Raw genomic sequence first — 72089 nt, 5'->3', positions numbered from 1 at the left:
TGTATATGTATAGTTGATTCACTTCAGTATACAGCAGAAACTAACCACCATTGTAAAGCAATTATCCTCCAATAAAGATGTTAAGAAAAAAAATTGTACGTTTTAGCAAGTAAAACAAAAGAAACATTTAATGTTGTAAAGGTAACATTGCAGACATAATCTAAATACAATGGACAAAGAAAAAATGTAAGGAAATATCTTTTTTTACTGTTTAATTTTTATGTTTGGATGAGTAGACCATTATTCTCATTTTTTTGGTTCCTTAATTCAGTTTATATAATGTACTTCTCCCCCTGCCCATATATACTGCAAGTAAATCTCTCATCAAATGAGTTTTGAACTCAGGCATTACACTAGTTGTTATTTTTCTTCTCAGATGAAAACTGGTCTATGCTGTGAATGTTATTTGATAAGCTCCTGTATTTACTTGTATTCAAATATTCTGCTGCCATCTACTAAAAGTCATTTCTTGGAGGCTTTAGGTAATTGCAGGTAAAGAGACTGTGAGAGTAATTTTTCCCTCATAGGAAAATGAGGAAGGATACTGCTAAAGCTAGGTAGAAGGATTCCAAGCCAGGCAAAGAAGGAAATAATTAAAGACAAGAAAAACAACTTGGCTGTATCACATCTTATGAAAAGTAGCCCTAGGATTCTCTAAGAAGGTAAACCTTCACTCCCTCACCACACACACACACACACGCACCCCAGCCCAAATTTCGAGCAGGAAATACTTAAGGCTGCAAATAACTCAGACACTAGCATTCTGAAGCATGAGAACTGAGGCACCAGTTTGTACAATCCTCTCTGGGGCAAACTGAGAGTGTCCTACGGGATTTGTTCACAAGCCTGAACAACGAGCAGGAACTCTGTGAGTTGACACAAAGAACGTGCTAAACATTTCCTACTTACATTTCCTCTCATATGGAAGGACAATGCACTCATCTTTGATGTGGGAACAGAAAACAAAAAGTGTGTGTCTGACGTACATTCTAAAAGAATGTCCTGCCCGTGGTATGTGGCACCAAAGGGGATGGTACCAACACCTCCTTTGTCCCTCCAGTTGTTCTTTATAATATGTATCATGGTTACACTGATATTATCCTCAGAGTCCCAAGGATATTTACTTTTCCGCTTCCCACATACTATGAGGACAAAAAAGGGGATGAATTACCTCCAAACAATTTCTTTAATACATCACCAAAATATTCTCTTTGTTTTTTAGAGTAATGGTTCTCAAAATTGAGTGTGCATTAATCACCTATAGGTCTTATTAAAATAATGCTGGGTCTGAGGTAGGGCCTGAGAATTTGCATTTTTAACAGATTCCCTTGTGATGCCTATGCTGTTGGTTGTGGGATTGCATTTTGAGAAACACAGGTGTAGAGATTCATGCAAAGGGCCAAGGAGTTTTCAAACTTTTCTGCACTTTGGAATCATCTAGAAATCTTTAAAACTACTGATGCCTGACACCATGCCCAGAAATCCTGATTTCATTAGTATAGGGTGTGACCTGAGCACTGGGATTTTACATAGCTCCCCACATATTCTAAAAGGCAGCAAAGTTTGGGAACTGGTATTTTAGGCCATGCCCCTCTCTACCTCTCCTTGTAACTCACATCTAGCAAAAGCCTGATCAAACTTTTTAATGCCTTGTTCTTTTATCCTTTTGCTTCACTGGCATTTAGCTGGCAAACATCCCAAGCCTAGATCAGTGCATTAGTTGCATTCTTCACTTTTTATCCATGTTGCTGTGCACTTCTGGAGAAAGTAATGTAATCACATATACCGATGCCTTGGTGCACTACAAATTCACCATATTATAGATTAGCAGGGCCCTCAAATGTTTCTAATTGTCATTACACAATACTTAATTCAGTACATCTATTGTCACACTTTCTCTCTCATATATGGGCTCTCTTGCACTCTCATTTCTCATAATATTTTTTTTCAAACCTTCTCAACATCTTAAAATCTATCTTAGTGGTGCTCAATCTGGGGCAATTTTGCACCCCAAGGAACATTTGGCAATGTCTGGAGACAATTTTGTTGTCAAACTGTGGAGCAAAAGGCTGTGCAACTGGCATCTGGTGGGTAGAGGCCAGGGATGCTGCTACACATCATACAATGCATAGCACAGACCCCACAACAAGGAAATATTCAGCTCAAAATGTCAATAGTGCTGTGGATGAGAAACACGAGTATCTTCATACCACTTCCTCTAACTCTCAGCAGATGCTTGAATTTCACAAAGAAAAGAGAGCCAATGCCCCCTTCACCTTCACATTCACCTACCCAAACATTTTCTTACCTGTTTGGTTTAATTTCGGTAGACAAGTGAGTCCTCTACAGCTAACAGTTACAAAGGTATTCCTCCTTCAACTCTTAATCTGTCTGATCATTCCTGGAAGCTAAAAAATTTTTAAATGAGTACTCATTTATCACTGATTTATCATTTCATCACTTGGAAAATATTTATTATCTACTATGTGTCAGGTATTGTGCAAAGTGCTAGGAATAAAATGCTGAGCCAGCCAGACATAGTCTCTGTCTGAATTGATCTTAATGTCCAGTGGAGGAGGCACACATTAATTAAATAATCCCCCAAACAAATATCAATTACAAAAAGTGATCAATGCTAAACAAGCCTCTCTCTCACTGATGAACCTGACCTAGAATGAGGGTCAGAGGAAGCTTCTCAAGATAGTGTTGGCTGCTGCTTGAGTTTGGTTAGTGGGGAGCAAGGGCGGAAATGGGGAGGAGGACAGACTCCAGGCAAGGGAGCTGCATACATGGAGGTCCTGGGGCCTGATTCTAAAGCATGTCTCATGGGACGACGTGAAAGAAGGTTAGTGCTGCTGGAGAACAAACGAGAGGGAAGGAATGCACAGATGAAACTGGAGAGCCAGCCAGGGGCCAGTTCTTTAATTTCTTTTATTCATTCAACAATAAGTATTGAGTATTTCCTGTGAGCCAGGCCCTGCTCTAGGCACAGGAAATTTAATAGTAGAGCTTATATTATTGTAGGTGATACAGATGGTAAATAAAAGAAATAAGAAAAATATGTTGTGTGTTAGATAGTAATCACCGCTGAAGAGACAAGTAAATTGGAGAAGGGGAACAGGGAAATGATGAGAGTGGTAAGTTTCTATTTTTACATTGGGAGGTGAATTTGGGCACACCTTAGAAGAATAAGGGAGCAGGCCATGTGAGGGGAAGCACCTTTCCTGGCAGAGGGACCAGCAAAAGCCAAAGCCCTGAGAGGAAGAATGCTTATTCAGTTTAGGAAAAGCAGCAAGGTCTGTGTGTCTGAGGCAGAACAAATGAAAGGGATAACAAAAGGAGGAAAAAGATAAGAGAAAAAAGAGATTGGCAGAGGAGGTTAAAAACATGACCCAACAATGTGCTGTCTATAAAAAAATCAAATATAATGATACAGGAAGGTTACTAAAATGATAGAAAAAGATATATGAGGCAAATGTTAATTAAAGGAAAGCAGGGGTGGCTATATTAGTATCGGATAAAGCAGAATTTAGAACAAAGGAAATTAGTAGAGACAGAAGGGGACATTATATAATGATAAAAGGGACAATCCACCAAGAATACATATGCAACAAACTGCAGAGCTGCAAAATGTATGATGAACTAAAAGGATAAATAGACATATCCACAACTGTAGGTGGAGGCTTCAACACCCCTGTCTCAATAATTGATAGAACAACTAGGCAGAACATCAGTCAGCATATAAAAGAACTCAACATCATCAACCGAGATCTTATTGAAGATACAAGATCTTAGTGACAATACAAGATCTTATTGATAGTACACTCTATCTTTAAATAGCAGAATCCACATTCTTTTCAAGTGCTCATAGAATATAAATCCAAACCAACCATATCCTGTGCCATGAAACAAACTTCAACACATTTAGAATAATTGAAATCATACAGTGTGTTCTCTGGCCAAAATGGGATTAAACTATAAATCAATACAAGAAAAATTTCCAAACACTTGGAAACCAAAAAACTTACTACTAAATAATCCATAGGTCAAAGAAAAAATCTGAAGGGAAATTTTTAAAAATGCATGGAACTGAGTGAGCCTGAAAATATGAGACATCACAATTTGTGGGACACAGCTAAAGCACTTCTGAAAGAAAAATTTATGGAGATATATATATATATATATATATATATATATATATATATATATATATACACACACATATATATATATATATATATATATACATATAAACACACATATATATAATAGGAAAAGTCTCAAATTTATAATATAAATTCTATTTCAAGACCTAGAAAAAAGTGCAAAATAAACCCCAAATAAGCAGAAGGAAGGAAATAATAGAAATAAGAGCAGAAATCAATAAAAGAAAAAACAGAACAATAGAGAAAATAAATGAAACAGAGTTGGTTCTTTGAAAAGATCAATAAAATCAACAAACTTCAACAAGATGAACAAAGAAAAAAGAAGAGAAAATTCAGCAATATCAGGAATGAAACAGGGAATTTTCCTGCAGATTCTGCGTATATGAAAAGGATAGTAAGGGAATACTATGAACAACTCTACATGCATAGATTTGACAACTTAGAGGCTAAGTTGTCGAATCTATTAGTCAAAAACTAATTCCTCAAAAACACAAACTAGCACAATTCATCCAAAATGAAATAGATAATTTGTAACCATTATGGATATTGAATTCATAACTTTAAAACTTCCATAAAAGAAATTTCTAGGAACAGATGGTTTCATTGGAGAATTCTCCCAAACCTTTACAAAATAACTAACACCAGTTCTACACAATCTCTTCCAGGTAACACAAGAGGAAGTACTTCCCAATTCATTTTATGAAGCTATTATTACCCTGAAACCAAAACTGGATAAAGACATAATCTCTTCCCCTGCAAAATGCAAGAAAGAATGAAAGAAAACCACAGACCAGTATCATGCATGTATATGGATGTTGAAATCCTTAACAAAATATTAGCAAACAGAATTTAATGATATATATTTAAAAAATATATATATGCCATTACTAAGTGCTGTTTATTCCAGGGATACAAGGCTGGTTCAGTATTTGAAAATCAACCAGTGTAATCCAACATATTAACAGGCTAAAGAATATGACCATATCAATCAATGCATAAAAAAGCATTTGACAATATTTAATATTCATGATGAAAACTCTCAGAAAAGTAGAAAAGAAAATTTCCTCAACTTGATCACGAAAAAATACAAAAATCCTACACTCCTATAATCCAACATTATACTTAGTGGTGCAAAATCGAGTGTTTTTCCTCCTAAGATCACAAACAAAGGAACGATATAACTCTCATCACTCTTATTTAACATTATACTGAAAGTTCTAGCCAGGGGATTAAGGCAATAAAATGAAACAAAAGACATGCTAATCAAAAAGGAAGAAATGGTGGATGATGCCATTGTCTCCATAAAAAATCTCAGGAAATCTACCAAAAACTCCAAGAACTAAGTGAGTTCAGTAAAGTCACAGTATAGAAGATCCATATACAAAAATCAAATGTATTTCTATACACTAGCAATAAATACATTGACACCAATATACAAAATGCATAACATTTTCAACTGCCCAAAAATTAAATACTTCAGTGTGTATCTAATAAGGTATGCACAGGACTTTTATACAGAAAACTACAAAGCACTGATGAAAGAAATTAAAGAAGATCTAAATAAATGTAAAGAAATACAGTGTCAAAGGATTGGAAGCCTCAACATAGTAAAGCTGTCAGTTGTCCCCAAATGGCATACAGATTTAACACATTTCTTATCAAAATCCTAGCAAGATTTTCTGTAGATATACACAAGAGTATTTTAAAATTTATATGGTAGCCCGAAGGAACTAGAATAGTTTAAACAATTTTGATAAGAAGAAAATAGGATGATTTACCCTATTTCAAGAGTTATTATATAGCTAGAGTAATCATGATATTGGCATGAGAGATAGACACATACATCAAAGGAACAGAACAGGGGACCCAGAAACAGATCCACTCAAATGTCTCCAAGTGATTTTTGACAAATGTGCAAAAGCAATTAACTGCAGGAAAGATAGTTTTTTCAACAAATGGTGCTTCAGCAATTGGACTTCCATAAGAAAAAGAAAGAAAAAGAAATTTGACCTAAGTAGGTAAAAAAAATTAACTCAAAATGGATCACAGACTTAAATGCAAAATGTAAAACTATAAAACTTTTGGAAGAAAACATAGGAGATCTTTGAAACCTAGGGCTAATCAAACAGTTTTTAAACTTGACATCAAAAGCATGACCCATAAATAAAAATTAAAAATTGAACTTCATAAAGTTAAAAATTTTTGCTCTGTGAAAGACCCTGTTAACAGTATGAGAAGACAGGTACAGAGAAAATATTTGCAAACCACTTGTCTGATAAAGGACTCTCATCTAGAATATATATAAACTCAATAGCAAAAAAACAAACAATCCAATTTGAAAATGGACGGAAGTAATAAAAAGACATTTCAACAGAGAGGATATACAGATGGCAAATAAGCACATGAAAAGATGTCCAATATCTTTAGCCATCAGAGAAATGCAAATCAAAATCACAATAAAATATCAATACATACTTATCAGAATGGCTGAAATAAAACACTAGTGGCAACACTAAAAGCTGGTGAGGATGCAGAGACCCTGGATCGCTCATACATTGATGGTGTAAATGTAATTAGCACAGGCACTCTGGAAAACAGTTTGGAATTTCTTAAAAAACTAAACGTGCAACTTCCATATGACCCAGCAATTTCACTCCCAGGCATTTATCCCAGAGAAATAAAGATTTGTGTTCACACAAAAAACCTGTGAATGAATTTTATAGCAGCTTTACTAATAATAGTGCCAAACTGGAAACAACCCGTATGTCCTTAAATGGGTAATTTGTTAAACAAGTGATGGAATACTACTCACCAATAGCACACACATAACCTGGATGGATCTCCAGAGAATTATGTTCTCAGTGAAAAAAGCCAATGTCAAAAGACCACATGCTATACAATTCCATTTAGATAACAGTCCTGAAATGACAAAATATAGGTACGGAGAACAAGTTAGTGATTGCCAGAGTTAAGGAGATGGTGGGAGTGGGAGGGCAGTGAGGGTGGCAATAAAAGAGCAAAATGAGGAATCCTTATGGTGGTGTAAATGTTCTGTATCTTGACTGTATCAATGTCAACATCCTGGTTGTGATACTGTAATATAGTTGTGCAAGATGTTACCTCTGTGGAAACCAGCTAAAGGGTACCTGGGGTCTCTCTGAATTTGTTTTTACAACTGCACGCCAATCTACAGTGATTGCAAAATAAAAAGTTGAATTTAAAAAGTACTGATCTTCATATTAACATAGGGGTATGTTGGCATGCCTTTTGTATGGCACAGTGATTAGGTAAAAAGTGCCTTGCCACACAACCTCCTGCCACCTCCACCCCCCGACCCTTCTACTTTTCCCTCCCTCTGGCAAAAATAGAGAACGGCAACTTCAATTTATTTTTTTCTTTTATTATTTTTTAAAAATTGAAGTCTAGTTGATTTACAGTATTATGCTAGTTTCAGGTATACAGCATAGTGCTTCAGTATTTCTACAGATTATACTCCATTATAACTTATTACAAGATAATGGGTATAATTCTCTGTGCTATACAGTATATCAACAGACAAATGGATAAAGAAGATGTGGTGTATATATATATATATATATATATATATATATATATATATATATATATACAATGTAATATTACTTAGCCATAAAAAAGAGTGCAATTCTGCTATTTGCAGCAACATGGATGGACCTAGAGATTACTATACTTAGTGAAATATCAAAGAAAGACAGACACTGCATTATATCACTTATATGTGGAAATTTTAAAAACAATACAAATGAATGCATACGCAAAACAGATTCAGTTTACTTTGAGATGCTTCTCCACTGTGGTTCCTCCCCAACTACCGATTGCCTTCAACTTAAAAGGCCGTATCAGCCATTGTGAGATGAAATTTTGCAGTACAGCGTTATGATAACTTTACTAAAAACTGGGAAAATTTTGAAACAATTGTTTTATTTAGGAATTCTTGACCTAATTTTTATTGACTTCTCATTTTCAGTATTGTACTGTGAGAAAATTGTCAGATATTCTGAAAGAATGATAAATAATGATGATATGATACTTAAATTTTTAAGAAATTACTCACTAGAGCCTGAGTATAATCTGTGTTTTTAAAGAAAATGAGTAGAGTGGTGTTTTGCTAATAGTTGTATTTTTGGAAAGACTGAGGTTGTCCAGATGATGGTGCTAGAAGAGTGTTCTTAAGTCATGTGAGAACTGGAAACTCATTCTGGATCATTCAATGTCATTGATGGAGCCTTATTAAACACATTTAAAAATGGTTTTCCCAGGCCAAACATCATTGCCATCGTTTTCATCATCGCCATCGTTTTCATCATCAAATACATATGGAAAAGCTTACAGTCTTAGTGGCTTTCACAGCAATGCCAGAAATCCTTAAAAGGCCAAGCAACCCTGTTCACACAAGGAACTGTTAAATTAATTTCATTTATTCATGAAGTACCTGTTTAACTTATTAAAGGGACATACTCCGAAATAGATCTTATTAAGAATGCCAGCTAGGCACCTCCACTACAATGTAAGTATCGTTTAACGAGCTTATCAGGTAGGTTGACAGCCAAGAGATTTTTCATATTTTGCATGTAGAAAAGAAGTATTTTTAAACTTATAATCATTAACTTGATGATTAAATTAAATGAATGAAAATGAAGTTGATTTTTAGATACAATAAAAGAAACATCTTGCTAGTAGTAAAAGGAAACAAATGATACACAAGTTTTATATAACCATAGTAAAAAACAACACTCTCAGACATCTGACTAACACTGAATGTAGCCATGATTCCATTCTGGTTTATGAAAGAAAGTTGACCTTGAGACTTTCAGAATTGGAAAAAATAAAGCCACGAAGAACAGAGAAAAAATAATAGGAATAAAATCCTTCTTCTTGAGTTTCTTTAGTTTGTAAAGTGTACTTTATAATTTCTCACCTGGGTATTAAGTCTTATGTCAAGCTGAAGAGCTATCAGAAGAAAGCAAAGAAACGGAGCAAGTTTATTGCTCAAAAAGCGCAAGTTTATTGTGTACATCTGAATACTATCTTGTAGGTGCCAAATTACGACTACAGCATATAAAAGTAACCCTTCACAAAACATGAACTTTTCCCAACCCTCAGAACTAAAGGAAAATTTATGCGTTTTCCCACTGAGCACTGAAAAATAAATTTTCATTCCCTCATTCTCTCTCTGTCTCTGTCACACTCTTATACACACACACACACACAAACACACATGCCATTGGGAAAAAGTTAATCTCTTTTTAATTACCATTGCATCCTATAGTTTAATGTTTCCTACTTGCCCATGATCCAGAACAGAGCTATAATTATCACTTTACATTTACAGAGCATTTAATATATTTTGAAGTCTTCATAAATGTATTTTATTGTTTGCTTATAGCACATGTCTTAAATAGAGCTGAAAATGCTGATCATCTAGTTCATGGATGTTAGCAAAAGAGAAGTGAAGTAAATTGTGCCTCTCACAAAGTATAGGGTCCTACAAAGAGGAAAATCCATAGTTGCAGGCATCATTTCTATAAAGACGACTCTCAGGTTTCTACCCTAACCTGGCTTCCTGAGCTCCAGGAGAGGTCCAGCTTTAGAAATGTGTGCCGAGTAGTTCCATCTGCATGTTCCATTTGCATTTGACCTATGACCTAAACCTAAGTTAATATCTCTTCCCCTGTGGTTTCCATATTGTGTTAATTTGTGACATCTTTCTCCCTAGAACCCAGTAGGAATCTCAGACCCTTCTTGGACTCTCTCTGTGAGTTCCTTTTCACATTTCATCCAGTCAGTTGCCTAATCCTGCAGATTATATTCTCTCTCTACAAAATATCTTGACTTGCTTTCCTCATCATCATTCCAATGTTACCTGCTTTCATCCAGGCCTTTGTCATTTCTCATATAGATTGTGGTGATCAGTCTCCTCTACCTCTTCTCTCCTATTTCAGGACATCCACCTCCTGTTGATCACTCTCCTAACCAATACCCTCAGCATCTCTCCATCAACTACTGAGTTAAGCCCTAACTCCTCATTCTCATGTTCACTGCCCTGTTTATCTTTTCTTCAGACTGACTTACATGTATCTTAGCCTTGTAGTCTTAATTTTTCTGAAAACACAGTCAATTGTCTTGCTGGCTTCTGCTCTATTTGTGGATTTACCTACCAAACCCCACTGCCCAATGCCTATTGAAATCCATTCCAGCCTTAGAGACCAGTTTCAAATGCCACACCCTCCATGAAACCTCTTCCTACCCTCCTTTTCTCAAACATCCAGGTCTAAGAATTCAATATAGTGGGAAGTATATATTTACTTAACAGAAGTAAAATGAATTTAAATAAAGGTATAATTGAATATTTTTATTTTTAATTTTATCTAATGAAGTCACTTTTCCCATATTCAACTTTCAAAAACTGCATCAAGAAGTGCTGCCTAACTGGTACAAAAACATATTTTAGTTTCCATGGAAGATTATTATGTATGAGTATATGTATAAAAAGTTGGCTAAACCTCAGATATCAGTAATGTCAATAAAGGACAGGAAAACATTACAAATGCAAATGCTAGTTTGTATCAACAACAAATACTCATTTGTTAACAGCATTAATCCAAGCAGAGTATCCAATGTAAACCAATAATTGGTTTGGGACTAGAATGACAAGTAGAAATAAAATGAAAGCAATTGTCAAGTTTTCTTCTATGACTCTTTTACAATTTTAGTTTTTGCCAGTGGTAACAATTTCTACCCTTAATGCTAAGAGAACAATTTTACGATTGTTTACCTATCATTCACTTATTCATTCTTCCTGTTATTTAACAAATATTTATTGGTCAGTTGGGCATAAGGGATCAAAATTATCTCCATTCTTGCTCTTAACTCTACTATAGTTTGATGGGAATATAGACTGAAGCTCACCATAATCCATGTTAAATTCTCCATGGGCGTAAAAGTGCTCAAAGGACTGTAGTTTTGGGGGGAAGGAGAGTATGGGTTTCCGTAGGAAAGACAGAAAATCTTTCAGAAATACTGAAACATTTTAGTGTGGAATTGAAGTTTTTCTAGTTTGCCACCCATACAAGGGAAGTAACAACATTCTATAGAGAAGTAGATGCATGTGAACAGGAATAGGATGATGAGGTGCCATGTCAAGCTTGGAGACTGAGGCTCTGCATAGCTGGGACAGAAGAAAGATGGGCAGGAGTTGTATGTCAATGGGCTGACTGAGCCAGCTTGAGGAAGACCTCATACAACCTGCCAAGACTTTGGGATTTTATGAGCCCTTGAGATATAGGAAGATCCCAAGCAAGGGGATGCTTCAGATTTTATTGTAGAAACAGCTCTTGATGATATTTGAGTAACAGGGCAGAAGGATGTGAATGGACAAGCCCACAGCTTAGTGGTCAATCAATGGAAAGTTCATTCCCACTAATCGTGGACCAGTAAAATCAACAGATAACTCTTTACTCAAGACGTAAGAAGGATTTCCATCCAGACCAAAGCTTTAAGACAGAAGAGAATAAGTTACATCAAAGTGACATTCAATAATATTTACAGTCTGAAAATATTCAAAGACTTGTCCCCTCTGGGCTACATAGAATTCATCCCAGATGGGTAAATGCCTGTCTGGGTCCCAGACAAGGTTAGGGGAGGAAATGCCACAACCACTCAGGCTTGCAATGTTACACAGGCCTTAGTCTGGAAGTCCCTTTGGTCTAACCTAAATTTATTTTCCTGTAGTTTAAGCTCATTTCCTCTTTTCCATCCTTAAGGGTGGTAAAGAACAGCTGGTCATAAACCACCAGATAATGACCCTTTATAGACTGGAGACACATATTAAATCATCTCTCAGCCCTCACTTTCCTGAGTTAAACAATAGGAACTCTATCAGTTTTATTCTTAGATTTGCTATCTTAAATCTGTATCTTTGTTTTCTAATAGTGACTGTCCAGCTCTTTCTCATATCCCTTAGATGTTCATCTACAAATAGGACAAGAGTCTTCAACAAATATATAATTATTTACAAATACATTGGAAGCATTTATTCCGAGATCTTTGATACTGTAATAGTCTGGTGTCATGTTACATTAAAAGAACAAAACAAAACAGCCCCAGCATGTTACTGACTGACATCCTGAGACCACTAGGGTTTCCGCATACTTTTGGTAAACTTGTATTGAGCTAATCTTCCCATCTAATGTTTGTAAACTTTAACCTGTTTTGTTTTTTTTTAAATTGCAGTAGTAATTTGTTTCACTTTTTTGAATCCCTCTGCTCCTTGCCATTGAAATTGAACATTTTTTTTTCATTTCTGACGTTTTTCTCCTTCTTTGGCATTGCTTGACAATTATTATTTATTTTACCTCACATTATAGTCAGAAATAGCTCAGATTTTCTGCAACTCTGAACTTCTTACAACTCCTTGCCCTTTTGAAAGTATCACAAACTTCCATTTGTACCAGGCTTCTCCAAGCAGGCAGGGGCCTTTAGTGTGTGCTATTCCCTGCCTACCCCAAACACTCACTAAAAGAAACACTGGAGATCGAGTAATGACATTTATTGAGCACTCACTTTGGGCCAGACTCTGGGATGGACCAAGGGACAACTGTGAATCATCCCATCCTGCTCTCCGGGAGCTCTGGACCCTGGGCTGGAGGGGCTCATCTAGCACATTCTTCACCGGGATTGGATGCAGCAGAATATTTCAGCAGCTTGGACTCTAGATGATTATGTAAGGTACGGTATTATTCCTGAAGTTATCTGCAGAGCAAGAAAGTGTTAGATTTCCACCTATGTTTCCCTCCCAAAAGTTTAAATGTATGCTTCCTTACTAGTCTGTTAACCGTAATTTAATAATAAGTTAAACTTTCTAATCTTCTCATAAGATCAGTGCTTAATAAAATATATTAAATGGGAGGCCAATTCTGGCATAAATAGTTGACATATGTTAAGAATAAATCCTAGAGCTTCTACATGACTATTAACCAAGTACTGCAAAAGAAGAACAGAATGCAAACTTTTCATGTGTCCCCTCAATCCTCACAATCTCTCTGGATCCTCAGTTCAGACATCTGAGAAGAGCCTTGGAAGAGCTCTCAGAAGAGGGTATTTTCCCTGGTCTTTCATTCACATGACCCACATTTCCAGTGGACAATGAGATCCACAACTTCTTTTTCCTGAGAGCTTACAATGACACAGCCAGGCACCGTGACTTTGCATCTACAGCCAAGGTTCATGCCCAATGGATGTCCAATTACATGAAGGACTGAGGAGTTTCTTAGTCAAGAACTCACTCTAAGGGAAGATGGAGTCCGACTTGAGTTTTGATCTGGTAACCAAGTATCAGGGCTGAAGGGGGCAGTAATTAAAACACAAATGGGTTGTCTTTGATCTGAAGCTATTTCTAGTCTTATATGGTGGTGTCATATCTACATTCTAGGAAAAGAGAGATCAGTAAATATAACTCTAAATGGTTAAAGCTGTAGAAAAACCTCTAAGAATTTAAATGTAAGCAGTCCCAAGTATCCCCCTAATGAAGTATAACACAGAGGGCTAAAAAGAGGCAATAAAGGACTTCCCTGGTGACGCAGTGGTTAAGAATCCATCTGCCAATGCAGGGGACACAGGTTCGAGCCCTGGTCCAGGAACATCCTATATGCCACGGAGCAACTGGGTCCATGCATCACAACTACTGAGCCCACATACCACAGCTGCTGAGACCTATGTGCCTAGAGCCAGTGTTCTGCAACAAGAGAAGCCACTGCAACGAGAAGCCGAGCAATGCAACGAAGAGTGGCCCCCGCTCGCCACAACTAGAGGAAGCCCGCATGCAGCAACGAAGACCCAACGCAACCAAAAATAAAATAAATAAATTTTAAAAAGAAGAGGCAATAAAACTGCTATTGTAATCTCATTTGGACCAGAAGTTAGTGAGCCCCAGAGAAACTGTAGTACTACGTAATCATGTCACTGAGCTGTACCACAGAATGTGAAGCAGGGATAATGAACCCCATCTTACAGATGAGGGTTGGTAAGTGATTATTAGCACACTGCATCACTCCGTGGACACCTTTCATTGTATTCTATGAGAATGGCGCCCCCCAAGAGCACAACTGGGAGATCTAGGCTTGGATTCCAAGCTTACCCTGTTAAGTGACCAAGGTCTGTCTGGACTTAAGCCACCTCATTCTTCTGGAGCTAACAGACCCAGAGAGCTGACCAGGACTTCACAATCAATGGGTTTATAAGGTATTTGTTGAGTCACTGCTAGTAAGGAAGTTTTCTATTTCCCCTGGTCTCCGTGAGGAGATTTTTATTTTCCCCTAGAAATGACTTTGGTGCTGGGCTTTTGTTTTGGGAGATCTTAGCTTTGAGCTTTGTTTGCTTGTTTACTTCCTCTACTGCATCCTTGTTTAGGTTCCCAGCCATATTTTTTTCCCCTCTGCTTATTTGTTCGAGAGCAACTGCCTGTGTCATTTCCTTCATCTCTGGCATGTCCTTTGCTTTTTTATGGCCTGGGGCGCTCTAAGGGCCTGTGACGAGGAGATGTGCAGGCCAGTGATCCGAGGGCTGGGGACCCCGGGGAGTACAGCGGGCTGACAACAGCAGGGCACCCGCTCAGCTCAGGAAGGCGGCAGGAGCTCAGTTCCTAAATAAAAATAGGCCTGAGTTCCTGCTACAGCTGGCCAAGATACTGCCCATCTCAGTGAAAGGAAGCAGACGTTCACACATGCCAACACGCTGTGTTTGTGTATTTGGTGTCCTCACTACCTCAAGTGCACGTTCCCACTGGGTCACTTTGCACCCATGTTGTTGTTACCTCTGTTTGTTTTTTAAGGTCACATTTGATTAAGACAAGAATAACTAGGTTTTTTAAACTCTTAGCTCACCTATTCTTCCAGTGCTTTGGGAGTTCAGCTTAGTATCATCTAAACATGAATTTTAAAATGATTATTTTCTTAATATCAAAATGTTCATTATAGAAATTTTGAAAGACTAGGAGTATAAAGAAAAAAATCACCTCTAATTCCACCACCCAAGTATAATAACTACCATATATATTTATATTTATATACTTCTAATTTGTTTTTAAGGCACAGACACATACATTTGTAAAAAAGGAAATATTGTTTCCATGGTTTTGTTTCAATAGTTTACCCGTTTTAAACAGTTAACATTTTAGGTACTTAGGAAAAACATTTTATAGAAAACTTTATACAAAGTTTCAGTCTGTAGTTTTTAAAATTTATTTATTTATTTTTGGCTGTGTTCGGTCTTTGTTTCTGTGCGAGGGCTTTCTCCAGTTGCGACAAGCGGGGGCCACTCTTCATCGCGGTGCGTGGGCCTCTCACTATAGCGGCCTCTCTCGTTGCGGAGCACAGGCTCCAGACGCGCAGGCTCAGTAGTTGTGGCTCACAGGCCTAGTTGCTCCGCGGCATGTGGGATCTTCCCAGACCAGGGCATGAACCCGTGTCCCCTGCATTAGCAGGCAGATTCTCAACCACTGCGCCACCACGGAAGCCCCAGTCTGTAGTTTTGATTGAAGTAGTATTTCCATACAATAAAATGTACTAATTTTCATTGTTCAAATGCATCCACTTGTGTAACCATCACAACCAAGATGAAAAGCATTCCCATCACTTCAACAAGGTGCCTTGTGTCCCGGTCCCTTCAGTCCATCTCCATCTCCGCTCCCTGCTGCAGGCAACCACTCATCTGCTTTACATCACCATCAACTAGATTTGTCGTTTCTAGAGTTTTATATAAATGGAATCACACAGTATGTACTCCTTTGTGCCTAGCTTCTTTCCCTCAGCATATTTCTCACACATGTTAATAATCACAGATGATTATACTCACATATACTTTAAAATCTGCTTTTCTTCATTTTATAGTATATCATGAGCATTTTCCACATCACTAATTATTCTCTTAAAATTTAATTTCCAATGACTACACATTATTTTGTTTTAGGGATGTACCATAATTTATCTCATAATTAAGATCTTGTTGTTAATCGTTTTGTTGATGCAACAGTTTGCTTTTATAATCAAGAATGATTATTCTTGAATACATATGTTTGTATACATGACCTAATTTCTGAGGGATAAATTTCTATTAAAGGACTTATTAAGTTAGAGGACAGGCAAATTCATAAGATTTTAAAAATATATTGTGCTAATTTAATCTCTTACAAGCAATATATACAAATACATGAGGAAAAATAGTATTTTTAAGTTGGAAGGGAACCTGTAAAAAATCTGGTTCAGGTCTTTAACCAATGGGTGGACACACCTATGGAGTTCTTTTAATATGAATATGCATTTTATCTAATTTAGGATGTATTTATGAGGCTCGGGTAGCTGCTGTTTTTGGTTTGAAGTTCTTCAGATGATTCTGTTGCACACTCCATGTTAAGAATCACCTTATTTTTACAGGTGAAGAAAATGAATCCAGGAGAGGCTAATTAAAGCCTCCTGATTCCCCTATACTCTTTTTATTTCACTGGGTGAACTTCCCTCTACGTTGAATACCCATTACCTGGAGAGCAATAACAATAACAACGACCACCATGACTCTCTACCCACTCAGAAGCCACAATTAAGCAGCTAGGTCTCTCTGTGGTGGACCTGTACCTTAAAAGAACTCCTTAAGGTGGTGAAGTTGATAAAAGTTCCAGGACTACCTCAGAGGACTCCCCAGTTGAAAGGATCCCAAACAAGGTGTAACTCAAAAATTTACTTGGATGCACTGCCCAAATCTGAAGTAAACCTTCCTTGACTTTGTCCCCACTCCCCATTCCCTGACTCCATCTCTTCACATTCTTCTCAGAGGAGACAGAGAAACAAAGAATTGTCTCACTCAAGCTCAAGAATCAGTCCTTTTACCCACCACACTTACTACACTGGGCCCTGTTGCTGATTTTCCTCTCCTGCATTCCAGCTCCCAGAGTGATGGCTACAGTTTCTGCCATCTTCTACCACAACCAAAGAGAAGCTGCTGAAGCAAGATACAGCTTCTCGTCTCCAGACGCAGACTTCCCCAGGTTGCTGCCCAGGCTACCATGTCCATTGCTTAACTTCTCTGGGTTCCAACAGTCACCTTGTGGTTGGGCAAGTGTTTTTCACCCAAGTGTCATTACAGAGGCCACAAAGCATTGCCTCATTGAGTTGTCAATGTCTGACAGAGATCTTAGTGAGTTGATTCTTTGAGATTTTATCCACTGTTGACTGCAGTCCCTCAACCTGTGACTAGATGAGTCTGTAGGGCAACCTTGTGAATCTGAATCTGAACTCTTTTCCTGTTTTTTTTTTTTTTTTTTTTTTGCCACACCACCACACGGCTTGTGGGATTTTAGCTCCCTGATCAAGGACTGAACCTGTGCCACAACAGTAAAAGTACCAATGAACTCTTTTCCTTTAGAGTGAGTTCTTTCTCAGGAGCCCCTGATGTAGAGAAATCCCTATGTAAACAGACGGTTGGTCTATCATCCTCAAGAGTTCTCCAGGCATGCCTGCCTCCTGGAGAAAACTCAGTGTGATATCAGGGTGGGATTCCTATTTACACTTACCTGGGCATTCCTAGACACATTTTTCAGCATAGCATCATTTCCCATAACTACAGCATTTCATGTGCAAGGAATCAGGATTTCACTTATGAATTATTATAAAGCCCCTCCAAAAAATACTCCTAGAGAGGGATTTTAAGCTTTAGCAAATAAAAACTTACAAAAAGAAAAGTTTAAGTCAAATTGTGCAAAGCTCCTAAAGCACTTTTCAGCACCTAAAATGCAGAGAGAGCAATTTTTCTCACATACAAGTGCCCAGAAATTAGTTTGTTTAAAGGAAACATCTTCATAAATCATGGAAGGAAGAACTGTTTACAACAACACCTCAGAAAACAATTCTCCTTTGGAGAGTCCATTTGCCTCTTCTTCCAGCAACACTTTCATTACTGGTGACCCCAAATCTCCAAGTATTGATATCTAACCCCCTTATAAATTCATATAGGAGAGACCTTAATAATCAATCACTAGTCCTTCCTGATTGACTGACAAATTAATTCTATAGTAATAGAAACTCTTGTTATCTAGTCAACTCAAGACCCTGTTTATAGAATGAAACACATATCACTGCATTAAAAAAATTTCGGGCATCAGAAAAGAGATGGAAAAAATTTTTGGCTATGGATGTCCATGAAATCACATATGGCCCCCAACTGATTTTTTTTTTTTTTTTGAGTTCTTTCTTTCTTTCTTTCTTTCTTTATTTATTTTTGGCTGTGTTGGGTCTTCGTTTCTTTTTTTTTTTTTTTTTTTTAAGATTTTTAGAAATTTCATGTAATGTCTGAAACATTTATATTAACATATTTCCATACAAATAACCCAATGAAAGTTTAGTATTAGTTGTTTTGTTTGTTTTTTTATACTGCAGGTTCTTATTAGGCATCAGTTTTATACACATCAGTGTATACATGTCAATCCCAATCGCCCAATTCAGCACACCACCATTCCCACCCCACCGCAGTTTTCCCCCCTTGGTGTCCATATGTCCATTCTCTACATCTGTGTCTCAACTTCTGCCCTGCAAACCGGCTCATCTGTACCATTTTTCTAGGTTCCGCATACATGCATTAATATATGATATTTGTTTTTCTCTTTCTGACTTACTTCACTCTGTATGACAGTCTCTAGATCCATCCACGTCTCAACGAATGACTCAATTTCGTTCCTTTTTATGGCTGAGTAATATTCCATTGTATATATGTACCACATCTTCTTTATCCATTCGTCTGTTGATGGGCATTTAGGTTGCTTCCATGACCTGGCTATTGTAAATAGTGCTGCAATGAACATTCGGGTGCATGTGTCTTTTTGAATTACGGTTTTCTCTGGGTATATGCCCAGTAGTGGGATTGCTGGGTCATATGGTAATTCTATTTTTAGTTTTTTTAAGGAACCTCCATATTGTTCTCCATAGTGGCTGTATCAATTTACATTCCCACCAACAGTGCAAGAGGGTTCCCTTTTCACCACACCCTCTCCAGCATTTGTTGTTTGTAGATTTTCTGATGATGCCCATTCTAACAGGAGTGAGGTGATACCTCATTGTAGTTTTGATTTGCATTTCTCTAATAATTAGTGATGTTGAACATCTTTTCATGTGCTTCGTGGCCATCTGTATGTCTTCTTTGGAGAAATGTCTATTTAGGTCTTCTGCCCATTTTTGGATTGGGGTGTTTGTTTCTTTGATATCGAGCTGAATGAGCTGTTTATATATTTTGGAGATTAATCCTTTGTCCGTTGATTCATTTGCAAATATTTTCTCCCATTCTGAGGGTTGTCTTTTCGTCTTGTTTATGGTTTCCTTTGCTGTGCAAAAGCTTTGAAGTTTCATTAGGTCCCACTTGTTTATTTTTGTTTTTATTTCCATTACTCTAGGAGGTGGATCAAAAAAGATCTTGCTGTGATTTATGTCAAAGAGTGTTCTTCCTATGTTTTCCTCTAAGAGTTTTATAGTGTCCAGTCTTATATTTAGGTCTCTAATCCATTTTGAGTTTATTTTTGTGTATGGTGTTAGGGAGTATTCTAATTTCATTCTTTTACATGTAGCTGTCCAGTTTTCCCAGCACCACTTATTGAAGAGACTGTCTTTTCTCCATTGTACATCTTTGCCTCCTTTGTCATAGATTAGTTGACCATAGGTGCGTGGGTTAATGTCTGGGCTTTCTATCTTGTTCCATTGATCTATGTTTCTGTTTTTGTGCCAGTACCATATTGTCTTGATTACTGTAGCTTTGTAGTATAGTCTGAAGTCAGGGAGTCTGATTCCTCCAGCTCCATTTTTTTGCCTCAAGACTGCTTTGCCTATTCGGGGTCTTTTGTGTCTCCATACAAATTTTAAGATGATTTGTTCTAGCTCCGTAAAAAATGCCATTGGTAATTTGATAGGGATTGCATTGAATCTGTAGATTGCTTTGGGTAGTATACTCATTTTCACAATGTTGATTCTTCCAATCCAAGAACATGGTATATCTCTCCATCTGTTGGTATCATCTTTAATTTCTTTCATCAGTGTCTTATAGTTTTCTGCATACAGGTCTTTTGTCTCCCTAGGTAGGTTTATTCCTAGGTATTTTATTCTTTTTGTTGCAATGGTAAATGGGAGTGTTTCCATAATTTCTCTTTCAGATTTTTCATCATTAGTGTATAGGAATGCAAGAGATTTCTGTGCATTCATTTTGTATCCTGCAACTTTACCATATTCATTAATTAGCTCTAGCAGTTTTCTGGTGGCAGTTTTAGGATTCTCTATGTATAGTATCATGTCATCCGCAAACAGTGACAGTTTTACTTCTTCTTTTCCAATTTGTATTCCTTTTATTTCTTTTTCTTCTCTGATTGCCGTGGCTAGGACTTCCAAAACTATGTTGAATAATAGTGGTGAGAGTGGACATCCTTGTCTCGTTCCTGATCTTAGAGGAAATGCTTTCAGTTTTTCACCATTGAGAATGATGTTTGCTGTGGGTTTGTCATATATGGCCTTTATTATGTTGAGGTAGGTTCCCTCTATGCCCACTTTCTGGAGAGTTTTTATCAGAAATGGGTGTTGAATTTTGTCAAAAGCTTTTTCTGCATCTATTGAGATGATCATATGGTTTTTATTCTTCAATTTGTTAATATGGTGTATCACATTGATTGATTTGCATATATTGAAGAATCCTTGCATCCCTGGGATAAATCCCACTTGATCGTGGTGTATGATCCTTTTAATGTGTTGTTGGATTCTGTTTGCTAGTATTTTTTTGAGGATTTTTGCATCTATATTCATCAGTGATATTGGTCTGTAATTTTCTTTTTTTGTAGTGTCTTTGTCTGGTTTTGGTATCAGGGTGATGGTGGCCTCATAGAATGAGTTTGGGAGTGTTCCTTCCTCTGCAATTTTTTGGAAGAGTTTGAGAAGGATGGGTGTTAGCTCTTCTCTAAATGTTTGATAGAATTCACCTGTGAAGCCATCTGGTCCTGGACTTTTGTTTGTTGGAAGATTTTTAATCACAGTTTCAATTTCATTACTTGTGATTGGTCTGTTCATATTTTCTATTTCTTCCTGGTTCAGTCTTGGAAGGTTATACCTTTCTAAGAATTTGTCCATTTCTTCCAGGTTGTCCATTTTATTGGCATAAAGTTGCTTGTAGTAGTCTCTTAGGATGCTTTGTATTTCTGCAGTGTCTGTTGTAACTTCTCCTTTTTCATTTCTGATTTTATTGATTTGAGTCCTCTCCCTCTTTTTCTTGATGAGTCTGGCTAATGGCTTATCAATTTTGTTTATCTTCTCAAAGAACCAACTTTTAGTTTTATTGATCTTTGCTATTGTTTTCTTTGTTTCTATTTCATTTATTTCTGCTCTGATCTTTATGATTTCTTTCCTTCTGCTAACTTTGGGTTTTGTTTGTTCTTCTTTCTCTAGTTTCTTTAAGTGTAAGGTTAGATTGTTTACTTGAGCTTTTTCTTGTTTCTTTAGGTAGGCTTGTATAGCTATAAACTTCCCTCTTAGAACTGCTTTTGCTGCATCCCATAGGTTTTGGGTCGTCGTGTTTTCATTGTCATTTGTCTCTAGGTATTTTTTGATTTCCTCTTTGATTTCTTCAGTGATCTCTTGGTTATTTAGTAACGTATTGTTTAGCCTCCATGTGTTTGTCCTTTTTACGTTTTTTTCCCTGTAATTCATTTCTAATCTCATAGCGTTGTGGTCAGAAAAGATGCTTGATATGATTTCAATTTTCTTAAATTTACTGAGGCTTGATTTGTGACCCAAGATGTGATCTATCTTGGAGAACGTTCCGTGCGCACTTGAGAAGAACGTGTAATCTGCTGTTTTTGGATGGAATGTCCGATATATATCAATTAAATCTATCTGGTCTATTGTGTCATTTAAAGCTTCTGTTTCCTTATTTATTTTCATTTTGGATGATCTGTCCATTGGTGTAAGTGAGGTGTTAAAGTCCCCCACTATTATTGCGTTACTGTCGATTTCCTCTTTTATAGCTGTTAGCAGTTGCCTTATGTATTGAGGTGCTCCTATGTTGGGTGCATATATATTTATAATTGTTATATCTTCTTCTTGGATTGATCCCTGGATCATTATGTAGTGTCCTTCCTTGTCTCTTGTAACATTCTTTATTTTAAAGTCTATTTTATCTGATATGAGTATAGCTACTCCAGCTTTCTTTTGATTTCCATTTGCATGGAATATCTTTTTCCATCCCCTCACTTTCAGTCTGTATGTGTCCCTAGGTCTGAAGTGGGTCTCTTGTAGACAGCATATATATGGGTCTTGTTTTTGTATCCATTCAGCCAGTCTATGTCTTTTGGTTGGGGCATTTAATCCATTCACGTTTAAGGTAATAATCGATATGTATGTTCCTATGACCATTTTCTTAATTGTTTTGGGTTTGTTTTTGTAGGTCCTTTTCTTCTCTTGTGTTTCCCACTTAGAGAAGTTCCTTTAGCATTTGTTGTAGAGCTGGTTTGGTGGTGCTGAATTCTCTTAGCTTTTGCTTGTCTGTAAAGCTTTTGATTTCTCCATCAAATCTAAATGAGATCCTTGCCGGGTAGAGTAATCTTTGTTGTAGGTTCTTCCCTTTCATCACTTTAAGTATATCATGCCACTCCCTTCTGGCTTGCAGAGTTTCTGCTGAGAAATCAGCTGTTAACCTTATGGGAGTTCCCTTGTATGTTATTTGTCGTCTTTCCCTTGCTGCTTTCAATAATTTTTCTTTGTCTTTAATTTTTGCCACTTTGATTACTATGTGTCTCGGCGTGTTTCTCCTTGGGTTTATCCTGTATGGGACTCTCTGCGCTTCCTGGACTTGGGTGGCTATTTCCTTTCCCATGTTAGGGAAGTTTTCGACTATAATCTCTTCAAATATTTTCTTGGGTCCTTTCTCTCTCTCTTCTCCTTCTGGGACCCCTATAATGCGAATGTTGTTGCATTTAATGTTGTCCCAGAGGTCTCTTAGCCTGTCTTCATTTCTTTTCATTCTTTTTTCTTTAGTCTGTTCCGCAGCAGTGAATTCCATCATTCTGTCTTCCAGGTCACTTATCCGTTCTTCTGCCTCAGTTATTCTGCTATTGATTCCTTCTAGTGTAGTTTTCATTTCAGTTATTGTATTGGTCATCTCTGTTTGTTTGTTCTTTAATTCTTCTAGGTCTTTGTTAATCATTTCTTGCATCTTCTCAATCTTTGCCTCCATTCTTATTCCGAGGTCCTGGATCATCTTCACTATCATTATTCTGAATTCTTTTTCTGGAAGGTTGCCTATCTCCACTTCATTTAGTTGTTTTTCTGGGGTTTTTTCTTGTTCCTTCATCTGGTACATAGCCCTCTGCCTTTTCATCTTCTCTATCTTTCTGTAACTGTGGTTTTTGGTCCACAGGCTGCAGGATTATAGTTTTTCTTGCTTCTGTTGTCTGCCCTCTGGTGGTTGAGGCTATCTAAGAGGCTTGATGGGAGGCTCTGGTGGTGGGTAGAGCTGACTCTGGGTCTTCGTTTCTGTGCGAGGGCTTTCTCTAGTTGTGGCAAGCGGGGGCCACTCTTCATCGCGGTGCGTGGGCCTCTCACTATCGTGGCCTCTCTTGTTGCGGAGCACAGGCTCCAGACGTGCAGGCTCAGTAATTGTGGCTCACGGGCCCAGTTGCTCCGCGGCATGTGGGATCTTCCCAGACCAGGGCTCGAACCCGTGTCCCCTGCATTGGCAGGCAGACTCTCAACCACTGCGCCACCAGGGAAGCCCCCCCAACTGACTTTTGAAAGTAAGTTTAGCTGATGCAACTCCCTCAAGTCACAAATTCTAGTGTGCAAAATATGTGGCTTTCTCTGTTTTCCTAAATTGGACTTAATTTCTACCTTGAGCCCTATTTCTGTAGGTTTCTCCAGGGTGACTCAAGTCACTCAGTGATATCTCCACCATTTAATGTGCAAGCCAAATTTAGGAACTCTACCTTGTCGCAACAGCAGACCCAAACTAAAACATTGCAACATTGGTGAGAAGAGGAAATAACCAGTTTATCAAATATTTTATTCTAAAATATTTATATCTCTCACTTAGATCAAAGCATTTAAGCTTCAAATTAAGAATATAAATTTTGGGGTTTCAGTTCCCCCTCTCTCTACCATTGGACAACATCAGCCTCATGTCTCCCAGCTAAGGAAAAACAGTCAGGGAGAGGAGAATGTTGTAGGATTAAGGCAAATGCAAGAGAAATTCCACATTTTTGTGGTATTTATGTTATGTATTACCTCATCATATAAGCCTGGTCAAGGCTTATGAAGTTAACAGGAAGATGAGTAAGCAAGGCCATTATATTATTATATTAGGGGTGACCATGGCCTTTCCTGCAGCTTCCCCTAGATCTCCCCTTTCTCCTCTGATTCCTTGGGGAAGAGACTAAGGCTTCTGCTGGCTCTCCCAGAGGTTTCTATGGATGGGAGAATCTGTGTTCTTTTGTCACCAGTTTCCTCCAGGAAAGCCTGCTTTCCTATTGAAGCCTGCTTTGTCTTGCATAAACCAGACGGCAAGTTCCCTCCATAGCTCCTCCCCACCTGTGCGTTCATTGGCCAGGTCCGTTTGCCTCATCACCTCTACCCTTCGTCCAACTCTTTGCTCCACCTCCTTTTGCATCAAGATTACCATATATAAATTCTGTACTTTCTAAACATTATTATTATATAATAGATTTTTCTTCTGTAACCCTTCTTATCTAACTTTTGGGTATATTGCCATGTTTCCCACATTATTTCTTCTGGTTATGACACCTCCAACAAAAAATATGACTTTGGGATGCATACTGAAATTAGCTGTTGATGCATCTTTCTCTTCCACTAGATGGTGAGTGTCTTAAAGGTAGGAACCATATCTGATTCATCACTGAAATTCAGCACCTTGTATAGAGCTTAACACATAGTAGGCATTCAGTGCATATTTAGTGAATACATAATGAATGTATCATTTTGCTAATAAAGGATGTCCGATTTCCTTTTTAAAGACTCATCTGCTTATAGTACATATACTCAAAAAGAAAGCTAAAGGCAATCTGCAGTCATTTAAATAATTTATCATTACTTACTGATTTACCATAAAATGAGGCGCTGTTTAATCTTCTTCCAAGTGAGGATTCAAAGCCTGAAGATCAGGAGACCTTAGACTCCTACAATAAAGTAAGAGTCAGCTCCCTGCTTGAGTCTGTCAGAAGCTACTGATTTATTAATATCACAACAGCCACAACAACAATACTGTTTCCTAAGTTACACTCCAGGTTTTTCCCCTATCATCTGGAATACATAACAGGTATTATAAACTAAATTTACTGTTTGCTGTTATCCATTACCATACTACACAGATATCAAAATGAGAAATCAAATGGATAAAATATCATAATGTCACAATCTTCTACCTAATATTTGCATTGTGATTTGGTTAAAGGAATTCTAAGCACTCTGTATGTTTATAGATTCCTTTCAAATTCTTTGAGTCATATATTAACTTCAACTTAGAGTTGAATAAACTAACACCTGTTTTATGAGAAATTTGTCCAGTGTTACATATGGTAGGTACTAGAGAAAGAAATAGCATATGAATTCTAAAAATCTAAAAGTTTGCAACCTAGAACACTCTTTGTCTGATTATGCTGCACCAATGATAATTACTTCTTTAGCAGTACTTTTCAGAAGAGATTAAAAATGGGCTAAGCCAAGGTTCCAAATACAGTTCATTTTAGAAGACAGAGCAACTAAACTTTCACCAGCTCCAAAATTATAACAACTGTGAAAGCTGTTGCAAATACTTAGAAGTCATGTTTTACATTGTGTTTTTATTTTCATATTTAAATATTCAGTGAACACTGCTGATTCACTCATTCTGACTCCCTGAAATAACAAAAAGATGTGACTCAATGCCAAACCAAAACTAAAGTCAACTTAGCTGATGAAGTCTTACCGAATAAGGCTGGTGAAATATTATCCATATTCAAAATGCCCTTTACTAGGTTGAAGTTAGAGATAATAATGTTACATATTTATGATTTTCTTTCACTAATGAATAGAACCTAATTTTTACCAACAAAATAACATTACTAAGAGCTGGAACTTTAGTTGCAATGTTTAATAATTTCTCAGACTATGGTAACAAAACAATCAGAAACAGTTGATATTTGTGTGGCTATCAATGACTTGGAAGTTTTCCCAATAGTCAAGCCCCCAAAATGCAGTGCCACTATTCACTTTACTGTTAGGGTTTGTCTAATTTGATCATACCAGTTTACGGGAATATTCAGCCTCCTCTCCCAGAGCATCACAAGACTGATGGATGTAGCTGAGCTCAGTGGTTTAGAGCTTGGGCTTTAATCCTAGCCCAAGCTAGGCTATGTGGTTGTAAGCAAGTTGCTTAATTTCTTTGAAATCTAGTTTCCTATCCTGTAAAAAGAATCTTTGTTCTTCTCTGAGAATTAAGTAAACTAATATAAATGAGCTGCTTAGCATGGGGACAATTAGTACTCAATAAATGATATTTAGTAAGCAACTTTTTATCTCATGATATGCCGTTCATTCCACATCACCAGAGACAAACATGGCAGTGTTTGGTGTCAGCATGAGAAGCCAAGAGTAGGGTAAATGATTCAATTAATGATTTGAGAATAGCCACTTTAAGTAGACAAGATCAATATCTGAAAGTAAATAACAGGCATGGAAAGGGGAAAAGGGAAAGCATTTTGTAAATATCCAAGAAGATTTTAATCTAAAAATCTTTATGGAGGACAGTCTCATTGCACAAGAAGAACAAGTATTTATTGGGACCCTCTATGTGTAAGGCCAGTTGCTGTAAGAGACATACAGAAATTCATTCAGTAAATATTTATTTTTTGTTTACTACCTGACAGGGTCTGCTCTATAAGCTAGAGTAAGAACAGTGAATAACAGTCAGATTCTCTGCTCCCATGGAGCTTACATTCCAGTGTAAGAAACATGCAAATACTATTCCTTTCTTCAAGGCATTTACTATTTATTTAAGGAAACATGAATTTTTATGTTAAAAAAGTATAAAAGTAGTAACAACAATAACTGTAACAAAGGATACAAGAAATGTTACTAGGAGACTGTGGAGCAGTGGAAGGAACTCACGGTGTCCAAGAAACCTGAATTTAGTCCAGGTTCTGATAACACCTTTAGACTTTGGGACAATCGGCATTTAATTAGAGTCTCATATTCTCACCTATAAAATAAGCCTAAAATAGTTACTTTATACTGTTCTGAGGACTAAATGAGATTACATGTGTAAACTCCCATCATAGAGCTACATGAATATGCACATGCCTTCATTAAGGAGGAGGCTTGTCTCAAAAGGACAAGTAGTATTGGGCCAGAAAGAAAAGAAGAGAAAGTGCACTCTAGGCCAAGGAAATGGCTTGATGAAAGACATGAATTTGGAAAAGTACAAGGCGTATTTAGAAGAAAGTGAGTTGAACAATTTGGCTACAGCAGAGTTCATGCAGATAAGCAGGTAGAGAAACAATTCGTGACAGCTGGGCCTTGGATTACTCACAAAGGAATTTCTGAGAGTTAGAATAGCTCTCATACATATGTAGACCTTGAAACACAGTATGATTAAGTGAATTACACAAGGTTATACCATTAACAGTGGAAGTAGAATCCCAACATCCATCTGGCACTCTGTCTCCTTGATGGCCTGGCCAGTGGTTAAGACAATGTCTTATCATCTACCTCGTCAATTCATAGCTGAAAACTCACAGTCTGTTAGACATTTTTCATAATACACAGCAGATATCTTTCCCAACCCTCCAGTTTGTGTTGCATTTATGGCAAGAGAAAGCAATTCTAAAACGACCAAGTGGAATGAAAAACAAGGGGCTATTTCTCAAAAATGAGACGGTGCTCTGCAAAAATGAACCGACTTTATGATGCCATCTGGAAAATGCTTTTGTATTCCCGATACAGTGCACTAAGCATAACTTAAAGTTGACTAACCAGCTCTGAAATTCTCTCTTCTGCTTCTTCACATATGGATGTAGCCTACAGGAACAAATGTTATTAGCCCTTGGACAGGACATCTGGTGTGACTCCTCAGCAGCAAGGTGTGCAATTCTTGGGTGAATTTCAACAGAGCCCATCAGCCTAACTTTGGAAACTTTTCAGAGTTGAGCTAGTCCCTGGTGATTGAACTTGTTCAGAAACTAGTGCTTCCAAACCAAACTCTCATCAAGGAGATTGTTTTTCCTTCTTTCTCCCTCCCTCCTTCCCTCTTTCCTCCCCAGCTTGCCTCCCTTCCTCCCTCCCTCTCTTTCTTTCTTTCCCTTTTTTCTTCCTCCCTTCTGACATTTAAAGGTTGTCTGTGATGAGTAATGCCCTGTGGTATACTCAGACAAAATTATAGTCAGACCTGTCACCTCTTAGTGTTGGCAGATGTTCCTCACAGTTTCTTCCAAAGTAACAACAATCCTTTCACATAATTTATTGAATTGGATATTGGAATTATGGACAGAGAAATTTTCCTCCTTTCTCAAATTTAGTAATAGAACCTAATTTTAGCACCAGTAGAAAAGATTTAGAATCTCATAAATGAAAGAAACCTTCATTAATTTGGATAGAAATTAAGCAGAAGCTAACTTTGTTTCATAAAAAAGTTGCCAATAAAATAGTCTAACATTTGCATAGGGGAACATTTAATTTGCTGAAGAGAACAAATTGCTTTAAAACAATTAAAAACACCAATTTACAGATGAACAACAAATATGCTAAATACAAATCATTCTTCTCTATTTATTGAAGTAGCTTCCCAACTCCTTTTCTTGACAATACTTAATTAACCTAACTTGAATTGCTTTATTTACTTGAAATTAATAGACAATGTTTCATTTAAAAATTATTATTTTATTGAGACTGAGTCCCATATTTGGTATATACATAGTGAAAATTAATAAATCTGCTTTTAAAACAATTATTTTTTTAATTAACAATAATGGTCAACATATCGACAGATGAATGGATAAAGAAGATGTGGTACATATATACAATGCAATATTACTCAGCCATGAAAAAGGAATGAAATAATGCCATTTGCAGCAACATGGATGGGCCTAGAGATTGTCATACTGAGTGAAGTAAATCAGACAGAGAAAGAGAAATATCGTATGATATAACTTATTTGCAGAATCTAAAAAGAAATGATACAAATGAACGTATTTACAAAACAGAAATGGACTCACAGACTTAGAGAATGAACTTACGGTTACCACTGGGGGGTGGGGAAAGGTGGAGGGAAGGGATAGTTAGGGAGTTTGGGATTGACATGTACACACTGCTGTATTTTAAAAAGATAGCCAACAAGGACCTACTGTATAGCACAGGGAATTCTGCTCAATGTTATGTGGCAGCCTGGATGGGAGGGGAGTCTGGGGGAGAATGGATACATATATATGTATGGTTGAGTCGCTTTGCTGTGCACCTGACACTATCACAACATTGTTAATCAGCTATGCTCCAATATAAAATAAAAAGTTTAAAAAAAACAATGCCACTTACAGAAACATGGGTAGACCTAGAGATTATCATACTAGATGAAGTCAAAGACAAATATCATATGATGTCACTTATATGTGGAATCTAAAAAAAAAATGATACAAATGAATTTATTTACAAAACAGAAACAGACTCACAGGCTTCAAAAACAAACTTAAGGTTACAAAAGGGGACACATGAGGGGCGGGATAAATTAGGAGTTTGGGATTACCATATACACAGTACTATATATAAAATAATCAACAAGGACCTATTGTATAGCACAGGAAACTCTACTCAATATTCTGTAATAACCTATTGGGAAAAGAATCTGAAAAAGAATGGATATATGTATAAGTGTAACTGAATCACACTGCTGTACACCTGAAACTAACACAACATTGTAAATCAACCACACTCCAATGTAAAATAAAAAAATTATATTTAGAAAAAAAAGGAAGTGAGGGTTAAAATCAGTGGTACTGTTTTGGAGACCATGGTTGTCCCCAGATGGGAAAATTTTTAAATGGGCATAACCATTGAGACATGAAATTATAGATTTGTTTTGGCCAGAAAAGACACGGAGGAGGTATCTCATTTAGAACAATTTGTGGTATGAAAGTGGGTTCTTTATATCTCAACAAATACCAAATAAATTTAAATGATTGAGGCAAAATTTTTCCTAAGGAAAGTGATTTATTGTTTTGACATAAAGTGAACAAGGTCAATATCATCAAAATGCTCTTAACCCCAGAAAAACTGTGCCATCTCCAAACATACCCAATGTCTACTAAGTGCACGCATTATTTATACGAGAATCAATAAGTTTCAATGAAATTTGTAATCCTACAATAATTTCTCCAGGAACAAAAGCAAACAGCATCAGGGTTGTCAATTATCTTACTGCCTATGGAGGGTACAACAAAAAGAAAATTTAATCATTAATATCTTTAGTATTTTAAATAGCCAGAACTAATGAAAGACAACACTAATGTGGACAAATGTAAAATATGCAAGCAAGTATGTAACAATATGGAATAAATATTTATACAAAGGTACATGCAGAGGAGTTATTGCAATTTGTTTCACTTTACAAAGACTTCAGGAGGTTGAGAGAAGTTTGGGCAAAGGAGAGGTCAGGCAGAGATAAAACCCAAGATACTCAGTAGGAAAGCTAAACCCATACATCATTGTCTAAATCAGTGACTTCTAAACTTTTTAATCCCATGCACCTATGAATAAAACATTTAAGTATATACCTTTAAAAAAATAATGGTCAACACATTATATACTTATATGAGGGCTGATTATTTGGTTGGCTAGTTGTATGAGCATTTTTGCCTCATTCCAACTCTGAACTAACCTTTTTTTCTGAGGGGAAAACAGTATACTTAGTCACTCCATAAGCAAGAAAGAAAGTAAAGTGAGTTTTATTAACATTCAGCATCTCATAAAAAGATTTGGTTGTGGGGAATGAAGGTGGAAATGATATCTGAAATGAAATATTTCAGTTTTCCACACTGTGGCACCATGGTTGATAAAAACAATGACTTGGTCATAAGTCAGTTTATTATTATTTTAAAGGTCCTAAGCACTCTTCTAGGGGCTTTATACATATTCATCCATTTAATCCAAACATAAATCCTATGACGTAGATATATTTATAAATTCATTTTACAGGTGAGGAAACTGAGTTACAGAGAGGCTAGTTGACTTGCCCAAGGTCACACAGCTGGCCAGTGGAGGGGCTTGGACAGACTTCACTTTCTAACTAGTTCTGGAAGTTTAAGATTAAAGTGGTTAACCTACATAAAAGTTTCAGTTATATGTGGAATTTTTAAAAAAATGATCAAACCAAGCCAAATGAAAACAAACACTGAGATACAGAGAACAGAGTAGTGTTTACCAGAGGAGAAGGGAACTGGGGAGGAAGGAGACATGGGTAAAGGGATCAACTGTATGCTGACTGACAGAAACTAAACTTTTGACAGTAAACAAGCTATAGTGTATACAGAAGTCGAAATATAATGTCGTACACATGAAATTTATGTAATGTTACCTCAGTACATTAAAAATTTTTTTAATTAGCACATAAGGGCCTATTAAATATAGCTCCCTTACATTTCTGACTACTTCTCAGGCTCCTTTTCCTCTTCTTGGCTTCAAGACATTAGTGTGTCTCAAAGGTCTCTCCTGACTCCTTCTCATCTCTTCTCTATCCACACTCTCCCCTTGTGACCTACTCCACTCCTGAGCCTGTAAATGCCACCTCTGTGCTGATGGTTCCTGTAAAAAAACAAATAAACAAAAAACAATAAAAAAAACACATTCCTCCTCTGTTTTTCCTCGACTCACACACTCACGATACTTCTGACACCAGATACGTGGGTTTTCCACTCATCAACCAATTCTCTGACACCAGCTGGATGTCCTACAATTTGACTCAATTCTGACACTATCTACCTGGAGACAGCATCATTACCCATAGATTAAGGGCTCAGTCTCACAAGACTGCCTCTCCCCTCCCCCCACTTCAAATGCCAATAGCAAGTCCCAGGTTGTCACCTGTACTTCTGACCCAGAGGATATAAACTGGGATTCCCATGACCTCATCCTTGGGTTTGATCATTTGCTAGAGCAGCTCACATAACTCAGAGGAACACTTACTTATATTTAACAACCTATTTTATAATGAAGGATATGATAAAGGATACAGATGAACATCCAGATAAAGAGATACATAGGGTGAGATCTGGGAAGGTCCTGTGCACAGGAGCTTCTTACCCCATGGAGTTGGGGTGCACCACCCTCCTAGCATGTAGATGTGTTCATCAACCCATAAGCTCTCAGGATCCTGTAATTTTGGGATGTTTATGGAGACCTCATCACCTGGGCATGATTGATCATTAACTCAATTTCTAGCTCCTCTCCCCTTCCAGAAGGATGGGCGATGGTGCTGAAAGTTCCAAGCATCTAATAATGGTTTGGTCTTTCTGATCATCAGTTCCCATCTGGAAGCTATCCAGGAGACTACCAAGGGTCACCTCATTAAAACAAAAAATACTATCACCCAGGAAATTCCAAGGGATTTAGGAGCTCTATGTCAGGAACCAGGGTCAAAGACTAACATATAGTTTCTCTCTTATTTCACAGCTCCCAATGCTTCATCTTCACCCCTTACATCTCCCAGCCCTTCAGATTCATATACACCCTGCCTACTCTTCATAGTTACATCATGTTTAACAGGCAACTCAAACCTATACAGCCAGAAAAGCACACTTGATTTTTCTCCTTCAGATCTGCTTTTCCCTTCAGTTTTTCCCATCCTCAGAAGATGACACCATCCTCAGTCCTTTTGCTCCAGATAACAATCTAAGATTTATGATCCCACATCAAATCCTTCCATAAGTCCTGCAGATTCTACCTCCACTTTTCTCCGTTTATGTTTACATAGCCTAGTTCAAAGCACCATCCCTCTTGCTTGACTATCCAATAGCCTCCTAAGGAATCTCAGCTGCCTCTCAGGACTTTCATATACATCCACGGTCCGCCCAGAGGTGCTGTGCTCGTTTTGAAATATAACGCAATCAAGTTACTACCCTCCTTAAAATCCTCAAATGCCTTCCTATTGTATTTAAATTAAACTCAAACTCTATCATGATTCATAAAGCCACTGAAGATCCAGCCTCATTCTAATCACTTCTTTCCTGTCCACTATCTCCAGCCCCTCTGATCTGAATCACAGATCCTCAGGCTCATTCCTGTTTTTGAACCTTTGCCCAGTTTTTTCCCCTTCTGGAAATATGTTCTCTTTGGTCATCCAATGGTTGGCTTCTTTATGTCACTTCAAATGTCACCTTCACAGGGAGACTTCGTAAGCACCCAGTTTGAAGTAGCTCTTTAAACTCTCTACATTGTGTTATTTATAACCCAATACTGGTTTTGATTGTCCCTCTTTTCAATAACAACAACATACACATGCATGTGTGCATGCTTGCCTAAAAATATAAGCTCCGTGAGAGTGGGAGTCCTGTCTTTTTTGCTGTTGTTGCTCTGATTCCAACATCTAGCGTGTAGTAGCCAATACAATATAATCATTGAATTAATGAATGTTTTAGATTGCAGTTGCTGTTATTAATGGTCCTTCTTAAGGTCAAGGACAACTTGCAACTCCTACCCCTCTTATCGATACATTCCAAGACAGAACTGGGTTTGGCCTAGTTAACTATATCAGGTAGACAGAAAGATGTACAAGGAAAAACAACCTATTTGTGGAAGCTGAGCAACCACCTAGAACACTACACAGAATTCAGCGTCTGGTGACAGCAGCTCTAAATCACAAGTGATACTTGGTAAACAATTAGCATCTATATTCCAGCTTGAAACAATGGTACCCCCCAAACCACTGGCAGAGTTTAGTGATGGAGAATTAGCACCAGGTGACATTGGGAAGTGCAGGCAGGCAGGCAGGCATGACAGTCTTTGAGCAGGAGCCCAGCCACCTGGGGTTCAGAGGCCAGCTTTCAAGCCCCGGCAGGAAACAGAAATGACAGACAGCAAGGGCAAAGCCACATTTCTAAAAGAAATGGGCATTTAATTTGTTGACAAATTTGAGAAATCCAAGCCCAAAGAACAAAGTAGGGTTCCATGTATTAGCATAAAGCACAAAAGAGGGTTGTTACTCCTCAGACAGAAGCCCGCTCTCAGGGCTGGAGAGGGGGCAGGTGACTTGATGCAGAGTTTCAGGCTAAAAGTGGACCAGAGAGTGAGGAGGTCATAATGTGAGGCTGTGTTCAAAGCAGTGGGCAGTCCAGCTAGACGGCAGGGCTCCATCGATTGCCTTCCACTGCATCATAACGCTGTCAGACATGAGACCCGAAAGCCCATCTTCCTGCCGGCTGCTCTCGATCAATATGATAGATCTTCCCCTCAGAGGCCTGTCTGAATCCTATTACTCTGCCTACACGCATGTGTAGCTAAATTAATGATGATGACTCATGGGCTTCCAAGCATCTGTAAACTGTTATTATCACCATCCACACCAGCACTTTATTGATATCTTCTATTAGATCTCTTCTGACTCAGTTTATGACCATCCTTTTATAGGAAGCCAAAAGGTTAACCTTTTCTTTCTTTTCTACCAATAGTCAAGTAAATGTAGATCCAGCCTGGGGGCTGGGTGTGGGGGGTCTGTGTCTGCCCAAGGCTAGACTAGTGACCATGCTTATTAGAGCCGTGTGGATTTAGGGGTAGCTATTACAACCTAAACCTACCTGATAGTCTTCCCTCAATGCTTGGGGCAAAAAGGAGTTTGCTGGAGATAACTTCTTCACACTGACATATGAATTGAACTTATCAAACAGTTAAATAAAACATTACGACTAATAATGTATATACAAGAACAAATTTAGTTTTGACCACTGATCACACTTGGTGCATAGACTGTTTAGCATTCTGTAATCAAGGATGGTTAGAAAATTATTGATACTTTAGTCCTGCTATCCTGATCTGCTGTAACCTTTTTTTTCATGTTTTCCTGTGGGGTTGACTGGGGGCTTATGACTTCATCTAGTAACTCAGTGCTTAGGTATTATAATTTCAATCAGGGTTTGGGTGCCCCCTCTACCGTGTTGCATGTCCCCTTGCTCACAATGGACCTCAATCAGCATCTGGCACAAAAGGATCACTCAAGAAATAATACTGAAGGAGTAAATGAATGCTCTTTCCTTGGGAGCGTTAACACTCTACTAACTGTACATGGGACTTCCATAATTATAGTCTTGGCCTAAGGTTTTCTGAGCATTGTAGAAATGGAGAAGACCTGGTTGCTGCAGTGTCAGGAAAGCTTTCCAAGCAAATCTATAATAACCATCAAATAAAACATGAGTTCATTAATTCTGTGGGACACATATAGAGACACACGTATTATAAATGCACAGATAGACATACAAGCATGGATATTTAGTGAATGTATGTGTGCATGTCCAGTGTATGCACTTCATGGCTCATCGAACTGGAGGGCTAGGACAGTGTGACATTCATTCTTGTTATGACCTCTCCTCCGCACAGCAAAGAGTCGTAGGTTGTAATCTAGTTCACATGCAGTGCTCTAGGGAAGGCAAAATAATTTTAAGTTTGTTCTTCTTTTTACCTATATCAAAATTCAACATTTGTGCAACTCTTTTTGGAAGAGAAGCAACTAGTACTACAGTGCATCTGGATGTGAGAAAAAAAATCTAGGGCATTTCCCCATGAGTCAACAGGATTTGAAATGGATGAGATGCTTTTTTTGTGTGTTTGTGGAAATGGCAGGGTGAATGCAATGCCATCAGCAAATAAAAGGATCCAAATAGGGGAAGATGTAAAAGTGGCTTTCAAACTAAGCCAGATGTATAGGCTTCATCTAGCCAATGTCCTACTTTATTAAAACATCACCTCTTATTTAACAGATCATTTAAACATTTTCCACTTTTTAAGGAAACTCCAGTGTTTATGATAGACACAGAGATTATAACATTACAAAAATGTATTTTTCTCTCGAGACTTTGTATGTTGTTAAATTTGCATTGTGAATGATAAGTAGGGAGCTTCAGATGCTACATTCTTAAGTATCTGTTCAGCCAATAAGTGATTACATGTTATAATCTGCTTCAATCGCATTTGCTTCACCGTTAATCAAAAACCAAAAGTTCTGCCTTGCACAATAGCTTTTTCAGGGTTTCCATAGTTTGAATCTGAAAAAGTATACTTAATTATTGGGTAATAAGTCCTTATGAAAGTTTCTCCTGTGGAATGTCCATATTATGGATTAAAAGATATTAATTGTTACAAAAAATAATCTGAAAAACTGCAGAACCTGGAAACTGATATAATAATTATTCTGATATATAATTATTCTTTCCCTTTAACGTGTTCAATATATTAAAAATTAAATTCTAAGTTGCGAGATAAGGACTACTGGATAAAAATAAGCAGAATACATTGATTCTTTATCACTTTTCTTCTAATTTTTCTCATAACATATTAGATTGAAAGTATTTTCTTTAAATATATACACTTTTAAAGTTTTTGTTTTTATACTGTATTGTTTTGAAGAAAGTAAATTGTCAGTTTTCTTAATCTTTAGAATTTGCATCCTTGCTTACTAGTCAATATTGATATCAATGGGGTCTCACAGATAAATCCAAATGAAAGCCTTCTACATCAACAACCATCAGCCCTTTATGAATCATCAATTTTGAGATTTAGCAAATCAGGTGTTTTTTTTTTTTTTTCCTATTATTTGGGCCTACTTCTTTGGTCAATTTCTACAGAAATAATTAGAACTCCTGTTACTCGCTACATAGATTTTTCTACTTTCTTCTTGGAGAACAGGGGAATCATTTTATGTTGAAATTCTCTGAGCACTTATAGGAAGTGTGACAGCAAAATGGAAGTGACAGGAGCCTGTTCCAGTGAGAGATACCTGTATGCAGATGGTTGACTCTGATGCAGAAAGTGAATCAAAGCTCTTTAACAAAAGAAGCCCAAGAGAAACTGACAACTGAAAATAAACCTAAACATAGCATTTTATCAAACTTGCATTAAAGAAAAGTGTTTGTGTATCTCTTTGAAACACATTTTTTAGAGTCAAAGAAACGATAGATTTTATTTCTCTTGAAGATGACTGAGGATTTGGGGCAAATCATCTTCAGACCGAATCCTTTCTGCTCTTTCCTACCTGTGAAAAAAGATAATACTCATGCATCAGGAAGGGTCTTAATGCTTACTGAGCTCTGTAAAGTTTCCTCAGGTAAAGGTCAAATTATCCAGCATTTATTTTTAAGCAAGGAACACTTTTTTTCTCATTTAAAGAATCATTTTCTCATAAGTGGAGAATAAATTGCATATAACATTAATAAATACAGTTTCTCTCCCAAACACCTTCTTGCCTAAAGAACTGTATAGTTTCTCAAGCATGGTGTGGATTACTGATTAATTCCCACTACCACCAAGGGGAATAAACAAGGAAAACTTATGTACACACACAGATCATACACACATGTAAACACACACACCCCTTGTACACAAATAACAATGAATCAAGGATATTTTGGTGTACACGTATAACTCATTTATTGGATCATCAAAACTTGCTCAGATGCAAGCACAGAGTTTTACTATTTTTCAAACCTTTTGTTTTAAACCCCCTCTGCAGGCTCTTTCCTCTCTTTAACTAGATAAAATCTTAGACAGTTCCCATAACACTGTCAGTCAGGTATTTACCAATCATGTAAAAACCCTAATCATTCTAATATTTATCATCAAAGTCTCATGGATTTAAAACTCCCTGCCCGCAGCTGGCTCCTGACCTGGTGAAGAAGCAGGGTGTGACAATCTCTCTTTCCTCAGACTTGCTCTCCCATGGCTCCCTGTCCATTCATCAGCTGCCTCTGGCTCTACAGAGTTGGAGGAGAGAGGGAGGGGGTGGGGAGGATTGTATCTCACTGGAACAGCTGTGTATCTGACTCTGGAGCCCTCTGCACACAACAGAGTTCCAAATACTAACCCTTACTCTTGGATAGGTGGATTTTTAGAACGGTGACCATTGAAGATCTTGTACCTAAAGTTCTCTGAGGATGATGCCTTGATACTTCTTCAGCTGGTTTCTTATGGCTTCCCCCTCAGCCTCCAGCTTCAGGCAGTCTACCCCACACAGGATCCCTCTGTTGGAAGCATCTTTTCCCTTTTGGGTAATGTCTCCTTTGAGTCCAACCAAGTCCAGTTTTTCTTCTGCCTTTGGGAGTATAACTCTCTCCCTCTGAATCATCTTCTTCCCCTCTGGGCCAACTCTAGGTAGCCTCTTACTTTTAGGCATTTCTGAGCATGAGCTCCAAATTGTTCTATCCCTAAACTCCAGGAAGCACAGCAGAATGTGTCTTTGGCCACCTGATTTGAAAGTCCTGTATGTAGTGAGAAGAAAATAAGGAACAGGTCTCCAATTCTTTCTCTCCGCTTGTGGTGGGATTGAGGAGATGCCTCCAAGAAAGAAAGAAGGTAACCTAGCTGACAGAACTCCTGGAAAACAATAATATTTACTTGCAAGAGAGTCTTTATCAAAGGAAGACTTCTAGCAAAATATATCTGATGTCTCCAGGATTAATTATGGAAAACAAACCTAGAATACATGAATTTATCAGGTATAATTCCTTGGAAATGTCATTTGCTTTAAATACCTATCTGAATATAAAATGGAGATGTTTCATGACTGAAATAACACCTTTCTCTGTAAGTAATATCTCTGCACACACAACTCAGAGACCTCCTACGGTAATCTGAACCAAAGCACAACTTCATGCAGTAAGAAAGGGCCTGGGGACCTGCAGTCGTGGTCCTGAATCACTCTCTGCTTTGGCTCTGCTTTGTGGTTACTTGTATCCCTAAAATTATTATTAAATCTTGAATCTGCATGGGATGTCAAATTCACAAGAGTCTGACCTGATAAACCATCTTTTGTGTTATCTCAGACAGCCTAACGCCTTGCATTGAAAGGTAGTGTTACTTTAAATCTATTTTCTCAGGTTTTGTGCTTAAAAACTTTTTTTCTCTACTAGATATGTTTACTTCGAAGGTAATAACAGGGTAAAGAAAATTAACTTTCTTTGTTTTTTTTCGGAGGCTCAAATCTGACAGGCGCTTCCTGGATGTAAGGGTTTTCCTGATCTAATATGCAATATAGTACATCTTGAAGGTTGTTTCTTTAACTGATCTCCGCTAGATGACAAATTCCTAAAGGGTAAAAATCATGTATAATTCACCTGAGGATCAGTGGTGCCTAGCACAAAGTAGACGCTCAAATAGTGAATGGTGCTGATTTAAGTTTTACGCCTTGTCCTTTGCTGGAGTTTATGAAGGAGAGATGGGCCTGAGATAATATTTACTTTTGTCTTAAGGGCTTTATTTTAGGCTGCAGGAGAAGATTGTGGCACAAGCTCAGAAGAAGAGAAGACAGAAGGCACCAGAGAATAGCTGGTATATATATACCCTTGTCAAACTTCATGCATAAATTTCATCCTTTTACAGAGAAGGGAGCTGTTTTCAGGAGGTTATGGTAAGACATGGGGCTTAAGTCATTTTGCTTTGGTCACACATCATGTCACAGATTAAAGGAGAAAGGCATTCTCTCATTTATTCTTGGAGCAGTTATTGTTCCAACAGTGTGATAATTAAAGGGATTATAGCACTTTGAGAACTGGCTACTTTGGAAGCCCATGGAAACCCTAGACTTGGCAAGAATCAGTGTTCACATGTAGAAAGCAGTGGTCGTATGGAGGATGTTATCCTCAAGTGACAAGGAAGACAGATGTCGATAAAAACAGCATATTGGAAGAACACAAGAGGACTATTCACCACCAGGTAGAAGAAAAGCCTGAGGATTCAAAATACAAAGAACCAGACTAGAGGAAGTACTAATGGGGGGTGCAGGGGGTGTAAGGTCCTGCATTAAACAGGTTGAAGTAATGAAATAGTGAAATTTACATATACATATCCAAGTGTCATTTGCTGTACCCAGAAGCTACTGGGCTCTGGGAAAATATTGATTACAAATATTGACTGAATGAATGGAAAGATTCAATTGTTTATTTTTCTAAAAGTCCAATACAATAAAGTACATTTCAGACCAGCCATTAAGGCAGGCATTGTACAAGGAAAAATTAAAAATGGGTGTAAGGTGGTGAAAGAGGTCATAAATTTCAGTGGATATGCTACAATAGTTAGGTTGCAGACAATAGTTGGTGCAAAAATAGATTATTATGATGTACTGGGTGACTTACAAAATCATTGGAAAGGTTATAGAAGCTGGCTGTATTTTGAGCTTCCAGGAACTTCTACCAATGATGGGGAAGTTTCCACTTGAGCTGTATGTAGCAAGCCATCAAATTAGGAAGCTGTTAACCACAGTTTTAAGCTGCATCTCACAGTTTACATCAGCAAAACAAATGCCTCTTAACTCCCCACTTAACAGAGTTTCAAATTCAAATCTCATATGATTTTACCAGGTTGGTAGAACCTAAATTACATCTATAACTCCAGTTGCAAGGAAATCTGGGAAATGCAGTTTTTAGCTTTCCAGCCTCTACATTTTGTGAAGACACAGAAGAATGAGATTGGAATGGATGCCAAATGAGCCAGTGCACAGAATCCACCATAGTTGGGGTTTAGAAAACCCACTACTTCATCCTCTACTTTACATTGTCTATTTATTCAACTATATTTATTGAATGGCTGTTTTACGTTTTAGACACCATTCCTTGTTTCCAAAAATGAACAAGATAAAAAGGTAGAGAAAACAACTTGGGTTCTTTTTCTCTTTTTTCTTTTCTTTTGTTATCTTTATTCTTCTTTGGAAGCAGGATTTGGAGTAGTATAATTTGGGGCTGAGTGTGCCCCAAATGTGTACTTCTGTAGGAAATGCCTTTGTCTCTAGAGAAGGAAGACAGGCCAGGCAGTGGTCCAGGGGAACAAGAGGCTGGGAGCTGGCTGCTTAGAATTGGCTGCATTCTCAGGCTCAAGGGGGAGGATGACGGGGATCATGAGACTGCTGTATTTCCCAGCTCTGTGCACCAGGGTAAAGAGGAGAGAGGGATTTGTACACAAACCCTGCTCGGGACAGAATTTTTTTGGCTATAATGTCCCTTTCGTTCTATCTCAGACACTGCCTGACCATAGCAGCTAAAGGGAAGAAACTGGAACACTCAGTTGAAAAGAAATGCAAACACGAAACCTGAAGCAAATGTAGAACTGTACAGAGGGAAATTGACTCCAGGCTGGGTAGTTTACAATGGCTGTGAGAGGCAATGAGGAAAATCATGGGGTGCAGGTAATTCGCTGACATGTTCAAATATACACAGACTTTCAAGAGGTAAAAGAAAACCAACTATTACACAGGAAGATTTTTTCCCCCAAATATTTTCTTTTTATAGTTTCTGGCTTGGACTGGAAATACTATGATGAAATGTGGGAAACTATATCCATAAAAAATATGAGAAAAATTACCAAAGAAATAGTCAAATTTGGTAGTATTTTAAGGTTTGGGTGAAATGAATGATTATTTAAAGAAGACCAACTTATTCATTTACATCCAACTTGATGTTTTTTGGGGGAAGTGGGAAGGTGAGGGCAAGATTCTTAAAAAACTCTGTTAAATGGAGTTGTCCAAAATGTCACCAAAGTGCTCAAGCTCATTTATACCTCCCCAGCCTTTTTGTAAGATAAATAGAGGAGATTTTTTTTTTTTAAGTTCCCATTTTATAAATTAGAAAACTGTAGAGAGACAGAGATTCAGTGATGGGTCTAATGTCACACAATGATAATTGTTACCTTTTATTGAGGGTGTTTCATAGGGTAGGTGTTGAAAGTCCTTTACTTTCATTATAGTTAATCTTCATAACACTCATGGTAGATATGTTTGTCCCCCTTTTACAAATTGGAAAAGTAAGACCAAGAGATGCTAGAGCAATTACTAGCAGCCACAAAACCAACAAATACTAGAGCCAGCACTTGAACCTAGACTCATGTGATTTCAACGCCCATGTTTTTTCAGTACCCCACACAGCTGTCCTTAGTCTACCACCCTGCTAGCACTAGAACCACTAATAAGATCAAAGTCTTGATATTCAGGTCAGCACTTTACTGAATAATAAATACATAAGCATACCTTTTGGCCCTCCTAGACACCACTTATAGCTTGCATTCTTCTCTCCTTGGAGTTTCTTCTCTTTTCACATTCTTTTTCCTGTTTTCTTCAATCATAAAATCAGCTGTAAGACAGTTCCTTGTCTTAGAAAAATATACTCAGCTATTTGGATGGTGGATATGATTGTTCTCTCAGAATACTAAACTGTACCATTGCCCATTAATGTTTACACAGTATCTGGATGCATGTAGCCTCTGCTGATCAAGAGTTGGCATAGGCTGTGAACTCCAACATTCTAGAAAGATGCAGGGTAGGTCGAATGACCTAATAAGCAAAAACAACAGTCTAGTTATTGCCACAGGCTACTTCCCTAGTCCCACAAGTCTAGACCCACAAGACTGTTTAAATTGTATAGTAGGAATTCAGAGACCATTACTTTGTCCCATAGTTGTATTCAAGTGTTGCCAATGGCAAACAGCAGGAATGGAAGAGAACAGCTCTTGGCAGTGCAGAGGAATCCTCCAGGAATCTCCCTACCCTGTGGTGGGGCCCAGTGTTCCTTTGGTGGGTCTTCCTTTCAAGGGACTAGTGTTATGGGAGTAACAACCTAATCCATCCATTGAATTTTTCTTTAGCTGGTTCTGCAAATAACAGCTTTGTGGACAAAATAGCCTTTTATTTGAATTAAGACACCCAAAAGTACACTATTAAAGATCATTTTTAGTTATGTCAAGAGCTCTTAACCTAAGGTCCATAAATTGACTTTCAAAGGTCCAGGGCTTCCCTGGTGGTGCAGTGGTTGGGAGTCTGCCTGCCAATGCAGGGCACATGGGTTCGAGCCCTGGTCTGGGAAGATCCCACGTGCCGCGGAGCAACTAGGCCCGTGAGCCACAGCTACTGAGCCTGCGCGTCTGGAGCCTGTGCTCTGCAACAAGAGAGGCCGCGACAGTGAGAGGCCCGTGCACTGCGATGAAGAGTGGCCCCCGCTCGCCACAACTAGAGAAAGCCCTTGCACAGAAACGAAGACCCAACACAGCCAAAACTAAATAAATAAATAAATAAAAATTAAAAAAAAAAAAAGGTCCATTAGTCCACTGAATTGAAGGGAAGATAAACAGCATGATTTGTAGACATGCACTTTTGGGTGGGTGAGGAAGAGAATACACAAAAAAGGTCTGAAATAAAAGAAGGAATACAGAGCTTAAAAATGCAATCCTGCCATAAATCAAAACAAATACGAACTCTGCAAAAACAATTTTTGCTTTACAGAGAAAAACGAAAACGTAACTAAGTTATGGGATAGCAATAGTATTGAAGATGGGAGGAGGATGATAGGAGTCAAAGCAATCTAAAGTCCTTTTAGTTTCCTGAAAAAGGACAAAAATATTAACTTTAGATCTCATAAAGTTAAATGAGCACCAAAATATTTTAGGATGAACACTTGAAGAGAAATAGAGTGTTTAATATTCAAATTGTAAGGAATTAAGGGGGAAAAGCAAACAATCAATCCAAAAGAAGAATGGAAAAAGAAAATTAAAATTATGAAAAGTAGCTTAATAGACACAAATAAGATTACATCAATGAATTCAAATAATTACAATAAATAAAACAGAATAACTGTCTCAGTGAAAGACAAGACTTGTCAATCAGGACAAAAAGATACAAAGTCTCACTATGTGCTCTTTCTAAGAGGTACGTCTAAATCAGAACAGAGAAAAGTTGAAAGAATGAAAAATGATACACCACATAAATACTAAAATAAAGAAATTGGTGTGGCTGGTCATAGACTTTAAGGCAAAAATAATTGCTAGAAAAGAGAGTGAGCCCATAATGATAAAAAGTGCAGTTTTCCAGGAAGATAAAATAATTTCAATGTTAGAGCTTATGGATACCTAAAATTTTTCTTTAAAATATATAAAGTAAAAATTGACAGGCTACAATGAAAATCTGGTAAATTCACTATCATGGTAAGAAAATTCAACCTATCTATATCAGTTATCAATACATGAAGCAGATCAAAACTCAGCAATGCTACAAAAAATATAAAAAACACAAGTAACACAAGTGATCTAATGGACATATAAAAAACATCATATCTATTTGTTGGACAATTCTTTCTGGTACACAAGAAACTTCTGCCCAAATTTATCACATATTAAAACAAAAACAGTTTTAAAATATTCCAGTCAGTATCCAGTAGCACATTCTTTGAGTATAAGAAAATTAATTTAGCTATCAGTAATGAAAGGAAAACTAAGAAAATTCCATATCCTTGAAAGTTTAAAAGAAAACTTCTAAAATCTCCAAATCGAAGAATAAATTATAATGGAGAATAGAAAATAGTTAAAACTAAATGATAATGAGTATAAAATATAAGATGAGCTACAGTTAGAGTAACAGAAAATGTCAATGGTCCTATGACTATTAAAGACACGGAATCATAGTTTAAAAGCCTCCTATAAATAGAACACCAGATACAACTGTGCAGAAAAATCTATCAATTATTTATCAAACAACTAGTACCAATTGTATAGAAACTTTTTCAGTAAATAGAAAAAATAAGGTATTTTCTTCAATTCTTTTATTCCTTCTGGGTCACCAATCACATAACATGTTACATGTTTTCACTATGTCTTACATGTCTTTACTGCTTTTTTGTACTATTTTTTTTTTTCTTCGTGCTTCAGTTTGAATATTTTCTACTGGGAGGGAAAACCTGGAAGCCTGTGCCTGGCTTCTCCTGGACCTTGCCTCATGTGCCTTTTCTGTTATCTGATTTTGATCTGTGTTCTTTTGCTGTAATACACCATAACTATGAGTACAATAACTTCTAAGCATTTTAAGTCCTTCAAGCATGAGGGAGGTCTTGAAGACTCCCAACACAGACACCATTAACAAAAGCAACAAAGCTAGCAAATCAAAGAATAAATCTAACATGTACAATACCTCTACACAGAAAATTATAAAACTTTAAAGAAAAACATTGAACAATATTTAATAAATTTAAAGATGTTTCACATTCATGGATAAGAAAATTCCATCTTAAGGATGTCAAATTTTGAAGAGTTATTGATAGTCATGGTGAAATTCTGATCAAAATTCCAATCGATTTTTAAAGAAAATTCATAAGATGATTCAGAGTTTTATATGGAAGAGCAAAGGGCTGAGAATATCCAAAGGGATGAATACATTGGGGGAATTTAGCACACCAAAAATCAAGAGTTATTAACTTATATCAGTTAGGACTGGTGGGTAGGATATCCTTTGATGCAAGGATAGTCAAATTGACCACAGGAGCAAGAATAGAAAACTCACATATGAAGCTAGTTCTCATTTGACTACTGATTCAAATACAAAAGTCAAAACTTCCAAATTTTTAGAAGAAAACATTGGAGAATATTTTTCTAAGTTTTGCAAGAAAGGGTTTCTAAATAAAAATCAAAAAACATAATTCATAAAGGAGAGTACTGATAGGTCTACTTCATGACAATGAAGAGCTTCTGTTCATCAAAACATATTATAGAGGAAGTGAAAATGTAAGCCATATTACCAAACATTTAATCAATAAAGTACTAGTGTCTAGAATGTACAACTACTAGAACTATTAGAAATCAATAAGAGGACTGCACCAAGATGGTGATATAGGAGGCTCCTGACTTTCCCTCCTCCCACAAATGCATCAAATATACAGCTATACATGGATCAATTCCTTCTGAGAGTAATCCAGAAACTATCTGAGTTACTTCTACACATCAGGCAACTGAGAAAATACCCACGTTGAAATGGGTAGGAAAGGCTAGAACACACTCTTGCCATAAACCCACTCCCAGCACAGAGCCTTACAACTGGGAGGGGACTCCCAACACCTAGTTTCTCTCTGAGGAGTGAAGGGACTGGAATACACATCTAGTGCCGCATCATTTAAGGGTGCCATCCTAGGGATGAACCTTCAAATCACATAGCCCTGACTACAGGGCTATAGCGAACAAAGAATCAGCTGTTAAATGGGTGCACGAAAACTCCATGAGGCTATCTTCCCTGGCCTCAGTGCAGAGGGAGAAGACAAAAATACCTATCCTCCCTACTTTTCCCTAGAAGAGGTTTGACTACATATTTACTCAGCTACTGCCCGAGGGTTTGGCTTCTAATCAGACTACAACTAGGTGCTGATTGAAACCAAAAAAACTCAGTGGGCACTTCCCCCACCTTCTTTCTCCCTCTGGCTTGCTCCAACAATAAAACCAAGTTGCCATCTTCTCCCTAGAAGGAGCTTGTTCACACATCTAAATTTTATGGCTGTCACCCAAGGGATGGGACCCTAAATTACCTAGCTCTGATGGGAAATGGAGTTCAGCATTTACAAGCACCACATAATCATATTAAACAAACAAATAAACAACAAAAACCGTTTTCAGATGAGCACACAAGCAGTTGCTGAAGCTATCCCCCCAGGACTCAGCACAGAGGGAGCAGGCAAAATGCCCATCTTCGTTTCCCAATTTCTCCCTGGAAGGAATATAACTCTGTACTCTTCCAGCTACTGCTTGAGTTTCTGGCTCCTAATCAACTTGCATTTGGGAGCTGACTGGGATTCTCCCAAGAGCCTGAAAGAGCTGGTGAGCATGTTCCCCACTATCTCTCCCTTGCTCATTCCAACAGTAAAAGCACACCTCCAGCTTCTCCATGGAAAGAGCTTGTCCAAACATCTCACACCCCAACTGTTACAGTTACTACCTGAGAGACTGGTTCCCAAATCACCTACCTATGGGAGATGATGAGGCTAGACATTCCATGAGTTCCCCAAGACCACATAAAACAAAGACGTGGTTCTATTTGGGCAAACAAGCGATTCCAGTGACTATTCCCCCTGGCTTAACACAGAGTAAGGAGGCAAAAACAACCAGCACCTAGTTTTTTCCTGATAGGGGCTACATTGCATATCTAACCCCTCACTTTCCCATCTCCTGACTGAAGTCAATCTTCAAATTTGCTTTCAGTGGAGAGCGGAAGGGTCAGGCAATCAATAGTCCTCCAGGAGCCTGAATAGTCATATGGGCATTTTCCCATGCCTTTGGGACACTGAAGGGTCTTGACCCATCCTGATCTACTGGGAGACACTAAAAGCAAAGATGGTGGCTTGGACGATCACAAAGGTTTGAGGGACACCCATGAGCTCAGGTTGGGTTGACTGAAGAGGTCCATCTCTTATATGAGGCCAGTCTATGAAGCCAAAGAGAGGTGGATGTTTTATCTAAGGTACAAACATCAAAACAGAGTCAAAAAAAAAAAAAAAAGAAGAAGAAGAAGAAGAAGAAAGAAAAAAATATCTCAAGTAAAGAACTTAACTTTATATCTCAAGGAACTAGAAAATGAAGAAGAAACTAAGCCCAAAGTTAGTTGAAGGAAGAAAATAAGAAAGATCTGAGCAGAAATAAATGAAATAGAGACTAGAAAGACAGTAGAAAGATCAATAAAGCTAAAAGCTGATATTTTGGGGGCAAAAACTTGGCAGACTTTAGCTAGAATAACTTAAAAAAAAAGGAGAGAAGACTCAAATAAATGAAATTTTAAAATGCAAGAAATAAAAAAAATACACAGAAATAGTAAGGGTTATAAAAAACTACAGTGAACAACAAACTAGATAACCTAGAAAACTGTACAAAATCTAGAAACATGCAACCTAACATAGTTGAATCATGAAGAAATAGAAAACCTGAACAGACCAATTATTAGTGAGGAGATTGAGTCAGTATTCAAAAAATTCCCAAAAAAGAAAAGTCCAGAACCAGGTGGTTTCACTAGTGAACTCTACCAAACATTTAAAGAAGAATTAATACCAATCCTTCTCAAACTCTTCCCAAAAATAGAAGAGGAAGGAACACATCCAAACTCATTTTAGGAAGCCAACATTACCTTGATACCAAAGCCAGATAAAAATACCAGAAGAAAAGAAAAGTACAGGCCAGTATCCCTGATGAATATTGATGCAAAAATCCTGAAAAAAATACTAACAAACTGAATTCAACAGTACATTAAAAGAATCATACACCATGATCAAGTGGGATTTAATTCTGGGATGCAAGGATAGTTCAACATATGCAAATCAATCCATGTGACACACTACATTAACAAAATGAAGGATGAAAAATGATGTAATCATCTCAATAGATGCAAAAAAAATTGACAAAATTCAATATCATTTCATGACAAAAATTCTCAACAAAGTGGGCATTGAGAGAATGCACCTCAACATAATAAAGGCCGTATATGACAAGCTCACAGTAAACATCATACTCAAAGGTGAAAAGCTGAAAGCTTTTCCTCTATGACAGGAAGAAATCAAGGTTGCACACTGTTGCCATTTTTTCAACATAGTACTGGAAATTCTAGTCAGAGCAATTAGGAGAGAAAAAGGAATAAACAACATCCAAATCAGAAAGGAAGAAGCAAAATTGGTTCTGTTTGTAGATAACATAATCTTAAATATAGAAACCCCTAAAGAATCCACCAAAAAACTGTTAGTACTAATAAATAACTTCAGGATAAGTTTCAGGAAACAATATCAATATACAAAAATCAGTTGTGACTCTCCCTCTTGGGAGAGCAACGGAATCAAAACTGCTGAACAATCATTGACAGGAAGACACTGGAACTCACCAAAAAAGATACCCCATATCCAAAGACAAAGGAGAAGCCACAATGAGACAGTAGGAGGGGCACAATCACAATAAAATCAAATCTCATAATTGCTGGGTTGATGACTCACAAACTGGAGAACAATTATACCACAGAAGTCAACCCACTGGAGTGAAGGTTCTGAGCCCCACGTCAGGCTTCCCAACCTGGGGGTCTGGCAACGAGAGGAGGAAATCCCAGAGAATCAGACTTTGAAGGAAAATGCGATTTGATTGCAAGACTTCCACAGGACTGGGGGAAACAGAGACTCCACTCTTGGAGGGCACACACAAAGTAGGGTGTGCATCAGGACCAGGGGGATGGAGCAGTAACCCCATAGGAGTCTGAACCAGACCTACCTGCTGGTGTTGGAGGGTCTCCTGCAGAGGCGGGGTGGGGGGTGGCTGTGGCTCACTTTGGGGACAAGGACACTGGCAGCAGAAGTTATGGGAAGTAACCCTTAGTGTGAACCCTCCCAGAGTCTGCCATTAACCCCACCAAACAGCCTGTAGACTCCCGTGCTGGGTCACCTCAGGCCAAACAACCAACAGGGAGGGAACTCAGTCCCACCCATGGGCAGACAAGCAGATTAAAGTTTTACTGAGCTCTGCCCAACAGAGCAACATCCAGCTCTACCCACCACCAGTCCATCCCATCAGGAAACTTGCACAAGCCTCTTAGATAGCTTCATCCACCAGAGGGCAGACAACAGAAGCAAGAAGAACTACAATCCTGTACCCTATGGAATGAAAACCACATTCACAGAAAGACAGACAAAGTGAAAAGGCAGAGAACTATGTACCAGATGAAGGAACAAGATGAAACCCCAAAAAACAAGTAAAGAAAGTGGAGATAGGCAGCTTTCTAGAAAAAGTATTCAGAATAATGATAGTGAAGATGATCCAGGACCTCAGAAAAAGAATGGGGGAAAAGATCAAGAAGATGTAAGCAGTGTTTAACTAAGACCTAGAAGAAGTAAAGAACAAACACCCAGAAGAATTAAAGAACAAACAAACAGAGATGAACAATACAATAACTGAAATGAAAACTACACTAGAAGGAATCAATAGCAGAAAAACTGAGGCAGAAGAACGGATAAGTGACCTGGAAGACAGAATGGTGGAATTCACTGCTGCTGAACAGAATAAAGAAAAAAGAATGAAAAGGAATAAAGACAGCCTAAGAGACCTCTAGGACAACATTAAATGCACCAACATTTGCATTATAGGGGTCCCAGAAGAAGAGAGAGAGAAAGGACCCAAGAAAATATTTGAACAGATTATAGTCGAAAATTTCCCTAACATGGGAATGGAAATAGCCACCCAAGTCCAGGAAGCACAGAGAGTCCCAGGAAGGATAAACCCAAGGAGAAACATTTTGAGAAACATAATAATCAAACTGATAAAAATTAAAGACAAAGAAAAATTATTAAAAGCAACAAGGGAAAACCGACAAATAACATAAAAGGGAACTCTATTAAGTAAACAGCTGATTTCTCAGCAGAAACGCTATAAGCCAGAAGGGAGTGGCATGATATATTTAAAGTGATGAAAGGGAAGAACCTCTAACCATGATTACTCTACCTGGCAAGCATCTCATTCATATTCTAGGGAGAAATCAAAAGCTTTACAGACAATCAAAAGCGAAGAGAATTCAGCACCACAAAACCAACTTTACAAAAAATGCTAAAGGGACTTCTCTGAGTGGGAAACACAAGAGAAGAAAAGGACCTACAAAACCAAACCCAAAACAATTAAGCAAATGGTAATAGGAACATACATATTGATAATTACCTTAAATGTGGATGCACTAAATGCTCCAAGCAAAAGACACAGGCTCACTGAATGGATACAAAAACAAGACCCATCTATATGCTGTCTACAAGAGACCCACTTCAGACCTAGGGATACATACAGACTGAAAGTGATGGGATGGAAAAAGATATTCCATGAAAATGGAAATAAAAAGAAAACTGGAGTAGCAATACTCATATCAGATAAGATAGACTTTAAAATAAAGAATGTTACAAGAGACAAGGAAGGACACTACATAATGATCAAGGGATCAATCCAAGAAGAAGATATAACAATTATAAATATATATGCACCCAACATAGGAGCACCTCAATATATAAGGCAACTGCTAACAGCTATAAAAGAGAAATTGACAGTAACACAATAATAGTGGGGGACTTTAACACCTCACTTACACCAATTGACAGATCATCCAGAATGAAAATAAATAAGGAAACAGAAGCTTTAAATGACACAATAGACCAGATAGATTTAATTGATATTTATAGGACATTCCATCCAAAAACAGCAGATTACACTTTCTTCTCAAGTGCACACGGAACATTCTCCAGGATAGATCACATCTTGCGTTACAAATCAAGCCTCAGTAAATTTAAGAAAATTGAAATCATATCAAGCATCTTTTCTGACCACAACGCTATGAGATTAGAAATCAAGTACCGGGAAAAAAACGTAAAGAACACAAACACATGGAGGCTAAACAATATGTTGCTAAATAACCAAGAGATCACTGAAGAAATCAAAGAGGAAATCAAAAAATACCTAGAGACAAACGACAGTGAAAACATGATGATCCAAAACCTATGGGATGCAGCAAAAGCCGTTCTAAGAGGGAGTTTGTAGCTATACAAGTGTACCTCAAGAAACAAGAAAAATCTCAAATAAACAATCTAAACTTAAACCTAAAGGAAGTAGAGAAAGAAGAACAAACAAAATCCAAAGTTAGCAGAAGGAAAGAAATCATAAAGTTAGAGCAGAAATAAATGAAATAGAAACAAAGAAAACAATAGCAAAGATCAATAAAATTAAAAGCTGGTTCCTTCAGAGGATAAACAAAATTGAAAAATCATTAGCCAGACTCATCAAGAAAAAGAGGGAGAGGACTCAAATCAATAAAATTAGAAATGAAAAAGGAGAAGTTACAACAGACACCGCAGAAATACAAAGCATCCTAAGAGACTACTACGAGCAGTTCTATGCCAATAAAATGGACAACTTGGAAGAAATGGACAAATTCTTAGAAAGGTATAACCTTCCAAGACTGAACCAGAAAGAAATAGAAAATATGAACAGACAAATCACAAGTAATGAAATTGAAACTGTGATTAAAAATCTTCCAACAAACAACACTCATCTTTCTGAAACTCTTCCAAAAAATTGCATAGGAAGGAACACTCCCAAACACATTCTATGAGGCCACCATCACCCTGATACCAAAACCAGACAAAGATACTACAAAAAAAAAAAAAAAGAAAATTACAGACCAATATCACTGATGAATATAGATGCAAAAATCCTCAACAAAATACTAGCAAACAGAATCCAACAACACATTAAAAGGATCATACACCACGATCAAGTGGGATTTATCCCAAGGATACAAGGATTCTTCAATACACGCAAATCAATCAATGTGATACACCATATTAACAAATTGAAGAATAAAAACCATATGATCATCTCAATAGATGCAGAAAAAGCTTTTGACAAAATTCAACACCAAGTTATGATAGAAACTCTCCAGAAAGTGGGCATAGAGGGAACCTACCTCAACATATTAAAGGCCATATATGACCAACCCACAGCAAACATCATTCTCAATGGTGAAAAACTGAAAGCATTTCCTCTAAGATCAGGAACATAACAAGGATGTCCACTCTCACCACTATTATTCAACATAGTTTTGGAAGTCCTAGCCACGGCAATCAGAGAAGAAAAAGAAATAAAAGGAATACAAATTGGAAAAGAAGAAGTAAAACTGTCACTGTTTGCAAATGACATGATACTATACATAGCAAATCCTAAAGACGCCACCAGAAAACTACTAGAGATAGTCAATGAATTTGGTAAAGTAGCAGGATATAAAATTAATGCACAGAAATCTCTTGCATTCCTATACACTAATGATGAAAAATCTGAAAGAGAAATTAAGAAAACACTCCCATTTACCATTGCAACAAAAAGAATAAAATACCTAGGAATATACCTACCTAGGGAGACCAAAAACATGTATGCAGAAAACAATAAGACACTGATGAAAGAAATTAAAGATGGAGAGATATACCATGTTCTTGGATTGGAAGAATCAATACTGTGAAAATGACTATACTACCCAAAGAAATCTACAGATTCAATGCAATCCCTATCAAATTACCAATGGCATTTTTTACGGAAATAGAACAAAAAATCTTAAAATTTGTATGGAGACACAAAAGACCCCGAATAGCCAAAGCAGTCTTGAGGGAAAAAAACGGAGCTGGAGGAATCAGACTCCCTGACTTCAGACTATACTACAAAGCTACAGTAATCAAGACAATATGGTACTGGCACAAAAACAGAAACATAGATCAATGGAACAAGATAGAAAGCCCAGAGATAAACCCACACACCTATGGTCAACTAATCTATGACAAGGGAGGCAAGGATATACAATGGAGAAAAGACAGTCTCTTCAATAAGTGGTGCTGGGAAAACTGGACAGCTACATGTAAAAGAATGAAATTAGAACACTCCCTAACACCATACATAAAAATAAACTCAAAATGGATTAGAGACCTAAATGTAAGACTGGACACTATAAAACTCTTAGAAGAAAACATAGGAAGAACACTCTTTGACATAAATCACAGCAAGATCTTTTTTTTTATACAGCAGGTTCTTATTAATCTATTTTTTACATATTAGTGTATATATGTCAATCCCAATCTCCCAATTCATCCCACCACCAACAACCCACTCCCTTGCTTTCCCCTTTTGATGTCCATACCATGTTCTCTACATCTGTGTCTCTATTTCTGCCTACAGCAAGATCTTTTTTGACTCACCTCCTAGAGTAATGGAAATAAAAACAAAAATAAACAAATGAGACCTATTGAAACTTAAAAACTTTTGCACAGCAGAAGAGAGTATAAACTAGATGCAAAGACAACCCTCAGAATGGGAGAAAATATTTGCAAGCAAATCAACAGACAAAGGATTAATCTCCAAAATATATAAACAGATCATGCAGCTCAATATTAAAAAAGCAAACAACCCAATCAAAAAATGGGCAAAAGACCTCAGTAGACATTTCTCCAAAGAAGACATCCAGATGACCAAGAGGCACATGAAAAGCTCCTCAACATCACTAATTATTAGAAAAACGCAAATCAAAACTACAATGAGGTATCACCTCTCACCGGTTAGAATAGGCATCATCAGAAAATCTACAAACAATAAATGCTGGAGAGGATGTGGAGAAAAGGGAACCCTCTTGCACTGTTGGTGGGAATGTAAATTGATACAGCCATTATGGAGAACAATATGGAGTTTCCTTAAAAAACTAAAAATAGAATAACCATATGATCCAACAACCCCACCACTGGGCATATACCCTGAGAAAACCATAATTCAAAAAGACACGTGCACCCTAATGTTCATTGCAACACCATTTACAGTAGCCAGGTCCTGGAAGCAACCTAAATGCCCATCAACAGACGAATGGGTAAAGAAGATGTGGTACATATATACAATGGAAGATTATTCAGCCATAAGAAGGAAGGAATTTCGGTCATTTGTGGACATGTGGATGGACCTAGAGACTGTCATACAGAGTGAAGTAAGTCAGAAGGAGAAAAACAAATATGGTATATTAACGCATATATGTGGGATCTAGAAAAATGGTACAGATGAAGTGGTTTGCAAGGCAGAAATAGAGACACAAATGTAGAGAACAAACATATGGACAGAAAGGGGGGAAAGTGGGGGTAGGGGGTGGTGGTGGGATGAATTGGGAGATTGGGATTGACTTATATACACTAATAATTATAAAATAGATAACAAATAAGAACCTGTTGTATAAAAAAGTAAATAAAATAAAATTCAAAAAAGAAAGAACCTGCTGTATAAAAAAAAATAAATTAAATTAAAGAGGGCATGCTCAGTAAAAACAAAAAATCAGTTGCATTTCTATACACTAATAATGAATTGTTACAGAAGTTAAGAAAACAATACTATTACAATAGCATCAAAAAAAATAGTATGCTTAGAAATAAATTTAACCAAGGAGATGAAGTATCTGTCACTGAAAACTATAAAAATTGATAAAAGAGATTGAAAAAGACACAAATATGTGAAAGATCATCCATGTTGATGGACTGAAAGAATTAATATTAAAAATATTCATACTACCCAAAGCACAATCAATGCAATCCCTACCAAAATTCCAATGGTAATTTTCTTTCAGAAATAGAAAAAACAATCCTAAAATTTGCATGAAACCACAAAGGACCCTGAACAGCCAAAGCAATACTGGGAAAGATGAACAAAGATGGAGGCATCACACTTCCTGATTTCAAACTACATAACAAAGTAATAGTAATCACAACAGTATGGTATTGTCATAAAAACGGACATATAGATCAATAGAGGAGAATAGAGAGCCCAGAAATAAACCCATGTGTATATGGTTAATTAATTTTCTACAAATGTGCCAAGAATATACAATGAGGAATAACAGCATCTTCATTGAATGGTATGAGGAAAACTGGACAACCACATGCAGAAGAATGAAACTGGACACCTATCTTACACCATACACAAAAATAAACTCAAAATGTATTAATGACTTGAATGTAAGGCCTGAAACCATAAAACTCCTGGAAGAAAACACAGGGGGTAATTGCCTTGACATTGGTCTTAGCAATAGTTTTTTGGATTTGACACCAAAAGCCTAGGTAAAAGCAACAATTAGCAGAGGGATTACATCAAATTAAAAAGCTTCAGTACAGCAAAGGAATACATCAACAAAATGAAAAGGCAACATATGGAATGGGAGGAAATATTTGCACTCCACATATCCAATGAGGTGATTACCCAAAATACACAAGATACTAATACAACTCAAAAGCAAAAAATTAATAACACAATTAAAAAATGGGCAAAAACCTGAGTAGACATTTTTTCCATAGAAGACATACAAATGGCCAACAGGTACATGAAAAAGTGGTCAACATCGCTAATGATCAGGGAAATGCAAATCAAAACCAAAATGAGATATCACCTCACACCTGTTAGGATGGCTATCATCAAAAACACAAGAGATAAATGCTGTCAAGGATGTGGAGAAAAGGGAGCCCCTGTGCACTGTTTTAGTGGAAATGTAAACTGGTACAGTCACTTTGGAAAATAGAATGGAGGTTCATCAAGAAATTAAAAATAGAACTACCATATGAGCCAGCAATGTCACTTTTGAGCATATACTCAAAAGAAGCAAAATCATTATCTTGAAGAGATTTTTGTACTCCCATGTTCACTGAAGCAATATTTATGGTAACCATGATATGGAAACAACATAAGTGTCCATTAACAGATGAACAGATAAAGAAGATATGACATATATATGTATAAATATTATTCAGCCTTATAAAAAGAAGGAAATCCTGTCATTTGTGACAACCTGAATGAACTTGGAGAGCATTATGCTAAGTGAAATAAGCCAGCCACAGAAACACAAATACTGCACGGTATCAGTTATAAAAAAAAGTCAAACTCATAGAAACAATAGAATGGTGGTGGCCAGGGGCTGGGGGTCACAGTGGGGTAGAAATGGGGAGAGGTTGGTAAAAGGGTAAAAACTTTCAGTCATAAGATGAGTAAGTTCTGAGAATCCAATGTGGTTCATGGTGATGCTTTATAATCCTGTATCATATAATTGAAATTTGCTAAGAGAGTAGACCTTGAGCCTTCCTACAAAATAAATAAATAAATAAATATGTGAGGGTATGAATGTGTATTGATCTGGCTGTGGGAATCCTTTTACAATGTGTACATATATCAAATCATAACACTGTATACTTTAAATATGTTATAATTTTATTTGTCAATTATACCTCAATATAGCCAAAAAATCAATAAAAAGTAGATAACATCCTACTAGATATCAACAACAGAACAGATATTTCACAATGAACATATGAATATATGATCAATCTCATTATTAACCAAAGAAACTCATAAGATAATGAGATACCATTTCATACCAAAGAGATTGGCAAAAAATTAAATTGTCTAAAATATTAAGTTCCATAAAAGATACAGATCAATGGGACTGGATTTTTGGTGGAGCGGCAGGTAAGTTGGAATAGTCACTTTGGACAACAGTCTCACAATAACATGTGAAATTGAACTTTTGTATACTCTGTGACTCCACCATTCCACGATAGGTATATACTCTAGAGAAATTTTTGTGGATTAGGAATCATATATGAGAGTCTTTACTACTGTACAGTTCATAATAGCAAAAACTAGAATCAATGCAAATATCTACCTATTAGAAAGTAGATATATAAATGGGTTTCTTATTTGCAATATCACACAATAGAATGTTACACAGCTAAACCCACCAACATGGATGATTCTTAGAAAGCTAATTTTTTGTGAATAAGAAAAAATCAAGTCCCTGAAGACTACAAACAGATATAAAGCTTAAAACAAGCAAAACTAAACTGCCTATTGTTTAGACATAAATACACAAATGGTTAAACATTTTTTTTAAAGGAAGGAATTGATGTACACACAAAATATTGGATTGTTAGCTGGGGGAGGGAGTAGAATCATCTGGCACAAGACATAGCAAGGTAACAGCTAATATTCTTCTCTTTTTGGTGGTTGGTGAGTACATAAGTGTTTTAATGTGATTCTCTAAACTGTACATGTGTTTATATTTACTTATTTTAGTAGGACATATTTCAAAATAAATAAAGTATTCTCATAACAATGATTAAAAAGATTAAATGTGGCTAATATTCACAGTAATGAATAAATCTCCAGAACAAAGAAATACATTATAAATTAGGGAAATTTCTTTCTATGTTTCTATTGTCTCATTTATTTTGTACCAATAAGATATTCTGACACAATTTTTTAAAGATTTTTTTTTAAATTTTTCTTTCTTAAATGCACTAATCCTTTCATAGTCTGACACTTTTAATTATGGCCTAAGATGTATTTAGCTTTAAAATTACTATTCTTCCAAATATAAATATATGTGCAGAATGTCTTCCAAATTACTCTAAGGACATTTTCAATCATTTTTTCATTAATTTTGAAGCTAGAATTATTTAAGTGCCTTAAGTCAAAAGCAGTTATTTGGCAAAATTTTTCATAACTAAAGATAGCTTTCATCAACAAGAAGAATTACAAAGGTCACAAGGCTCAAAGACATAACTAAGTTTGTTGGATATCATTGCCCAGCCTCCCAAGTGACAAAGCACTGGACAATGAGATAGTGGGTGGTCCTGAAGCACTATTTCCAAACTTTCTCCTCTGTGACAGGACTTAGTCCTTTGGCAAGGAGGATTGTGGTGAAATGTTGAAGTCATATGGATGCACTTATTTGTTACTTTAAGATTATTGAATAGAAAACATACACATATCTAGTTGACACATTAGCTTTCCCTCACTGCTGCATAAGGCAGGAAAAAAGGTTCTTAAAGTGATATTCACAACAAGATCTCATGAGGTTTCTAGAAGGATCAGGGGAAGGAAGCTGTTACAAGAGGTTTTTTTTCCGAAGAGTGGTTACTGGGACGCTCTGCAGCTCACCTGCCTCAGTGACACTGATTCAACTTACTTGCTGTATCTCCAATTGGGAAACAGAGGGTAAGATTGCAGGAGCCAAGCAACAGATATATTCACTACTACTGTTAAGTTTTCTGAAAGAGACACTTACCGTTTTTTGAATGACTGTCCTGTTCTCCATAATAGTTATTTAACAAAATCATCAGGGGATCATAACAACCTAATGTTCGGCTTTTCAGGGACATACATGGCAGTGTGCCAGGGATACAAAAGTCACAGAATAAACACAGTACATCATTCAGGAATTTTAACTTCACCCAAAAACTTAGAGGTGAAATTTTAGGTAATTTAATCTGGTATGAAAGTTAAATCAGTTTTACAGTGAATCACATAAAGACATGTTATGGGAAAGTAGTCACAATTTGCATGCGTTTTAAAAGATAAACCTTCTGGTTTCAAAAATTTTCCCATTTTTATTGAATCCCTTTGGGGATTGTGCTCCCAGAGTGCCTTAAGCAATCTCCTGTGGCTATGCATGTACCTTCCTCTGCTTTGATGGAAAAAGTTTGAGACACACTGCCCTAAGTTATTCCAGGATTAGAAGAGACTAGATATTTTTTAAGGAAGAATCTGTGTTAGTGTGTAAAGGGACAAGTCAGGGCACTCCAAAGTCTTGATCCTAATTGGACATTGACTTACTACTGTAAAATAACTTTTTCTTTTTTCCTGCTTTAGGAATCATTGTGCTTCCAAAATTCTGTACATCTGTGCTGATGAATAATTAGCAGGAGGTGAGAGAAGATTTTTACCTCAATAGTAGACATAGAGAGAAGGAAGACTTTTTTTATTCATTGAAGTCAAGTCATAAGATCTCTTTTTTGCAAATGAGCTAAGAGATAGTGGATAGTAGAGAGATGGTAGGCCTTTCAGGCAGGGCGAGGCAAACCATGACGTTCTCTGTGGAGAGAACTCGGATGTCAGCAGGCCAGGCAGAGGAGGAGGCCCTGGTAGACCTGAAGCACCCACCCTGGGTGGCCGGGAGCACAGATCTCTGTGGACAACGTGGGTGGCAGGCATGTGGCCCTCTCTTCCTCTTGCTGCCACTCAACCTGAGGTCTTGTTGGGAAGACAGTGACAGAACTTTCTGGCCATCGGCTAGTTGATCCCACACTTCCTGAGCTGGGCACGGGGAGCCTGGGGCAGGAGGCGTGGAGTCTCGGGACCACGCTGAGCTTTCTGGCACCACCCTCGAGAATGTGGGAAACTTGGGTTCTTTCTGTTCCTTCCCAGAATGGACTCTAGTGGTTCCATCAGCCCCTCCCGCCCTGTGCACCCCGCTTGCCTTCCTTGGTGTCCTTGCTGACCTGGGCGACCCCTCTGCTCCCAGCAGGGGAGGTGGCCTGGTCTGCCTTCCTCCAATTTCCACCCACCTGTCTGCCTAACCTGGCCTTAGGCTGAGCATTTATTTAAGAATAAAATCGTGGTGGTGGTCAAAAAAAAAAAGAATTTTTTTTTTTTGCCTCAGTACAGTGGAGGCAAGAAAACTGCCTATTTGGAAGAACCCAGGGTTGTGGCATGACAGGGCATGGCAAGATGTGGCCTGTCATTGGTCAGGGTCGGTAAAGAGATGACAAAGATGAGTCAAGATGATCAACCTACGGAGAAGACTGACTTACTGAAAGAGAGGAACAAGTGAGAACAAGTGCCTGTTTGTTCAAACCAATTATTCAAGACAAATGACATGATTTGGGGCAGAATATGAAGTAGTAGTACCTGCGTCTCAATTTCTTCATTTATAAGATAGGATAACACCACCTTTCAGGGCCTTGTGGTTTAAAGAGATAATTTAAATCATGTGGGATAGTGTCTGGTATTAAGCAGGACCTCCATAAATGGAAGCTACTGTTATTATCATTGATATTTACTTGTATGAAACCTATGTTGGCTTATATGTGGTAAAATAAACCCAAGGGTTTAATGGTACATGTAGAAAAAGTGTGAAAACTGTCAGGAAGATACTAGCTATGAGCCACCAGGAGGGCTCTGTAAAATCCCATGCAATAGGGAATAGTCACTTGCCAAGTCTGGCGTGGCCCAGTCTGCAGCCACAAGTAAACTGGAAGATGTTTCCTTCTCCTTTTTTCCTCTCAGATGCTCAGTCCTCCAAGTGGCTTCCAACATTCACCTCCACTGAACCTCAGTGATAGACATGTTCTTCCTTAAAATTTCCAAAAATCTAAGAATAGTTTTATCTACAAATAAAGTCTCCCTTTTAATAAAGATACCTACCTATCAGGTTATATAACCCCTGTGAACTCCTTGCTGAGAAGGGTGTGAAATTTTTAATGGCTCACCTGTGCTTTGCCTTTGCTTCCTGTTGCAGGTCATTATGCCACTCTCTTGATATTTCCTCCTGGTCACAAAGATGGCCTTGAAAGCCCAGGCTTGTGGGCACAACATTCGTAGACCAGTACTTGTCAAACTTCCAGTGTATATAATGATTACATGGGCTCCAGTTAAAATGCAGACTGTGACTCAGCATGTCTGGGGTAGGACCTGAGAGTCTAAAATTCTAACAAGCACCCAGGTTCCGCTGAAGCTGCTGGTCTGCAGAGTACACTTTGAAGAGCAAGGTGCTAGACCAGAAGGCAGGGTGAGCCATGTTTCTGGCTCATTGGCTGCTTCCTCATTTTTTGAATTTTAGGTCATCTGTGAGCAGTTCAGCAAAGCCCCTCCATCACCTTCCCGAGTCCTACCTAGCCCTACTGCTTAATCAGTATTTAAAGACCCAGCTTTAATTTAAAAAGGTGCAGCTAACTCACGCTGCAGGGATTTCTGGATTCACACTGGGTGGATTTTGCTAATTGGTAAGGTCTACCCTTATACCTGTTTACTGGGAAAATGACATGCATATTTTATGAAAGCACATTGAATTATGTATCTGTGATTACAGAAGATTAAGAAGAAAGTCAGTTCCAAAGAAAATTCTGTTTGTTAGCTGCCAAGAATTTAGCTGACTCACTTCTTCATTCTTTTTCTCTTTCTTTTGGAAAAACTTGCCCAGCCAACCACAAAATGGCTCTGGGAGACTCAGGTCCCAGCAGGATAAGGAGACAAGTATTCTCCTCTTTACAAAAATGCCCTTTCTTTCAAAGGTATTTATTTGAAATCTCTCTTAGCTATTTTCACATCAACTCTGAAGTTATTTTCCAGCAGAGTGTATATACATTTTAATCAGCATTATCTCAAGAGGAAATTCTATACTCTAATTAATGGCTCAAGGATTGTGTTAAGTATAACAATTGCCTGACAGTCATAGTTTTGTGTTAACTGTATGACTGCTGTTTGTGCTTCGTTTATTCAAAAGTCATGTTATTATCATCTCCAGATAATCAACATTTACTTCCAGCATTCAGAGCATAAGCAAGGTGGTGCCATACTGGCCAGCAATTTTGTTTAACGTGCCTCATTGCAGCATCTCAGCCCTCAGTGCGAAGAGGTCGTGCCTACTTGGTATTACTCTGTGTGGTGGAGATTAAGATGATGATAGGTTGCACTTTGTGATGTTTTAGGAAAATGTAACAAATTAAAGGGAAATCATGAGGTGCTCAATATATCTACAAAACACAATTCTTTCCCCTGTCTTTGTTCTTATTCTTCCTATATTTCAGCTTCACATGAGAGAAATCACCTCTGGCTTGTAGTGAATACTACATGAAGAAAGAATATTGAAGCATAAAACATCTGAAGGCAGCATTGTTTACTGGTGCTGTGTCAACCCACAGAGAAGCCCAAGGCAGAAGGAGAAGTCAATAATACTGATACTGTCTTTATTTAAAATGTTGGTATTTTATTCCCTGTTAGAAGGGTTTTTGTATTAATTTTAAAGATATCACATTAAAATATTATTTATCTTTATTAGTTTTTTTAACACCGCCTTAAATTTTGTGCCCAAGATTAGAAACTTACCTTAGTCTTGGCCCTGTCATTAGAGAGGTGATAATCTATTTAACAAAGAAAAGAAGACCACTTACAAAGAAAAGGCTGAGTTGATGTCACTGCGTATTGAGCAAAAGGAAAAAAAATGACAGGTTGGGTTTTCATGAATTGGAAATCAAAGCTAATAAGGTGCGGATGTTTAGCTGATTTTTGAAGCTGAAGGGAGCAGAGGAGATGCTGTGAGCTTTCTCAGAAGGCTCTTCTGTGTCAACTTAAAATCATCTCATAAAAGAGACGCCTTTGTTGCAATTAGACTTTATTAGTTTATCTGGGTTTTCTTTGTTTTAATAGGTCCTTTATATAGTAATTCGCAACTTGTATCAAAGCTGACTTTTAATGCACATGATTTAGAGGCTGAGAACCAACTGAGGTGGATACAGGAGGTAGCCATTCTCCCAAATGCCAGGCAATAGGATTGCTGTGATCTTACTTTCAAACCAAAGACTTCATCCTGGCAGTTGTAGCCTCCTTTTTCATTTTCATTTTGAGATAGTCCTTGGCACAAGCTTAGTTAGGAAGCTGGGTTTGATGGATAAACCACAGACTTCTAACTCACAGTTCATGTGATACTGGACAAATTAACCTCTAAGTTCACTATGTCTGTCTTCTCTTATGTTAAGAGGCATGAGTAATGTGTGACTGACATACATACCTTATCAGGTTTTTTCCAAAACAATTCATGTGAAGTTGCTTTGTAAATTATGCATTGCCATATTTATTGTCATGGGATGACTGTGAAGTCACTGAGACGTACATAGAAAACTCTCATCCAGATTTATCCATAGCTAGTAAGTTGTAATTAAGGAACACATAGTTGCAATAAAAGTACAAAAATTTTAAATACCATCTCTCACCACCTCCTCTCTATATTTAGTCAGTAGAGATACAGATGGATCCAATCAAGTATAGTCAATCTATATCTAATCAGTTCAGTGACCAAGCCACCTCCACCCCACTACCCTTATGTGGATTATTGCAGTGGCCTCCACCTGGTCCACCTGGCTCTGCTCTTGATGTACACATCCCATGTCCCCTCACCCCAATCCCCACTCCTACTTACAATTTCTTCTCAGCTTAGCAGCCAGAAGAATGATTTTTAAATGTAAGTCAAAACACATTATTCTTCTGCTCAAAACCTACCAATGATTTACCAACTCACTCAGCATAACAGCCACGTTTCTTACAAGGCCTATAGGACTTTCCAGAATCTTGTCTCTCATCACTTCTCCACATTGATCTTCCATCATCTCCCACTTGTTTCCTACATTCCTGCCGCATTGGCCTCCTCTCTGTTCTTTGTTTCCCTTGGGTCAATTCCTTAAGTTCTCAGTTCCTTGGTTTCCTAGTCTTTAAAATGGGCATAATAATAGTAAGAACTTCAGAGGATCATTGTTAGGATTAAATTAGTTAAAATATCTAGAACAATGTTTACACACAGTATTTAAAATATTCAGTATTATATTATTATCATAATTTTCATTACCTTTATTTGATTTTTTCAGAGTCTATAATGATTTGACTCCAGAACTGACAATAACCTCCAAAAGGGTCATATTACCTTGTTGCTTATTCATATGTAGCATCTTTGAGTCCCCACTGCAGATAAATAAAACTCAGAAAATTCAAATACTATAAAGTTTTCCTGGCCCTTGCTACTATGTCTTATGTGCTCACAGTTTTCCCTGAATTCTCCTTTCTTTATTCTTTGGGGAAAGTTAGGGTTTGTTTGTTTGTTTTCTATTTTCTCTTGTGTTCTTTCTTTCCATTTCAGTTTAATGCCATATTCCATTTTGCCTTCATATTTATAATCCAATTTCTCCCAAGTTTCACACCCTGCCTTCCACCCTTAGTCTTCAATTCTTTCTTCAAATTCACTCTGCCTTCTTACTCTCTCACATGGGAGCAAGGGTGCATTTATTTAAACTCTCTGGAAATCCTTTATTTTGGTAGGAAAAGACTGGTTTTCTGGCAGTGGTAAAGATAGAGTAATTCCTTGAAGGAATGCATGATGGTGCCAGATTGTAATCTGATAAATGGAACTTGAATACAAGGTAAAGATGTGGTCACAAGGAAAACAAAGACACACTCACTGGTCCAGGGTACTGGGTCAGAATAAGTCCAGCAGCTAGACTGACTTGATTATAAGTTTCAAACCACAACTCCATTGGTCCTTATGTTTTCTCTGCCTGGGAGGGAGACTGGAGTTAGGTAGGGACTAAGCCTACAGGTAGCATTAAAGCATCCCAAAGTGTGGAATAGGTAGGACTGGGGAAGGTAGTGAGTGCTAGTAGGGACAAGGTGGTGAAACTGAACAGGACCCTGTGGGACCTGCCCAGGGACAGATCCCCCTATGTTCCCCACCTCCTATTTGTAAAAACCTTCAGCTTCTTGGCCTTCCAAAGGGCAGATTTAATCAGAGAAGTGAAAAAATACAGAAACAAAAGAATAAAGTCAAGAAAGACAAAATAATAATAGTTTAGCCACAAAACAAATTCAAGGACATAAGTTCATCCTCAAAGTCTATAGGTAATATCCTGAGCCATATCCATAATTTGTTTTGCAGATGCTAAAACCCCTGCCAGGTGGAAGAAGCTAATGGCATAATGACCATGAGCACACAGCACTCAGACCACCTGGATCCTGAGGACTGAGTATGCTGACCCCGGTAACATCACCCCGTTACCTCACCACCAACCAATCAGAGACTTGTGCATGAACTGATCAGGCTGCCTGCAACCCACACCCCTGAACTTACCTTTAAGACTCCTTCTCTGAAAGCATCAGGGAGTTCGGGCATTTTGAGCATAAGCTGCCCATTCTCCTTGCTCGGTACCTTGCAATAAATGCTATACTTTCCTTCACCACAACCTGGTGTCAGTAGATTGGCTTTGCTGCATGTTGGGCAAATGGACCTGAGCTTGGTTCAATAACAGTGGGAGCGGTAGGCCAATACGTTCACTCATTAGCCTTTTCTTGTTTTAATAGGAAGGACAGAGCTATCTTATTCAATTTATATTTTGTGAAAGAGTTTAAGCTTAATAATTTTAATACCTAAGTCTGCATTCACTTTTTAAAAGCACAGTTAAATGGAAAATAGCCTCCTCAGTGGCTCATATCTATAAGAATCCAAATGGTTTGGATCAAAGTACTTTTACCAAAGCACCAGCAACAGCCTGTATGAATAAAATTATAAGGACAGAAAGAGCAATTCAGAGGAAAGAGCATAGCTTGGGGATAGGTCTTAGAAATTCAAATAAAGTGAGAGGGAAAATTGTGGTATTTAAGGAACCAATCTTCTTCTTCTGTTCACTGAGCCAGGCTTCAGCTTTCTTGTTCCAACAATGGACATAGTAATTACTTCAAGAAATGCTATAGGAATTAGAGGAGATAATATAGGGAATGTCTTCACTGTAATGTCCAGCACATGGATGAGTGCCTATATTAGTTTTCTATTGATATGTAACAAATAACCAAAAACTTAGTGTCTTAAAATCACAGACATTTATTATCTCACAATTCTGTCAATCAGAAGTCCAGGCACTGTGTGGCTGATTTCTCTGCTCAGGGTCTCACCAAGCTAAAAATCAAGGTGTTGGCTAAGCTGCATTGCCCTCTAGAGACCTGACTGGAAAAGAATTCCTTTTCAAGCTCATTCAAGTTGTTCGCAGAATTCGGATCCTAGTTAGCTTCATCTGGAGACTGTTCTCAGACCTAGAGGCCACTCTTAAGGATGAGGATCACATGGTCCCTTTCATATTCAAAGCCCAAAACGGAGAATATCCCTCACATCGAATCTCTCTCATACTTTCAAGCTCTGTGACTTCAGAGAGAGCTCACCTGATTAGGTCAGGACCTCTAAAATAATCTCCACTTTGGTTACCTCAAAGCCAACTGAGTAGTAACCTAATCATGGGAGTAATATCCCATCATTGTCACAGATCCACCCACACTCAAGGGAAAGAGATTATACAGGCAGGTATGAGGGAGGGGGTGGGTGTAGGCAGCCATCTTAAGATTCTGCCTACAGCAGTGTCCATTAAATGATTGTTATTGTTTTTTGTTACTGAGGTATAAATTAAGTAGACTCCCTAGGTAGGAACAATACTTCTAGTCAATAAGAATTCCATATTGTATGGTGAGGTATTCCATAGAGGTAAAACATGTGTATAACAGATTCTCATAGGTAAGGATGCCTGGAAAATTTAAGGGGATTAGCACTTCTTAACTTAGAGGTCTGAGAGGTGACTTAATGCTGACCCAACAACCAACCATATGTGAAATCATACTTGGCTTCAAATCCACTCTGGGCAAGAAAGCAGAAAACATAAACTAGAGCACACAGTTATTATCTGGAGCACGCTGGAGGGGAAGATAAAGCTAGGTGTAAAGACTGTAAAACTAAATTTAGTTGGCAAGGGGGCTGCTCAGTCTCTGTGTCTGGAAATCTTCTAAACTAAGACAAATGATCCTATATTTGAGGTGCTTTAGGTAAGGTGCTCCCTGAAACCAAGAGGCAGGCTAAATGTTGTATTCATTCCTTCCAGCCCTAGGACTCTGCACCTAAGGGGGCAACACTCCTATTGAATCAGTGCTTTCCCCAGGATCCATCCCAGCATTGAATTGTGTCTGTGAGAAAGAATGCTGTTAAATCAGGATTCCTTGATTAAGACTAGTTAATGTAAACACTGAAAAGCCCAAGTACTATTAATACAGCTTTTGGCAGCAATAACAGAAAGAAGAAAGAGCTGTAATAGAATAACAAGAAAAATAAATTCTGATCCTCCTTTCCCCGTCCACCCCTCATATCCCATTTAGTGATATGAGGGTCAGAATTGAGCAGGACCTGGATGTTTTGCTCTCACATGTCATTGCTGTACTGAGCCCTTCCGGGCATGTGCAGAGCTCGTGCTCAGGAGATTAACTTTCCAAAGCCAAAATGCTTGACCAACTTGAAATCTGTGGAATTTATTGTTATTTTCATCATTGAACCATGAAAAGTAAATTCCACAAATAGATTTCTAATACCCTCTCCCATCAGGAAATATCTCTAACTTCTTAAAGTGTCCAAGAGTTAAAGAGAGCTGGGAGACATATCATTACGTTAGTCTATTTACAAATATTCTTTTTCTTTTTTATATCTGGGATTTTCTACATCTGGGATTTTTTACTTGAGAAAGAGGAATTGTTGTTCTGATTACTGTCAGTGTCTCTGGATAATGTGGTTTTATCACCAGAAGCCTTGAATACTTTTCTTTTTAACTTGATAGCAAAGAGAAGTATAGTTTCCTTTGACATAACTTGGACAAAAAAAAAAAAAATCCATAAACTAGTAGAACAAGAAGACACTGGATAAAATGAACAATTATGTTTTGGTTTTTTTTTTTTTTTTCTTTTTTCAGGAAGACAAAAAATCTAATTTGTTCCTCCTGAGAACTTTTATTATTTGGAAAATGAATGGCAACTCTTGATGAACATTGAGAATCATCTTGAAGGGGAACTTTTTATAGTCATTTCATAAATAAGGTGATTGCAGAAGACAAAAGCATATATATTTTTTTAAATTGAAGTATAATTGACATATTAGTTTCAGGAATACAATATAATGATTCAATATTTGCATATACTGCATAACAATCACCAAAATAAGTGTAGTTAACACTCATCACCATACACAGTTACAAAATTTTTTATCTTGTGATGAGAACTTTTACAATTAAATATCTTAGCAACTTTCAAATATGCAATACAGTATTATTAACTATAGTCACTGTACTGTACTTATTTATTTTGTAACTGGAAGCTTGAACATTTTGACCCCTTTCACCTATTTTGCTCATCCCCCAACCCCCTGCCTCTGGCAGCCACCAATCTGTTCTCTGTGTCTATGAGTTTGTTTGTTTGTTTTTACATTCCACATATAAGTGAGATTTTATGTTTCTCTATGTTCTTGATTTTAATGAGGTACATGATTCTCTCCTACCATTGAAAATTCAAGTATCTGGTCTTGAATTTCAACAAGCATTTATAACTTGTTGATCTACTTCTGGAGCTAAAGTAGTATTCTAACAAACATTGTCCCTGCCTTTAAGTAACTGATTAAAGGGTTAAAGAAAATGGAACATTAATGTGAACATGATAGTCAGTAAGAATTTGTGAACACTGAGGAAAATGCTCTAGATAAATGATCCAACAACAAAAGAAGGATTATGAATATACCTCAGACTAATGATTGACTGGGTATTCTGGGAATACATTTTTGGGGACAGTGGGTTCCAAAGGAAAACTAACACTGGTTAAACATCTACAGCATGTAAAATCTCTTTTACTTAGACCGTCTCACTTAATGGAAAGATGGTGGAGAGAAGGAATGTTTATTGAGAGTCAGTGATGTACAGACACATTGAGAGGCACTGTCCAGGTACCATCTCAGGTGTCACCAATTTCTCACAATGAGCCTGTAAGCATTGGTTTTACAGATAATCTCCCAGAGCCTCAAAGTCTTTGACTTATTGGCTCTGATTACTATTGCTGTATAAGAATTTGCCCAGGGCTTCCCTGGTGGCGCAGTGGTTGAGAATCTGCCTGCCAATGCAGGGGATAAGGGTTTGAGCCCTGGTCTGGGAAGATCCCACATGCCGCGGAGGGACTAGGCCCGTGAGCCACAATTACTGAGCCTGCGCGTCTGGAGCCTGTGCTCTGCAACGAGAGGCCGCGACAGTGAAAGGCCCGCGCACCGCGATGAAGAGTGGCCCCCACTTGCCGCAACTAGAGAAAGCCCTTGCATAGAAACGAAGACCCAACACAGCCATAAATAAATAAATAAAAATTTAAAAAAAAAGAAGAATTTGCCCAAATTTAGGAGTTTAAAACAACTTTTCTCTCTCTCTCCAGATTTGTTGGTCGGGAATTTGGAAAGAAATTGGTTGGCCAATTCTCACTTAGTCTCTCAGGTGGTAGCAGCCAGAAGGCAGTGGGGCTTCAGTCCTGGACTTCCCAGGTGGCTCACCTGTATGACTGGCACAGGCTACTGGCTATCAGCTGGGAGCTCAGAGAGGACCGTTGACAAGAACACGTATATATAGCCTCTCTAAGCATGGTGGTCTCAATATAACTAGACTTCTTCCACGATGACTGGCTTCCCCCAAAATAAATGTTCCACAGGACTAGGTAGAAGCTACATGGACTTTTCTGACTAGCCTCGAGAAACACTAGCATCACTTCTGCCATATTCTGTTGTTTGAAGCAATCAGAAGCCCACCAAGACTCCAGAGAAGGGGACATAAACCCTACTTCTTAATGAAACAAATGTCAAAATATGTGAGGGCCATGTTTTAAAATTGCCATACTTGTTCAGAAACAGCCAGTAAGAGCCCACTAAAATTAATTATAAACAATAAAACCTCTGAGTGCAACTCGGGGTGTATAGTGAAAGGGTTTTTAAGTTTGCAACTAATAGAAATTTAATGCTAGTAAGGGTGAGACTAAAAGAGGTTATAGGTTTGTGAACCAGATCACAGGAAAAGCAGGATGAATCTGGCTCTAGTCAAGAGTGGTACCCAGTACCAATGTGGAAGCTTTATCCTTAAACTGCGTCTGTGTCTCTGTGCATGCTGGCTGTTTGTCATGCTCTGTAGACCACTATCTTCACAATACTCCTGGCACCAGCCAGAAGGAAGGGACTCCTGCTCCTTGGCTCAAATTTGAAATACTTTAGAGAATGATTCAGGAACCCAGTTTTTGTCACATATACACACCTGTTCAATCCCTATGGCAGGTCCTATTTGAGTCATGTGGTTAGAACAATCATTACTAGAAGACTGAGAGGTGGATGGAATGGGAAGAAAATTTTCACTGTATAGGAATCAAGAGAGTTTACAGTAATTAGTGATCTACCAAATTATTTTGCTGAGAACTGCTTTGGGAAACTTCTGTAAACCTTGCACAGAAAGGAATCAGTCTTCAGTTCTCAGTAAACCTTTTGTTGTCCAGAGAATCCCTGGAAAAACTCAGTGAGAGTCTGATTTAGCTGGTAGAGTAACAGCCAGAAGGGAGAGCTGATGCACAGCCTTCACTGCCTTCATCTACAAATAGCCTATCAGGTATTTTCACTTGATTATCTCATTTATCCACACATCAGCTAAGCTCTATAGGGCAGGTTTTATCTTCACTTTTCAGATAAGAAACCTGAGACCCAGGGATTTTAAATGACTTAATCCCAGTCACACAGGGAATGAATGCTAGAGCTAGGATTTAAACTCAGATTCCCCCTCCTAGTCCAGTACACATTCCATGTTGCCACAGATTCTCCTGATGTACAACTTCAGACTCTTTGATGGCACAATAGATGGAAAACATCTCCTCTACTGGACGGTCCAACCACTCAACTATTTAATCTTGGAGTAGCTGCCAGTTGGATCAATTATTGGCCTCTATAGACTAGATCAAACCTGCCATTTTTATGGATGTAATTTATAAAAGTAAATTTCTCTTGCCAAGATTATCCTTCTTAAATATGTAGACACTGTCTACAGCTTCCCATCACACACATGCTAGAGTCCACCTCCCTTAGCAAGGTTTACAAAGCCCTTTATCATCTGATTATAACCCACTGTCAAACTTGTTCTCTTATCCTCACCTCGCCCTCTTCAATAGGCCAATCACACAATCTAACTCTCAAAGAAAACTCAAGGCTTTCTCTATATACCCTGTCAACTTCCTCAGCTCTACCACCTAGGAAAAAGGCCTCTTTATAAGTCAAGAATTGAATGGACTTCCAGGACAAACACTGGACATCAATCTTTCAGAGAGGTCTTCTAGTAGGGAAAGTAAGAATTTTACTATTACAACTGAGGGCAATGCTTTCTTGGCTCTTGTGGATTGCCTTATCTTCTCATTTATTTTTTTGTTCACATTTGACTAAGGTGGTAGGATGCCTGCTGCCCAGAATGGACACCTGAAAGGCCTAATAGGACCAGAAGAGAATCTAGAAGAGAAGGCATGGAGAACATATCTTAAGCCAGCTTTTTCTAGGTCTCAGAGAAACATAAATAAATACACATTTCTTTCTCCATTCTTTTGCCTTTTCTTTTCTCACAATAAGAGTGGTAAGATTCAGAGGACCAAGATCAGGGTATAAGCCTGAAGGGAAGAGGCTGAGTTGAGCTCATTCTGTCCTATTCTAGTTATATACTCTGCTAAAGGGTCAAAAGGAGTCCCATAGATGTTTGCAAACAGAAGAGCTCAAGAGGTTTGGAAACCACAGAGGGTAGTGAGGGCCAGTGTAGAACTAGAAATACAACAGGTTTTCATTTTTGAAGGTCCTATGTGCATAAATGGAAAATACAGAAGCAGTTGGATGTTTTAAAAAAGAAAGTGTAGCAAA

General features: G+C 37.7%; 1 long non-coding RNA gene across 1 annotated transcript; it reads right to left on the bottom strand.

Moving 5' to 3' along the window:
- Nucleotides 1-32003: 32003 nt before the first annotated feature.
- Nucleotides 32004-61153, bottom strand: LOC132369683 (uncharacterized). Its single transcript, XR_009504462.1, has 3 exons — nucleotides 61063-61153; nucleotides 42462-42564; nucleotides 32004-32050 (listed from the first exon to the last, which is right to left on the bottom strand). It is a non-coding gene; the product is annotated as an uncharacterized LOC132369683 (long non-coding RNA).
- Between the last annotated feature and the right edge of the window lie 10936 nt (nucleotides 61154-72089).

The sequence above is a fragment of the Balaenoptera ricei genome, chromosome 8, assembly GCF_028023285.1.
Source record: "Balaenoptera ricei isolate mBalRic1 chromosome 8, mBalRic1.hap2, whole genome shotgun sequence".
NCBI classification, from domain to species: domain Eukaryota; kingdom Metazoa; phylum Chordata; class Mammalia; order Artiodactyla; family Balaenopteridae; genus Balaenoptera; species Balaenoptera ricei.
This window is presented reverse-complemented; position numbering and strand designations above follow the sequence as displayed.